The following is a 72,089-nucleotide window of genomic DNA, read 5'->3' on the forward strand; positions in this document are numbered from 1 at the left end:
CACCATGGCTGAATCCTCCTTTGAGATCGAGTCCTCCGGTGTTGACCACCGCTGGCGGCCACGTCATACCACTCCAGTTCTTTCCCACCAGTCACCAAATTTTTCATTCTCAAGCTCACACATTTCTCCATACCCTGCTTCACGCAGGACCCGTGGTACACGTGTACCTCCAACCACACCTTTCGCTTCAGACACTGATCGTTCATGGCAGGCTGAAATCTCGTGGCAGTTTGAGCCAACAGGCTTCAGAGACAACAGTGGTAGCAACCTTGGTGCTGCCTTAACACCTTGGGCTGAACCCAACCGCTCAGTAGCGCCTACACCTGGCAGCCTTGTGTTTCGTCGTTCAGCGAATGACTATTACCTTTCTCGTACTTCAGCTACAAGTAATGGCGGCATTAATAACTTTCGTAGCTTTACTAACCCATCCTATGATCAATCAATTCAAAGCCGCGCATTTGGTAGAATTGAACTTCAAAGCTATGTTGCCAAAAGTAATAATCATAACAAAAATCATCAACAACAATATACTTCAAGTAAGTATCCTCCTACATCTGCACACATGGTTGATAGTACCCACAGAAAAATGGGTCATTTGGCCACTACTGATGAGCATACTATGACTGATGATGATGATGATCTGGAGAACGATTCTAAGAAAAAACATATTAAAAAAAGTTATGCTCTTGATCAAGATCATCATAAATATAGTTATGGTGGAGACGGTCCGAAAATCTCAAGCCCTCATAAGAGTTACACGGAGAAAGGAGATCTTGAGGACAATGAGGAAGAAGAAGATATCGAGGAAGATGAAGTTGAACCCCCGAAACAAATAGGGGTTTTAGGGTTGTTCAAGTATTCAACAAAGATGGATTTTTTTCTTGTTATGATAGGTAGTTTGGGTGCTTTGATCAATGGAGGAGCTCTACCTTGGTATTCTTTACTTTTTGGATTGTTTGTCAACAAAATTGCTTTAGATGATAACAATGATGACATGATCAAGGATGTCAAAAGGGTAAAATAAGCATAATCTTGTATTCATTCTTATTCATATTCATATAAACTTATCTAATCTCTCTTTTTAATCTAACTTCCTATACCATATGAACTTCAGATATGTTTATATATGGTTGGACTGTCAATACTAGTCGTCTTTGGAGCATATTTACGTAAGCTTTACTCTTCTTCATTTAAAAGACTAATTACTCATTATTAAGGAAGTACACGTCTAAATCAAATTAGTTTAATGATTTGCAATTCACAGAGATTGCTTGTTGGCGGTTGGTAGGAGAACGATCAGCTCATAGAATAAGAACTGCATACCTAAGATCAGTTCTTCGCCAAGATGTCACCTTTTTCGACACAGAAATTAGTACAAGTGAGATCATGCATGGGATCTCAAGTGATGTTGCTCAAATCCAAGAAGTTATGGGGGAGAAGGTATATATGAATCATAATAAAAACTCTAACAATTAAGGACATTTTATCATTCATGTGTGTGCCTAAATATGCATATACGGTTTGTCTTTCAGATGGCCCATTTTGTTCATCACTTATGTACTTTTATCTGTGGCTACATCGTTGGGTTCATAAAGTCATGGAAGGTCTCTTTGGCTATTCTTGCAGTTACTCCACTAACAATGTTCTGTGGCTTAGCGTATAAGGCAGTTTATGTCGGCTTAGCTACTTCAGAAGTGGTAATTAACAGCTTATAAATCATAGTTATTCATGACAGTTATATACAATTAGAGTTAGAAGCACACATTTTTTATCTTGTAAATATGTTTCATATATTTCTTAATAACAGAATTCTTACAAGAAGGCTGGTGGTGTAGCCGAACAAGCCATAAGTTCAATCAGAACTGTATTTTCTTTTGTAGCAGAACAAAAATTAGCAGATAGATACGACGCCTTACTGATAGAGTCTGTTCCAGTGGGAAAGAAACTCGGTTTTGCAAAGGGTGTCGGAATTGGCGTAATATATTTGGTTACATACGGGACATGGGCGTTAGCCTTTTGGTATGGATCAATTTTGATTGCTAAACATGAAATATCTGGTGGTGAAGCCATTGCTTGCTTCTTCGGGGTCAATGTCGGTGGCAGGTAAATCTGTTTTTTTTAGGCTTTTGTATTGTATAACCAACTTAACTAACTAACTAACTTCTCAATATGCTACTTGATATGGATAGGGGTTTGGCACTATCGTTATCATACTTTGCTCAATTTGCACAAGGAACTGTAGCAGCTAGTAGAGTGTTTGAAGTTATCGAACGGATCCCGACAATAGATCCGTATTCTAATACGGGCCGGAGACTGTCGAGTGGACATGGAAAAGTTGAGTTTAAGAACGTATCTTTCGCGTATCCATCTCGTCCCACTCTTTCCATTCTCAACTCCCTTAATTTGGTGGTCCCGTCTCAAAGAACATTAGCACTCGTTGGTGCTAGCGGTGCTGGAAAGTCAACTGTTTTCGCTCTTTTAGAGCGATTCTACGATCCTTTACAGGGTGTTGTAATGTTGGATGGTCACGATATAAGGACGTTACAAATGAAGTGGTTAAGAAGTCAAATGAGCATGGTGGGTCAGGAACCGGTTCTGTTTGCAAACTCGATTCTTGAAAACATTATGATGGGCAAAGAGAATGCAACCAAGAAAGAAGCGATCAGCGCTTGTGTTTCAGCCAACGCGCATAAATTCATAACCAATTTACCAGAAGGATATGATACACAGGTAGGTGACAGAGGAACCCAACTCTCGGGAGGTCAGAAACAAAGGATCGCATTGGCTCGAGCCATGATCCAAGAACCCAAGATCCTTCTGTTGGATGAACCTACAAGTGCACTAGACCCTGAGTCCGAGACTCTTGTCCAACAAGCAATCGATAAAATTTCAAAGAATAGAACCACTATGGTGATTGCTCATCGGCTCGCAACAGTAAGGAATGCTGACAGGATTGTTGTTATGGAACAAGGATCTGTTATCGAAAGCGGGACCCATAAACAACTAATGGAAACAAAAGGAGCTTACTTTGCTCTCATCAAGCTCGCGTCCGAAGCTGTTTCATCCAATCCCAAATCTGAAAATGGTGAAATGGGAAGAAAACATGAAACATCTAGTGCTCAAGATCTTTTGAAATCAAACCATGTGCACGAGATATCGAGGTCAGAATACATGAAATCCATTCAAGAGGATGACCGAATAGAAACGTTAAAAGAATCCAAATCAAAATCGTACAAGATTTCGGAGGTATGGAAACTACAAAAACCCGAGGGTGGTATGGTGTTCATAGGCATAGTTTTGGGTATGGTAGCAGGTGCAATTCTGTCTATTTTTCCATTGGTTTTAGGCCAAGGGCTCAACGTCTACTTTAAAACAGATAAGTCTGATATGAAAAGGGATATTGGGTACCTGTGTTTGATTCTATTTGGTCTTGGGGTTACGATTATTCTTGCCATGACAGGTCAGCAAGGTTTTTGTGGTTGGGCTGGGTCAAACCTGACCAAGCGGGTACGGAATATTCTATTTCGATCCATACTGAGACAAGAGCCAGGGTGGTTTGACGCTGATGAAAACTCAACTGGAGTACTTGTTTCAAGGCTATCTATAGACAGTATGAGTTTCAGGTCAGTGTTAGCAGACAGATACTCGGTTATATTCATGGGTTTAAGCTCAGCCGCTGTAGGACTTGGCGTTTCATTCTTTCTCCAATGGCGGTTAGCTCTTTTGGCTACTATTCTTACTCCTTTTACTCTTGGGGCTAGCTATTTTAACCTGCTTATTAACATCGGACCAAAGTTAGATAACAGTTCGTATGACAATGCCACTAGAGTCGCTTCGGGTGCAGTATCCAACATTCGAACAGTAGCAACTTTTGCAACTCAAGAAAAGATCGTCGATGCTTTTGAAAAATCTTTAGCAGGCCCGAAAGCTACGTCTGTCAAACGATCGCAAATTACCGGGATAGCATTAGGGTTCTCTCAAGGTTCGATGTATGTATCTTATACTGCAATTCTACTGTACGGTGCGTACCTTGTGAAGGACGGTCACACGAAGTTCGGTGACGTGTACAAGATTTTTTTGATTCTCGTTTTGAGCTCGTTTTCGGTCGGTCAATTGGCGGGTCTTGCTCCCGACACTTCGCACGCTTCGACTGCGATTCCTGCTGTTTTTGACATCGTTAGCCGAACTCCATTGATTCGTGGGAAAGGAAAGAAGGTTTCAACGTCAAAACCGTTTGATATTGAATTCAAGACGATTGCTTTTTCGTATCCTTCAAGACCTCATGTGATTGTATTGAAGGATTTCAGCTTAAAGGTAAAAGGCGGAAGTATGGTGGCGGTGGTTGGCGGCAGTGGGTCGGGGAAATCGACATTGATATGGTTAACCCAAAGGTTTTATGATCCGATTAAAGGTAAGGTGTTAATGGGTGGAATCGACTTGAGGGAGCTCGATTTGAAGTGGCTGCGATCTCAAACAGCTTTAGTAGGTCAAGAACCTGCATTGTTTGCTGGTACCATAGGTGAAAATATCGGATTTGGGAACCCGAAAGCTACATTTGCAGAGATTGAAGAAGCTGCTAAAGAAGCTTATATTCATAATTTCATTTGTGGCCTCCCCCAAGGCTATGAAACTGAGGTATGTATTCAAAAAACTGCAGCACTTCATTTGTGAGGCCCCTGTATTAAAAAAAATTCTAAGATTTTTCCTGTTCGGGTTACCGAGAGGGCGAGTCCAACATATTTCAAGTCTGTCTCCTTAACCACTCGGAAAATATAATAGGCCCCATGTCTCGAAACTACATGTGTGATGACGAAAACAGTACAGATCACCACGTGAGCTAACCAAACATGAAATTTAGGTCCTACCTAGATTTGAACACGGGGACTGGATTCAGAGTCCAATGTCCTAACCACTAGACCATAGGACCATTTTGTGAGGCCCCTGTATGTGTCCATTTAAGTCCTGTTATCAAGGTTTCAGAAAATGCTACTCAGGGAGTACTCGCCAACTCGGTGGGACTCGGGTGACCAAGTTTAACTCGGGTGACCAAGTTTGTCTTGACTGTTTTTAACCGAGTTTTGACCAATTTTGACTGATTTTTCGAGTTTTGACCGATTTTCCGAGTACTCCCGAGTTTTGGCCTTGTTTTGACCGAGTACTCTCTGAGTTGCAAAAGCCGAGTAATTCCGAGTTCTACAACACTGCAAAAGCCGAGTATTTCTAACGTTTGGCCGGGTTTTGACCAAGTACTCCCTGAGTTGCAAAGGCCGAGTAGTTCCGAATTCTGCAACACTGCAAGTTATACTTTTGGCCGGATCTTGACCAAGTTTGACTTGACCGTTTTTTACCGAGTTTTGACTGATTTTCCGAGTAATCCCGAGTTTTGACTGATTTTTCGAGTACTCCCGAGTTTGGCCGGGTTTTGACCGAGTACTCCCTGAGTTGCAAAAGCCGAGTAATTCCAAGTTCTGCAACACTGCATGTTATACTTTTCAGTTACAGCTATAGCTTCTTCACCGAACATTTGTAAACAACTATTAGGGTCCAACTCATAAGTCCAACTCATAAGTCCAACTAAAAGCTACTACTTATGGCTCGCAGATCCAAGTACTTTTACGAAATTAACCTATAATAGTGTAAAACATTAAATAACCTTAATTTGTGATGATATTGCTGCATTGCAGGTGGGTCAAAGTGGGGTTCAGCTATCAGGGGGTCAAAAACAAAGAATTGCAATAGCAAGGGCTATAATTAAAAGATCAAGAGTGCTACTACTTGATGAAGCGAGTAGTGCTTTGGATTTGGAATCAGAAAAAAAGGTTCAAGATGCGTTTAGAAAGATAACGAAGCGTACGACTACAATAGTAGTGGCTCACCGGCTGTCAACCATTAGAGAGGCTAATGTAATAGCAGTGGTCCAAGACGGAAAACTGACGGAGTACGGAAGCCATGATAGGCTCATGACTAGTCACCATGATGGTGTTTATGCTACTCTTGTTCGTGCCGAAACAGAAGCAAATGCATTTGCTTGACTGAATTACCAGAAATTTATTATTGATAGAATATGAATCATCCCCTTGTTAACATGTTAACATTTTCTCTGTATGTTTGTTTATTACCTATATATTTAAATTTAATTTAGACTTTTATTTTTGTAACTTGGGTTACATGAACCATTAAAGTTGTTACAAAACTACCTGTTTCCTGATATAGGGAATGATGATGCATGGTATGACACACCCTCCTATCTTCTCTCTTGTGTACTTGTGTTTTTGTACGTGCTTAGTTTCTGTATTGTGTTTGTAGACGCTATGAATGGATCTTAGAATCAGTCTAACTTGATCTAAAGGCGGAAAACAATAGACCTAAGCTTAATGGAATAACTGGTTGTTCACGGGACCGAATTAGTCGAACCTAGACTTCAATCTAGATTAGAACGGCACCTAGAATGTGTTATTCGGTGGGTTGGACGTCTGGGAACAATGACAATCGACAGCAATTGGCTAGGGTTTCGTTAGGGTGTGTAAACTATCAATGAAACCCGAAACCCGTATATATACTGTCTGCGGTGACAGTCGGTCGACTGTCTTGTTAAGTTAACCGATGATTAACTTACACTGACCTTACACTGTCGGCCGACAGTGTATTCAGTCGGTGGACTGACTCTATCAGTCGATCGACTGTCTGATCAGTTTAACTATTGATTAAACATTCATGCACAATATCAAACATACAATAGTCAAAATACAAAGTTCAAGTTCAAGGTTACATGACTGAAATACACAATAACGTTCATAGAACTAAGGATTACAAATATGCACTAACAATGTTTTAGCTATTTAGAGCATAAAATCATGTGGATATTCATAAAGGTTAATTATATATTAAAACCTTATGAAAATACAGCATGATTATACTGTGTCATAAGTAAATGTCTTGTTCAAGACCCTGTCAAGAGGACATAATGAACCTTAAGGGTGCCTAGTGAAATTTTACTTTGATAAGCAAATCAAATTATAGATGTTAGTAGTATCTATAGATACATTAAATTATCATAACAAAGTATGTTATTTTCATACCACGTAGTACAACCTACATTGTAAATTACAATTCAGAAAACACCTACTCTGTTTCGAGCATACACACTGTGAATGAGTAAACTCTATATTTCTTGTTAGACATACAACATAGCATAACATAATAATGGCTACCGTGTTTAGCATTAAAACAGTTATTGTTAACATTCATCAGTTGGCCGTTTTTGACTCCCTATAACCGAACAATGAAAACGATGAGTTAAGAGACTAAATGAGTCAAATTTGCCGGGTGAATTATCAATGCCTTTAAAACTTATAGTTGCATATTGGTTGGTCGACATGATGCTGATATTATTTATATTTATATATTATATTATTATATCTTGGAATAATCTACAAGTCTAAATATTCTTGAAAAAAAAAACTGAAAGCGTTTATATTCTTGGCTTTTAGTACTACGAATGTATGCTCGTAAAGTGTGATATTTAGCTTTTTTTTTTTTTTTTAACAGCAGTTCTGGAGGAAATCTGGATCAATTCGAGAGCATAACCGGTAAAACCCCATCCCCGCAACGCGATTTGTGAAAGGCGACCTTGAGTGGATTTCAAGATTAGGGAATATCATTGTGTGCAATGTTATCACCCTATGAAATTGAACTCCCAACCTCTAATAAAGAGGTATGGGTCATTATCACTGGACCAACAACACAATAATAGTGATATTTTTTTTTTTTTGAAAGGCAAGCAATTATATTATAGAAAAAATTAAAACACTAGCCAGAAGCTAGCAAGTACAACGACATCAAACGAACATCGATACATCGACACTAAAACTAGCGGAAAAAACAACACATCACTCAAACAATCACGAAAACGGACCCAACAATCACACTCCAAAAGCAACGACACCGCAACTAAATTAATACTAGAAGTGTAAAAACGGAAAATGTAATACGAATGGATAAAAATTCAGGCTCGAAAATTAGGGTACGAACAAATTCTTCTAAGTTTCCGAATCAGATGATGAATAATCTTCGCTAGCCTCGTCTTCTTCTTGCATGTTATCCATGGTACCAACAACACAATAATAGTGATATTTAGCTTTTTATTTTGTTGCAACGAATCATTGATCAAACATATTGTTATACATCTAGCAGATGTCAGTAAAACAACAAACCCTTGGTCGTCAGAATCTCTTATATAATACGGAGTATGTGATTGTAAAGATAAAGCAATAGATCCAAGCAATGATTATGAATCAGGAAACATTGGCAATCTTTCATTGCTTATGTCAATTTTATACAGATTATGACTATTTCTCTTGTTTGATGTTAATCATGCTCTATTCATGTGTTTAAAATACAATCCCCTTGTATAGGACGAATGTATAGTTTAACGGATGAATTCAAATCTATAAGAAACTTATAGCGGCATATGCAACATTTGTGCTCATCAAGAGTAAGTAATAATGGTCTTATATTGATCAAATCTAATGCACTGAAACTTGTACATTTACACAAGGGATAAGTGTTGTTGCAGTACACACCATTTTGAGTTACTGATCCTTATACGGAGCGAATAAGATGGATGAATTGTGTCCTCCAAACCCAAAAGAGTTGGACATTGCCACCTTTATATCACAACGTTCCTTCTTTGCCCCCACCAGCAAGTTTTTATCCTGATTCAACACCAACTCTATTACATAACAGATTCTTCCATACACACAATCTTTAAATCACGCAAGTTGAACATGAAAATCAGTCAATCTATATCTATATATATGTAAAAAAAAGGAGGTGATTACGTACCACACCAACATCTGGATTTTCAAGATTGATGTTTGGATGCAGCCATCCGGTCTGTATAGCCTACATACAATAAAATTCAAAATAAATTTACTTACAGAAATGGCATATTCATATTTACCATGTACACGTTAAAAGTCAAAATATGAGTTACCTTAACCGTAGCCACTGCTTCCACAGCACCAGCTGCCCCAAGCAGGTGACCAATCATGGATTTCGTGGAGTTCATCTTCAACTACAAGATTTAAAAAAGAAAAAAAAAAAACATGTCAGAACTCGTTATAACACAATTAAGGAAGCCACTAGATTTAATCAAGGATACCTCAGAATTATCCCCAAAACAACGAATGATAGCTTCATATTCATGTAGATCACCAGACTGGGTAGATGTAGCATGGGCATTTATGTAATTTACATCCTCTCTAGCAACCCCGGATTGGGCCAATGCCTTTTCTATACACAAACTTATTCCTGCCCCTGATTTCAACAACCAAAAACCAAACACAGTAAATTATCAGCATATTCCAAAAAATGAGGTGGCTGGTGCTGGACTTTAAAGTTGAAACGTACCATCGGGATGAGGCTCGGTCATGTGGTATGCATCACACGTAAAACTTCCCCCCAAAAACTCTGCATATATATTTGCATCTCTTGCCTGCAAACCAGTTTTCATTAATGGAGAAACTAAAAAAAAAAAAAAAAAAAAAGATAATATGTAGAATTTGAAATATACCTTAGCATGTTCTAATTCTTCTAGAAGGAGCACACCAGCGCCTTCTCCCATTACAAATCCATCACGACTCTGCTCAACCAAAATAAATTTAAAAACTAAATAGGAAAAAAAAAATAACCGGATTCATTCAAAACAAGCAGATCCATTAAATGATACCGCGTCCCAAGGGCGTGACGCTTTCGTTGGATCACCATTCCTCTCTGAAAGAGCATTACAAGCAACAAAACCTCCAAGTCCTGCAATTTTTTAATAATAATATTAAGATAATAATCAAATCAATGATTCATGAAGAAAGAACCGATTGTTCTACTCATCCAATACCTATAGGAATGATGGCTGAATCAGAACCACCAGACAGCATCATATCCTGAAAGTTAAGTATTTACTTATTAAGTACAGACCAAGAGATTGTATGTAAGTTTACAGATAACGAAACAACCCGAAGAACGATGCTTACAGTTTCACCTCTGATGATATGATTAGCTGCATTTAGTATGCAAAAGTTACTTGTAGCACAAGCTGTAGAAATCGAATAATTGGGTCCCATCCAACCCTACATATAGATCCAAACTAATTAGCACCCACCTACAGATACTTCACACTATAACTCACACAAACTCATAATTACCAGATCCATAGCAAGCATTGCAGAACCCATATTTGTGGTTGCAAATGGTACACAAAATGGATTCATTTTCTTGTATGAAATCCTCAATGCTTCAACTCCATCTTGAAATACCTGTCATAAACAAGTAACTTAGGTGTTGTTTGTCTTTTAATTTGTTTTTGTCTGAAGATCTGCGGACCACGTCTATAAAGAAAGAAGATGTGGTCTGAAGGTCTATATGTATGCTCAACAATGAAGACTGTTTGTTTTTATGTCTGCATAATAACTTAATTTTATCTGCAACACTTAGAAGCTTAATTCTGTCTGCAACACTTAGAAGCACATTTCTAAGTCTGCGAGATTGCCCAGAATAAGACATTATTTTATCTTATATCTTCAGAAAAACAAACAGTCTACAGTAAAAACATATGCGGGCGCTCGTAGACATAAGACATAATAAGATCTACAAAATGAAAAACAAACACCACCTAAAATTCGCACTGAAAACTTAATGTTATGTACGTATGTGTTAAAAACCAAAAAAACTAACCTTCATGCCTCCAAGTGCAGACCCAATTAACACACCACATTTTGCTATGTCTAACTCTTTCATGACATCTTCTGTAACACCACCATCTTCCAATGCCTTTTTCCCAGCAGCTAGTAAGTAAAGCATAAACTTGTCGACCCGTTTTGAAAGTTTTGGTGCAACCCATCCATCTGGTGAAAATGACTTGATTTCACCTGCAATTTTCTGAAATCAACAAAAAATTAGACCTGCAACTGCATCAAAACTAACCATTATCATAACAAAGAAGGGAAGGGTCGAAGGGATATAAAATATATATGTATATTTACTTACAGTTGGAAACTGTGCACAATCGAAAGCCTCAATCTCACTTATGCCACTAACACCTTTGAGTAAATTCTCATAGAAAACATCTGCAACATGACCAACCGGCGAAACCACACCGAGTCCCGTCACAACAACTCTTCGTTTCTTAGTGATCGGTTTCTTCTTCGTTGTTGGTTCTTTTGCAGGCTGCACAGCAACAGCCCTTACTTTCCCTAAACAGATGAACAACATAAGAATACATAGATACAATCACAAAAAAACAGCATCTAATTTAACAGAATATGCCAAACACATAAGGGTGAAAACATCAAAGATTACAAGGTACGGAGTAATTAAAAAAAACCTATTTCAGTAAACACCTAAACTAAAGCAGTTAACTAATCACAGGCCTTAATTTTTAAAAAATAAAATAAAGCCATAAATTAGGGGTGAAACAAAAAAATTAGGTATTACCTGTTTGGGCAGCGGGTCGATTAACCCTTTTCTGAGATGATTTATAATATTCTTCACATGGCTCTAATGAAGTCATCAGGTTCATAATACCCGACCCGTAAAACGAAGACACCAATCCACCGTCACCGGAGAAACTACTGCATTCGGTGACCGCCAGTAACTTCCTTCTGGCGGAACGACTGAGCCTTTTGGGAGATGAAAAGAGCGCCGCCGGACGGTGGTGGTTTCGGTCGCCGGAAACAGACATGCAAGCAGCGACTAACCACGTGCATAGTGGAGAAGCAACGGCGTAGCCCACCATTAAGGGAATCAAACTGTAAATTCAACCCAAAGTGATGATCGATCGAGTATAAAGTATATATAAAAAATGAATTAATTAGGAGTACTTAATTGTAAATTAATTGGTAGTTTTGTGCTAAAAGTAACAATAATAACTTAACTTTTGAATATTAAACACTACACAAAAAAATAATACATTTTTTATCAAGAAAAGAAATGGGTGGTTGTTAAGATTTAATAATGTGATATTATTATTATTATTATATTATGATATGATCTTCATCATGATAGAGACATAGTAATCATCATTAAAAGTACACCTAAAATTTCCCAAAAAAATCATACAGATGATATTTTATAGTTCAAGAAAACAACTTACTTGGAAAATCTAAAAGAATATTCCCTTATTATTATTTTTTTTGATTTTAATTCATTCATTTAGTATCAAAATAAACAAATAATAATACGAGTAACATTAAAGCAACAAAATGAAATGTAAATTAGTTGAGTCTGAAACCAAGAACTTACAAAAGTAGAGATGAGTTGTTGGAATGGAAGATTGGAAAGTCACTGTGAAACCAGAGAAGAGTAGGGGGAGCAGACAAGACTATGAATGAATGGAATTTAAATATGGAGCTACTTATTGCAATTTAATTAATTAAAATGCTATTATGCCTCTTTTTAATTTATAATTAACATAAACCTAAAGTAGTTGATTAATTGATTTTTTCAAATAAAAACATAATATTAGAAAAATATATATTCAAATATCAAACAAGCACAGTCAATGGAGACTCTACTCGGCATGCTTGAATAGATTCACTGATCTACTTGACTAAACACCACAAACTGAATCAGATCTGAACCATACTACTATACTGATAAATAAAAATAAGAAACCACAATAACCAACAACAAACAATATCAGTGAGACATCCAATCTCCTACGTCTTCATGTAAAATGGATCAAAATTCAAAGTATTCACTGCAAAAGCATTTGAAGTCGAGAAACAATGAACTTCTGATAATGATTCAAATTTTTGACAGTGGAAACAAGTAATTGATTAGGTGATTTAAACTTTAATATTAGTAGCTAATTAAAGAGACATAGTCAGAATCACACTCCCTCGTTAATCAAATCCTAAACACTCACTTCTTGTCTTTACAATGATTATTTATTTCATTCTTCATATTATATAAAAAATCCAACTTTGTACAAGTATTATGTAAGAAAGTTGATGTGACGGTGAATATAAATTCAAAATTTTATATTATGCATAAGAAGTTGATTGTTAAAATGATAATTTTGAAATTAACCCTTAAAAGTTCTAATAGATCAAATCAACCTTCTTACTAAGAGTCGTGATGATCTACTCTAGTTCAGTGTCTAAGGAGACACTAGTAATTAAACTTTGAGCTTCGATGTCTAAATCAGCGTCTAATTTTTTAATTATTATTTAATTCATTTGTAATATTATTTATTTCAATTTATTCTAAATAACAAATATAAAAAATAAAAAAACAAGAGCCCTCTAATAATAAAAAAAAATAAAATATTTAAATAATATAATCAAATAAGTACTAACAAAGATAAATATGCACATAAGATTAATTACAGTAACTACTAATCCTACTACGTCTCATCTTCTTCATCTTTGTCCGCACCCAAATTCCTAAACGTCTCGCATCTGACCCTCTCCTTTTGCTTCTCGATTAGTCTCATGTCATCTTCAGTCATATCAATCACCAAAATCATCATTATGATTCAATTTTCTTTTGTCGATAATACATCTTTGTTTTTTGACTGACGATATCAAAGTATTCTTTAACTGATAAATGAAACATCTCTCGAGATGAAGTTTTGTTTGAAGGCATGGAATCAGACAACAATTTTTTGACTTTCATAGATTTCCCTGCGGACGTTTCAAACGTTCTTCACCATACAAACCCTTCATTTGGGTTCTGTTCTTGACTTTCATGGTCATCGTTCAAATTAAAGTCCTCATGTTGTTCAACATCAACAGCTCTCGTCGTTTGTTCCTCCGACCTACAAAGACAGGATTGGAATTAAGCAACTTTAAATTGGTTTTTCAAGTTTTAACATTTTGTACCCGTAAATTTTTTGATCCACCACTATGTTCATCTACTATATTTTTGTCTATTGAATGAATATAAATCAAAAGACCAAAATACCCTTTCGAAAGCAAGCTAACATACCCCATATAAAATTTTCTACAAATATATATACTCGGTATATTTGTTTTTGAGCCCGTGCGTTGCACGAGTGTGTAAAAAACCGTGCATAAAAATGTAATTTGCAGTTCATATTGGTATGTAAATAGCGATATCAAAAGATAGAAAAAGTATAAGAATTATTTAAGAGCCCGTGGTGTTGAAAATTTTTAAAAATTATTTTGAGTTTAAGAGTCCGTGGTGTTGACAAATTTTCCAACGCATATAACCATCGATCTCATACCCACTAATTTGTTAGTGCATTTGCTAATCTAACTTACTCTCAAAAAATTATATGCAAAAGTAATAATAAGAATTCAAAATATAAAAACAAACACATCTATAGATATTGCAATCGAAAATGGATCCCCATTATCAAACCTGCAAAGTCTTATACAAATACACAATTTTTAGTAACCAACATCGGTATAATTATGATAAAAAAAAATTTGCAACAAAAATTCAGAGAATTGAACAATCGCAAAGAATCGTACCGTGCAGCGTAGAGTATCTATGTAGAAGAAGAAGATTGCATGTGTTCTGAAACTACCTGATTAAACTTGTAGTGGTGAGTTCGTGACGAAGAATCAGTCGAACGCACCGTGTCAGAAGGATTAGGGTTTCAGATAGCAGCGACTGTGATGGTGATAGTGAAAACGATGATAAATCAAAAGACCAAAATACCCTTTTGAATTAAACTAATAAGGTGAACAGTAAGTGGTTGTGTTTGATTGATATAATTATAATATTACATCCACTAGTATGTTGTATAATACTAATAATAATGAATAATATATGTTTTTTTTTTTTTTGAGATTACTTCTTTGGTTATATAATAATCATTTTTCTTTTTGGCAAAAAAAAAAATGAATTAATAAGAATAGATTTCTTCATTAAAGCAATGAAGAAAGTCTATCAAAAAAGATAGGAGTGTAGCTCGGTCATCAGTTAAGATACAAAATAGGCTATAAACGCCTAACAACACAAGCATAAAAAGATTTTGATGCCATACATGAGAATGAAAGCCGTAACAAAGATTGAGATTAGTTGCCCATAAGAAGACTTTAAGCTTGATATTCCGTACAATAGCCGATCTACAAGTGAACTTGCCATTGATAATAATGTCGTTCCTTGCTATCCAAATAGCCCAAATTATAGCGGGCCCGATCAACTTCGAAAATCATACGGCCTTAATGTTCGTACCATAGTCAAAGAAATCGAGCTTTATTAATGACAGAAATTAATAATAAGGTAGCCTGAGATTTAAGACAATGATAGATTTATCGTGTATGTACTTATTGCTTCATTCATTCATTCATTTATTTGATGATGTCAAAATAGGATGGTAATCATTCATTTCATTCGTGATATAACATAATTAACTTTAACTATTAACTATGGAGTATAAACTAATATACCCGGCCCCATGCCCCCATGGTAAAACTTTAGAATATTAAAATAAGTTAACAAGCTTTATGCATTTATCATACTTTGTATTTAATTTATTAATTTATTTATTTTTAGCGAAATAACAGAAATTAATATAAACTAGCGGATCGGGGGCGCGCGTTGCTGCACTGTTTTGCAAAATCGTTTTGGATAACAGGAAACATGTCGTTGTGCAAGGGTAAAATAAAAAACAAAGAAATATGGATAGCGGTTTTTGTAGGGGAAAAAATAAGTTAGAAGAATCGAGAGAGCGTTTTTGTTCGAAAAGAAGGTGGAAACCGAAGGGAAAAAAGAAAAAGGTTAATGTAGCACAGGGAGGATCCTTGTAGGTGCAACCTTTTTTGCACACAGTACAAGTTATTGAAGCTTAAGGGGATAGTATTCACAAACTTTGTCTAATAGTATAGTATGTAGTACTAATAGTACCAACAATTGCCTGAGTTAACCATGGGAGATGGCAAAATCGCCAAAACCCTAGTTGAAGGGTTACTTTGAGAAGCGTTCAGTAATGGATTAGGTATGAGGGTTAACTTGTCAATTAGAAAAATAAAATATACCAAACTGTCTCTGATTGGTCAATTGCTAAAAAAAAAAAAAAAAATGAAAAAGACTTTTCAGGACACTCGCTACACTAATCTCACAGGTACCAGTAGTAACTTTGTAAAATAGTAAGAGATAATATGTAGTACTGATAATAATAAGCCAAGTCGTCAGAAAAAAAAAGAAAAAAGAATAATGATAGGCTAAACATCACATAGGAAACGAAATTATGAGGGCCCATACCCAATTGGCCCATGAACCAACCTAGCCCAAATACAAGACAAAAAATAAACTTATTAATTTACTAATAAAATAAATAAATTTATTAATTTAGATCTAAGCAAAATAAGTTGCAAGGTCGAATATTCAACTTTGGTGACCTATGCAACATTAATTTAGGTACAGATACTTTTTTATATTATACCAGTAAAACTTTTTGAGCTTGTGAAATTTATGTTACTTCATTAAACTATATGATTTAATGCGATGTGATGCAATGCATTATTAAGATCTTTGCTGATAGGAGTAATAAACTAGTCGGCCGTTTATATATATATTTTTTTTTTTGAAAAGCCAAATATATATATATATATATATATATATATATATATATATATATATATATATATATATATATATATATATAGATAGATATATATATAGAGAGAGAGAGAGACTCGAATACAAGAATGTTAGATTGTGCGGTCCTAACTAAACGAGCAGTTGGTAGCCTGTGCACAATCTGTTCATGTATGATCTACACAAAGTAAACACGAGCTAAACTAACTACTATACATGAAACTCGAAAGAACATTGTCTACATTTTTCACCCCACCTCGGTTCGATTATTCCCAAGAAGCCCGAACGAAGAGGGGTTGCTCAACCATTGGTTCCACTCGATGATAATCTTCTTAGCCCTTTTTGAGATCCATTCGTAGCTTTTTATTTTGATGTCATTGAACAGCGTATCGCTCGACTTGAAAGTGTTATGAAAAACCTTTTGATTGCAGTTCTTCTAAATGAGATATCCCCCTACCCATTTAACGGCTTGCCACAATGAATTACTTGTTGACCCGAGTGTGTTGTGCGTATCCTCTTTGAACAATTCAGTAACGCTAGTGATTGAGAAGTTTCCTAGTCCCCACCATCGGTATATTTTTTCCCAAATATTGAATACATGCTTGCAAAGAATCACTGCGTGATCCGTAGATTCAAAGTCTTCATCACACATGGGACAACGTACCGTGTGTAGGTCTATACCCCGATTATCTAGTTCCACTCTTACCGGAAGCCTTCGACGATTCGCCCTCCATACAAAAATCTCTAGCGACTGAGGGAGAGCTTTGTTCCGATCAATTTCTAAAGTGCTAGTATATTAACCATGGAGCTTTTCATCTAGAATATCAGACAACATTTTTGCATGAAACCTGCCATCGTGACTAACAGCCCATCTCCATTCGTCTTGCGAGTTGTCTACATGTGACGATCGCTCCAAATCCATATGGACGAACACGTCATTCATCGATTTCATTGCGAGGTATTTGACCTCTATATGATACGTTTTGTAAACATTGCATTCTTTTGAAAAGGCACACCATAAATGAATATTTAAATCAAAGGTTTTCGACATCTGATGATTTCTACATATAGACAATCACCGTAAATAATAGTTTACAATAGTACTTCCATTGACAATGCAGTCAAAATAAGATACATGGTGATGATTTGGTGAATGCAACGTTTCCTTGATAAATATGCCATGTAAGACTCCATGCACATAGCTTGTCTAACATATAAGCAAACAGCGGAAGACTTCTAGGGAACCTGAGAATAAACATGCTAACAAGTGTCAACACAAAGGTTGGTGAGTTCATAGTTTTAGTGTTTCGCATAATCTGTATATAAAGGTGGATCACAAGATTTCAGTTGTTTCATCCAGAATCGTTTATCAAAATATTCTATAAGATTGAGCACCCTGGTAACTAAACTTAACGTATATATAATTTGTACCCTTTGTATAATCATCTTAATAATACACGCAAACCAACGTGTACACTTCTCAAATAGCATACGTCCATTAAAAGGCTAGTGCTCTAGCTCGGATGGGGATATCAAGCCCTATGGATCCATATACTACTACTCGCGCCCACCAGTTCTTATAACTGGCAGTTACTAGTTACCAAAGCTAAGGGATTTTCGGTTCAAACTCAGTGTAGAATTAAGTATGTACTTGTATCCATTGCGTTCAAAATAAATTGCATGTATTCTCAGCCCAAAAATATTTAAAGTATTTAAAAAGGGAGACTATAAACTCACCTTAGCAGCATATAAAGTCGTTCACCAAAATATGACTGAAACTCGGATTACCAAATAACCGTAGATCTCAACCTAGAGAACATATGTTGGTCAATAAATGTCTATTAAGCTAGGTCAGGTCATAGTGTATCACAATCCTAATGCTCGAGATCAATATACAAAAGTTATCCAAAGTCGTTTCAAAAAGTTAATTTTGACAATAGTTCAACAAAACGAGACGTACCTTATATAAGGATTCATTTACTCGGTTGCTAAAATTCAAAAATCTAATTTATCAATCTTACAAACAAGTTGTTTAAATATTAATTGCAGATTTAAAAGCAATTCCAATTAACGTCAATCATAATTCAGTTGACCATATCTTTTAATTCGTTCATCGAAATTACGCGATTTCTAAATGAAAAGTTATTGATTTTTCGCCAGCTTTCCAAAAACATGTATATCATATACCTTTTACCAGTAATATATGTATTTAATTCGTGATTCATTATAAACTGTTTAACGACGAAATTTAGCATTCAAGCATGCGTAAATATATATACTCGAGCACTAGACATGGATACACAATTAATATATAAAAGATAAGATATGAATGCTAACGTATCAATATTGTGATTCAATATTGCAGGGAAAGTATGTAGACACAACAGAGATGATAAACACTATGTTAGACTTGTGAATAATACCCACGTACATTACCCATAACCTCCATAGCTATAGCCCATAGTTTCCTTAGCTTTGACTCATTTGAAAATTCGGTTTGAAATTATTTGGACATGACCTCGTCGTAGTATTTTATGTATAATACTAATAATATTACTAATAATAATTAGATTAATAATAATATTAATCTTAATCTTAATCTTAATAATAACAATAATAATAATAATAATAATAATAATAATAATAATAATAATAATAATAATAATAATAATAATAATAATAATTATTATTATTATTATTATTATTATTATTATTATTATTATTATTATTATTATTATTATTATTATTATTATTATAATTATAATAAATAAATAAATATTATGGAGTATATATCTATATCTGTGTAAATATGTGTGTGTGATATTCGTTCGAGCAAAAACACTTGAATTTATAGTACCTGGCCAGTTGTTTAGCCCCATGCGATCGCATGGGTTTTCAGTGCTTTTGCCATGCGATCGCATGGCCGCCTGATCCGCTTTTGTTTGCTAGTTCGTCGACATCAAATAGTGTATACTGTAGCAAATAGTGTTTACTGTAGCAAATAGTGTTTTACTATAGCAAGTCGTTTTCACTGTAGCAAAGTCGGTTTCACTGTAGCAAATAGTGTTTTAATGTAGCAAAGTCGGTTTCACTGTAGCAAATAGTGATTTTCGAAAACACTGTAGCTTTTCGGGTATTGTAGCAATTCGAAAATTCTGTAGCAAATTAGTGTTTTACTGGTTCATCTTAAACGTTTTAGTTAACTTATCTAAATATCAATCGAATCAATAATCGAATGTTACTATCTTTTACTAAATAACTTGAAATCATATATATATATGCACATTAAATTATGTATATATTGTTCGTGAATCTTCGAGAACAGTCAAAGAATAATTGATTATATGAATATAGTTCCAAAACTTTCGTGACACAATATTACAGACTTTGCTTATCGTGTCAAAAATATTAAATCATTTAAAGATAAAGTTTAAATTTGGTCAAAAATTTCCGGGTTGTCACACTACATGAGTCACATTGTTGATGCTTCTGATTATTTCATCCAGCTCGTCTTTAATTCTGCCTCGAGGAGTTCTGTTCCATTGCCATCTCAATGTAGGATTCCCTTCTATCCATGACACTCTATCGCAAACTTTGACCTCTTTGTTTGACTCCAACCTGTAAATTCTCGGAAACCTATCTCGAAAACTTTGATCGCCAGCCCAATGATCTTCCCAAAACAAGATGTCTCTGCCTATGCCAATATTTCTCACAAACGAATTGTTAAGCATAAAACCCCGGTTGCTCATGTCCCTTCCAATTTTAATAATATCCTTCCAAGGTGAAAGCCCAATTCCCACCCGGTAATGATGCGAATTATCCAAACCACCCCCCGCCCGTAAATGCTTTTGATAATTTTAACCCAGAAAGCATCGGTTTCGGTACGAAATCTCCACCACCATTTACCCAAAAGAGCCCAATTTTTTGCTTTTAACGACCCGATATTAAGACCCCCAACCCCATAAGATAATAAAATAGACTCCCATTTAACCCAAGACATTTTATGATTATCCTCCGTCCCACCCAAAAGAAGTTACGCAGCAAACCTTCGAGTAAATTGAGGATACACGATGGAGCACGAAATGTGGAGAAGAAGTACAACGGTGAACTGTTTAGGACCGATTTGATGAGAGTTAAACGCCCCCCGAAAGACACCGTTCTAGATTTCCAATCCGACAATCTTTTCCTGTTTAGGCCGTTTATAATTTGAGTAGCTTATTATTTTAGAACATGTTGTCCGATGCGTTTTCATATTTTATAGCTAACAAGTTTGGTGGTTAGCGGCGCTTCGTTGCGAACGAAACGCGGTTGACCAATCTAGAATTTTTTTTGTTTTTTTTTTTTTGTTTTTTTTAAGACATGTTACATGATATATTTATATACACATAAAATTTCATTTGTACATAGCTCTATTTTCGTTGTTCATTGTTTATACTACGTTATCGATATTTCACAAAGTAAGGCTATATGGTTCTACCAAGCATGTTATACATTGATACCTATGTAGTAGTTCGTTAACGTTACTTATATTCTCATATCGAATTTCAAAGTGGCACAATTCAATTTATAATATCTCCCAGAAAAATATTTGTAAACGAAAGAAAATAAAAAAAAAATGGTTGAGAGAACACTTTTATACGTAGCTTATAAAGAAATAGTTGGCTAAAAGTTCGATAAAAAGATTGTAAAAAATTGAGAAAATGCGAGAAGAATTTTAAAAAGTTTCAAAGGAAGAATAAAATAAATAATAATATAAATAATGTTAAAAAGGTTGAGAAAAAAATAAAACAATCAAAAAGTGAGAGGATTTAAATAGAAAAATTAAAATGTGTTTGAAGAGTGAGAGGATTGAAATAGAATTGAAAACATTGAAGGAGTTATTTTAAAAGATTTAATAAAGAAGGTGTTAATAGGTAAAAAAAAATAAAAGTATAAAAAATAAGTTAGGATAGGAGAGAGTCAGTGAGAATTGAAACCAAGACCTTCACTTCACTAAGTATGTACTCGGACCATTGAACTGTGTTTGTATTTGTTAAATTTATCAAAGAGTTTGCATTTATCTGCAAACATAAGCGTTTTTAAAATTAAAGGCAAAATTGGATCGAAATTGGGCCTTAATTGGGCCGAAATTGGGCCTTAATTGGGCCGAAATTGGGTTATGTTTACTGTGCATTCAATTTTCTAAATAAATATATATACAATTTAATATTATTTATAATTACAATTATAATTATAATTATAATTATAACTATAATTATAATTTATTATTAATAGCCTTACCTACTTAGACCACTTATCGGGAGCGTGGTTGGAGCTCCATTGCAGCTTCCTTCCAACGGCTCCATTGCTAGCAAATGTGGTTGGAGCGTGGTTGAAAGCCAGTGATAATACATGTCGTTGTAAGGCATTTTGTAACACGGAGCTATTGTAATTTTTGATTGTACATTATTTATTAAAAGTAGTAAAATTGTATTAATAATTAATTAAAGTGGTTTCAATTTATGGTAAAGGGTATGTCATGAAACGGGTAGGTATGATGTGTTAAGTGATAGGAAGAAGTTATTGAAGTGACGCTAATGTGGTACAATGTAATTATATGATAGATGTCATGAATATGAGTACAAACTTCTCTTTTTTAGTTGGTCGCCCCCCCCCCCCCCCCTCCTCAAACAAGGAGATATAAACGTGACAAGGGAAAAGAATCATCAAAACGGTGAACAATCCAAAAGCATACACAATTAAAATAGGATTGTGACCTATTATTATAATCGTACAAACAATATAATTCTAAATACAAAATACTTAAAAACTGCAAATTAAAATCTACGGGGTGTGCTCCCAAATATAAAATTGGTGGTTATAGTAAAGGTGAGTTGAGGTTGCCCACAAGAACACCTTTAATTTTACACTTTTAAACTTCATGGAAAATTCCCGACAAGCTGAATAAAACTTCTCGGTATTGTTTGTTTAATCACAATTGTGCATAATTTGACATCTAAGCCTCAAATTAATTACCATGTTGTTTTAAACTCTACGAGTAACCTAGAACACTTTCAAATTGATCCTAAACACCACTAGAAATCCTTAATCACCTCAAATTCCAAAAAACGAATTCGCTCATCAAAATGCATCAATTTCTTCTAATTTTTTTTTTTGAAAAGCAAGAAGGAATTATATTACCAAGCACCAACGAAAATACAATAAGAGGATCGGCAAAATAAAGCCGAGACAAAACGAACAACGAAAAAAAGGAAAAAAAAAAAAAAACACTACTTAGCTATCTAAGAAAAAAGAAGGATTTGTGAGCCAAGTATGCCAATCGATACTTTTGCCTTTGATTCTATTCGAGATCCACTCAAAAGATTTAAGCTGAATTTCAGTAATCGCAACCGGTGTAGTCCAACCTTTGTTATTGAACACCACCATATTACGATTCTTCCAAATGTAGTACGCGCATACCCACTCCACGGCTTGCCAAATTTTCTTCCCGAGATTAGACATGTTGCTTGACGAAATTCCATGAAGAATATCATTAAAACTTAGACTTGAAAACGAAGCAAAGTTCCACCATTTGAAGATCCTAGTCCATACATCAAGCGAGAATTTACAGGAAATTAAGGAATGCTCGACCGATTCAAGATCTTCATCACAAACGGGACAACGAATAGTATGTAAATCCACACCCCTTTTGTCTAATTCAACCCGAACCGGTATTCTTTTTTTCAAAAGTCTCCAAACATAAATTTCTACTTTTTTAGGAATGAGATTGTTACGTAAGGTTTGTTGAGAAACAAGATTTGAAGTGTTAAGAACCTGCTGATCGATAAGATATGCGAGTCTTTTAACAGTGAAAACGCCATTGCTAGCAAGATTCCACGTCCAAGATTCGCCAACATTAAAGTCCAACGAAAATGATCGAAGCAATCTGCACAGATCATCGAATTCACCCGCTGTGCGACCCCTTGGTTCGCGTGACCAGCACCAATTGAAACTGCCCGAATTGTTGCCGATGCCATCTGCCATGTTTCTATCTCTGTTGATGTCGTCTACTATAATTCTGTCTCTTACCATCGCATCTTTGTTGCAATCAAGCCTATAAAGCCTTGGAAACGAGTCTTTGAAACACACCGAACCACACCAAATGTCCTTCCAAAATAAAGTCGATCTTCCGTCACCGATTGATTTTTGAAAAGATTGAATGAAAGGCACTTGAGCTTCCTCAATTTTGTTACCTGCAAGAATTATGTTGTTCCAAGTACCTGAGGCCGAAAGATGGTCATGCCCACCTCCCGACCGCAAGCGTCCGTCAATTCCATATATGCTACGAATAATTTTGGTCCATAAGCTATTGGATTCGGTTTTAAACCTCCACCACCATTTGCCCAAAAGGGCTAGGTTTTTGCTTTTTAACGACCCAATATTTAGCCCGCCCGACCCGTAAGGTAAAAGAATAGATTCCCATTTAACCCAAGACATTTTAGAGCTCGTAAGATCCCCTCCCCAAAAGAAAATGCGTCTCACACTCTCGAGTAATTTAAGCACACAAGGCGGGGTACGAAAGAGCGAGAAGTAATACAAAGGAAGACTACTAAGAACCGATTTTAAAAGAACCAATCTTCCACCATAGGACAACGTTTTCATTTTCCAAGCCGATAATTTTTTTTTGAATTTATCAATTACCGGCGCCCAATCGCTCAATTTCTTCATTTTTGCACCAATAGGAAGACCGAGGTAAATAAAAGGAAATTTCCCGGCTTTACATCCCATACGTCTAGCAAGATCTTCTACCTCAACCGAATTAACACCAACACCAAAAAGACAACTTTTTTGAAGATTTACTTTTAACCCCGAGGCCAATTCAAAACATTTAAGAACATTTAGAAGATTACGTGCGTTTAATCTAGACCATTCTCCAAAGAAGATGGTATCATCGGCGTATTGCAAATGGGAAACCAAAATTTTGTCCTTCCCAATTTCGACACCTTTGAAAAGACCTCGATCTACCGCGGCTTTAGTGAGAATGTTTAGGCCTTCAGCGGCGAGGATGAACAAGAAAGGGGACAAGGGATCACCTTGCCGCACACCCCTACCAATAGAGAACTCTCTAGTAGGGGATCCATTTACTAAGATAGAAATGCTAGCCGACTTTAGACAAGATAAAATCCATTTTCTCCATTTAACACCGAACCCCATACTAGCCATGACTTCCATGAGGAAATCCCAATTCAAGCTATCAAAAGCTTTTTCAAAATCAACCTTAAAAATTATACCTTTTTTCTTTTGGACCTTCATGTATTCAAGAGATTCATTAGCTATAAGAACACCATCCAAGATATATCTTTCTTTTAGAAAAGCACTTTGTTCTGAACCGACAAGTCTTGGAATTACCTTTCTTAATCTGTTGGAAAGTATTTTAGCAACGATTTTGTAAAAACTTCCGATGAGACTAATAGGCCGGTAATCACTAAGGTTAATTGGGTCATTTTTTTTCGGAATTAAAGTAACAAATGAAGCGTTGCACCCCCTCGAAAATTCCCCATTGCTCCAAAACCATGATATGGCATTAACGACATCGACTTTGATAACATCCCAAAATTTCTTAAAGAACCTTAAATTAAAACCATCCAGGCCCGGAGCTTTAGTGCTACCACAATCACTTATTGCTTGAAGAATCTCCTCTTCACTAATTGGAATTTCAAGACTCCCCGCTTCTTCAACTGTCAACGAAGGGTATGCTAAATCAATGAGACTAGGCCTCGAAACCGTGTGATCTTCAAATATATCTTTGTAATGATTATAAATTGCCTCTTTAATTTCAGAAGGATCCTCGCTCCATACCCCATTAATAGAAAGACCCCGGATGTTATTTTTATTATACCCTCTTCTAATTAAAGTGTGAAAGAATTTGGAATTCTCATCCCCTTCATGAATCCACCGCACCCGAGCTTTTTGTTTCAACATGTTGACTTTAATTTTTTCCCTTTGAAACCATTCCTTTCTAGCATTTAGCCATTGAACCCTTTCGTCATCACTTATTAACCCTAATTCAGCCTTTAATTCAAGAGCGTTTGCAATTCCTTTAAAGGTCTCGATTTCCCCTTCTAAGTTGCCAAATTTTTGTTGACTTTTTTCTTTTAAAGCGAGCTTTGTATTTTTCATCTTATTTCTTAAGCAACAATCTTTCCGCGAACCTCCCCCACCACTAGATCCCCAAACTTCTTTTATAACTTGTTCTACACCATCAATATCAAGCCAATCATCGAAGATTTTAATGGGTTTAGGACCAAAATTTTTTACATCATCTTTTAGAACAATAGGGCAATGATCAGATTGCTTTCGATCAAGTGCGACCACCGAAAGACAACACCATAAAGTATGAAAGCTATCATTAACTAGAAACCGATCCAACTTACTAAACTTGAGACCATCATCACTAATTCTAGTGTACTTTCTACCACCAAGAGGAATGTCAATCAGTTTGGCCTTTTCGATGAAATTGTTAAATTTTTTTACCCTACTCTCGATAAAGTTACAGTTCATTCTTTCGTCCTCCATTCGCACTTCATTGAAATCACCGCAAATAACCCAAGCGTCATTGACTTTTGACATGACAGAATTGTACAATAGATCCCATAATCTTTGTTTGTTGAAATCATCATGAGGGCCGTATACATTTACAATGTTGAAAACACCACCATTTTGAACCCAGTTTCCTCGGATACCAATACAGAAGTCAGAAACATAAGAATTAGTGACATCAAATACATTAGTGTCCCAGATTATAATATGACCTCCCGACTTCCCAACCATCTCTTTTTGAGTAAAGTTACACGCACTGTTTCCCCAAATACCACGAATCCATTCTAAATTAACAGTATGTAACTTAGTTTCCTGGAGAGCTAACAAGTTTGGTTTTTCAAAACGACACAGGCTTTTTAACCAACCGATTTTACTGTCTTTCCCCGATCCAAAACCCCTTATATTAAGTGAAAGCATCTTCATTAAAATTGATTAATAAAAATGAAACAGACATATGGGGCAGCAACCTACTTAGTGGGTTTTTCCACCCACTTCAGTCCCAATTGTCGACTGAAATCCTGAATCCCTTCATTATTAATTGAAAACGAATTATTACTAGATTCAGAAACTTGCCTGGATACATGGGAGCTGGACAATTTTGACGGTTTGGGATTTGAAACATTTGCACGGGATAATTTTGACTGTTTTGGCACGGTAGCGTTTGCACACGAGGTGCAAGTAGACTTGATAGGATCATTGTTTTCTTTATCTCTTCTTGCTACGGTCTTCAGGTTCAATAGCCTTGATGAAGCTTTCCAATTGCGAAGCTTGGTAAAACAACAATCATTCTTTAAAGATCCTCTGTTATTTTTTTCCTTATTCGCCCTAGTTTCTTTTTTCTTTGTAACATATCTCATATCCTTTTTATTCTTTGTGTTGTCTTGAACAGGACTGGATGTAGTTTTTTCTCTTGGATTCGACACCACAGGCACATTAACCACATTAACTTTTTGGGCCTCATCATTATGGTAAACTGGGCTGCCCACTTTGTTTTTGGTAATCTCAAAATCTAATATAACATTCCTTAATGGGCTGTAGGCCTCATCCACAACTTGAGTAGGCCCATCAAAGAAAGAATTTGAGTCATTTACTGTATTGGTTGCTTTGGGAGACAAAAGAATTTCACAATTACTATCAAAGTCAAGATTTGGTGGCTCTTCCACTACATTATCTCCAACGTTACCATTATTGGGCTCCACTGCCACTACACAATCATCATCATTGATGTTTTGTGGTTCCACAACAATTGTATCATTATTGAGCTCCACTCCAACGTTAATGCTTTGTGACTCTTCCACTACACTGTTATCATTGGGCTCCACCTCTCCATTCAAATTCCTTGACTCTTCATCTTCAGCATCCCTCATCGCCGGAGTATTAACGTTTACCGGATTTATCATCGGAGAAGAAATTTCATCGTTTAGATTGATCTTTTGACCAAAAACAGGACCATCTTCAAAATCTGGAAAATCATCATCTTCATCGTTGATGTCGAAAGTGTCATCGATAAAATCATCATCCGAATTTGGATCGATGTTATCACAGTCTACCCATTTAGAATCAGACAAATCCGATTCAAGATGAATTAAACGATTTGAGTTTTCCTTCACCGTAGCCGAGGTGAAAACAAGGTTATCAACTATTAATTTTGCATTCCCGTCCACATGATTCATGTCCGCCATGTGAATAAGAACGTGTCCTGTTAACAAGTTTTGATTATCGGATGTAATTTTGCAGTTTTCCATATTGACAACCTTCCCCCATTTTTCTGCAATTTCCGAGAACACTTGTTCGTTCCAGTATTTTGCCGGAACACCCTTGATATCAATCCATACCAACCTACCAGCAGATTGCCAATATTTATTATCAAAGCGTAAAATCTTTGAGCACCATCTTCTAATAGCATGATTTTCATTATTGATAATGGCATCTGCAGCTTTGACATACCTACATATTACCAACACTTCCATACCACCAAGATACTTTAATGTGAAATCATCCATTCCTTCAGCTCGGCACAAGGACTCAAATTGATTAAGGAGTTCAATCCTATTTAGTTTCACCACAACACTTCTATCAAAGAAATCATTGTTACTATCAGTTTTTTTTATCATCACCACTCTTTCATCCTTCAAAGAATCATCTTCTTGTTGTTTATTATCTTCCTGTTGTTTTTTACCACCCTTAAGCTTGAACCTGAGATCTTCCTTTTTCTTGTTCAAGTCAAATCTCAGATCCTTTTTCGGGGTTCTAGCCACCTCGTTGAAACTCCTACCATCGGTGAATGCATTGTTGAAGTGATTAGCATTACCCCCTCTTGTATACCGAGACCCATTTTTCACCTTTTCTTTGTCGATTGCCTTGAAGATTCTAATTGGGTTGCCATCGAAGGAGATGCGTTCTAATGACGTTAGTAACCTGTCAACATTAGAAACGTCACTGAATCTTGCGAAGGCAAACCGATGCCCACACCTTAGCCTCTTTCCAACCATGTAAATGTCTTTGAGATTGCCATAAGACTTGAAGGTTTTCCATAAATTTTCCATATTCCACCCCTCTGGGTAATTAAAGAATATGAAAGAAGTCCAATGGTTTCTGTTTGATCTTGAAGAATCGCCCGGTAGTCCTCCTTTGAATCGATCAGGCTTCGAATCATACCCTGCCCAGTTGCTTGTGTTTCTCACTCTCTCTCCTCACACTCTCTCTCACACTCTCTCTCATGGTTTTTGTAGACATCAATTTCTTCTAATTCATCATTTCAGCGTTTATTTAGCACGAATACTAGACTTAAATCTATTATAGACCTAAAAGCGATAAAAAAGAACCCAGATCCTATCAAATTACCTCTTAATTCACGGAATCTGAATCAAACTCAGCAACACCTTTCGTACGAGTATTGTAGCTATGTTTTGATCAAATTCACCTCATAACCTTAGATATAGTCATCTAGCCTAATTAACTATTACTAAATATTAATACATAATTTATAAACAAGACTGTCACAAGTTATATCAATTTATAACACTTTTTAATTTCTCATATTCGATTCCTTTAGTCAATACTATCTCAGGATCATAAAAGTTTCACAAAAACACACATCTAACAATGAGAAATTGATATGAGATGAATCTAGTCACCTCTTCTGCTATGATACTACATGTTCGACCTTGAATTCATAACTCGATTGTGTAGGTGAGAGTAGTGAATAAAATGATCTGAAAATTTCACAAGTTGTAATGACATTGAATGTTTGTTCCAAATGACCTAGTGAGAGTATTTCACAACTTGCTTGAACATATAACAATATAATGGCTAACAATGTTGAACTGGTAGGGTTCGAAAGGTATTTATAGCAAATGATTACTTTCCATTATATTTAAGCATAAAGCACCTAAAATTATACATCATCTATAATTTCTGTCTCGAGAAAAAATGTTTTTTTTTTTTTTAAAAGCAAAATTTTTATTTCAACCAAAAAAACATACAACCACAAGGACCTTCTAAAAGGCCAGTATCCAGACATACACGACTACATAAAAGGATGTTGAGAAAACATTCACGAAAACTAGGATACAATTAAGAAAAACACGATTTCGGGTTTGATAACCACGTTAACCAATCTATCGATTTCCCTTTGATCCTTCTTGATATCCACTCAAAAGACTTAACTTGTATCTCATTTAACGCTACCGGGCCACTGCACGATTTATTTTTGAAAATTTTTTGATTCCGATTTTTCCAAATGAGGTAACCACTTGCCCATTCAACCGTTTGCACACTTTAGATTGAAGAGGCGTTAGTGAATGTGTAGATCTTCCAAGAAAAGCTTCACTTACACTCAAGTTTGACACATGCGAGAATCTCCACCATTTGTGAATCCTATCCCATACCTCCATCACGTGCTTGCATAAGATTAACGAGTGATCCACCGATTCGGTAATATCATCACATAAAGGACAAAGAACCGAATGGAGGTCCAAACCTCGTTTATCTAGTTCCATTTGTACCGCTAATCTTCTAAGCCTTGCTCTCCATACGAATATTTCAATCTTTTTTGGCACCAAATTGTTTTGTTGAGTCTCGACATATAATGAATTCCCTTCGTTGACTTTTTCTTCAATTTTTATACGCAATTCCTTCGCTATGAATATGCCACTCGACACCATGTTCCATTTCCACGAATTAACCTCACTGTTTGTAAGTAACTAGAGAGGGGGGGGGGGGTGAATAGTTAGTCGATTTTTCAAAATTTTCTTTGCGTTTTGTTGAACTTGAACTTGATATAGTGTGATTTGAAATGTATGTTCTCTAATAATGCTAATAATACAAATATATGACAAATCGTAATTAAAATATAAGGGAAGAGAGAACAAACACAACGATTTATAGTGGTTCGAGAAGATGTTAACTAATCTTCCTTAATCCACTCCTCAATTCTACGAATTGAGATTTTTCTTCACTATGATACTCCAAACTCTGTGGAGTGTCCGGATACAACACTAGTACTTCGATAAGCCGCACCTTGTGAACTCTTACGTCCCTTTGAAGACTTCACAAACACCTATAGCTCTTACCACAAGATCCTAATGAACTATCCTAGTGAAATCACAACTGTCCTCTAGATCCCTTTAAGAAGATAGTTTACAAGTAAACTTACAACTTTAAGCTTACAAGTACTCTTGCTAGAATCACTCTAAAAGATTACAAATTAATTATAAGAATGACATCAGTAAGTATGAGAAAATATGAGTGCAAGAAGTGAGTCTTCAAATGCTTCAAGGCTTGGCTTTTATAGGAAAGAGAAATCTGCCTGAAAGTCATACGGCTCACTGTACGGTCGACCGTGGTTCGACCGTGTACCTCTGACATCTGATTCTTATGGCCGTTTTTGTCCTTTGAAAATTGTCATTTTCCCTTGTTGAATAGCTGCAACTAAAGGCCAATTACTTCTGAAATTATCCTCATTACCTTTAATAAGCTTGGAAGTTGACATGTCCATTAAAGAAGAAAGTATTTAATCTTTGACCATTTGTCATTGATTACCAAAAGAGGTAATTACAGATTTTGTCTCTTGACAAACCATTATCTTCCAAAATCTTCATCAACCTTTCTTAATCACTTGTCATTTAGCTTATGGGAGTTTCTTTCTTTTTAGAACATTGTTACAACTTAAATGAACTAGTTTGAACATAATTATTCTTGTTACATCTTGACTAGGCTTGAGCTAATTACATTTTCATACAAATAATGATACATAAAATCAATGGGAGAGCAACTCTTTAATTGGGACTTTAATGACCATTATTAGTATGTTTAAATGACACTATGGATTAGGATAAAGAGATATGACACTTGAGTGTTTTAGCCTAAATCAAGCTTAAAGTGTCATTAAGATGTCAGTAGGTGTGATTAGTAAAAATTAACATCTTTTGGTTCAAAACTATTTTGAGATCAAAAAGGGCAACTATTATAAGTGTGTTTAAAAAGGTTTCATAAATTATAGATGCCTCAAAGTGGTTTATCTTAAAGTGGATGAATTTGGTAACAGAGAAAACTGCGATCGGGCTGTGGTCGTCCGTGAAGTCAGCCGTAGATTTACAGTTTTAGAAAATCTTGAAGTCGTTGATACAGGACACACACGGTTGGTTTCACGGTCGACCGTAGTACAGCCGTGTAGCATTTTTACCAAGATAATTGCTTATGTGTTGGTCTTTTGCTAGAGATAGTTTAGGCTTATGAACTCATGTCGTCCTACATAAGATTAACTACTAGGTTCTTGTGTGTCATCACCAAAACAAAGTGATTAACCTTTGAATATTATGATTTGAATCTTAACCCACACCGTTTTCAAAAACAAAACAACTAATCATGTTACATAACGTTTCTAGCTCATCCAAAGCTCGGCCTGAAGGAGGTCTTGTCCAACACCATCGTAATACATTTTCTGCTCCGTTTTTTGATATTCTATCTCGAACTGTAGCAGCTTTCACTGTTTCTACTTGATACAACCTCTTGAACTTTTCTTTTAATCTTACGCCACCAATCCATTCGTCATCTCAGAATGAAGTAAGAGCACCATTTCCAACAGATTTGACAAAAGATTCACTGAAAGGAATTCCCATGTTATCCAAGTTTTTTCCTGCACAAATAATTTCCTTCCATGTACCACGATTAGAGAAATGACGATGAGAGGAATCAACATCGAAACCACCGCATGGACCGTATAAGCTCATAATGACCTTGGCCCATAAAGAGTCGGATTCAGTGTGAAACCGTCATCTCCATTTCCCTAATAAAGCAAGATTTTTACATTTTAGAGATCCGATGTTTAGACCTCCCGAATCAAAAGGTAATAACACTTTATCCCATTTATCCCACGACATTTTTTTGTCGGTATTGTTCCCGCCCCCAAAAAAATTTCTCTTCACACGTTCTAACTCATTAATGACACACGACGGTGCACGATAGATTGAGAAGTAATACAATGGAAGACTATTTAAAACCGACTTCACCAAAGTCAATCTTCCACCAAACGAAATCGCTCTTGCTTTCCACTCCGATAATCTCGAATTGAATTTTTCTATGACCGGTTTCCAATCACTAAACTTTTTCATATTAGATCCAACCGTTAGGCCGAGATACGTAAATGGGAGTTTCCCCATTTGACACCTAATTTGATCAGCCATCCTTTGAATCTCATCATCTTGAACACCAACCCCATAAATCATACTTTTTTGGAATTTAACTCGAAGACCCGAAGCAAGTTCAAAACACATCAATATCTTCATCAAGTTTTTAACATTTCTTTTGCTCCAATTACCGAAAACATAGTATCATCAACGTATTGCAAATGAGTAATATTAATTTTGTCTTTTCCGACTTCCACACCTTTGAAATAACCTATCTCGAAAGCCGACTTGGTTAATATATTTAAACCTTCCGAAGCAAGAATGAAAAGAAAAGGAGAGAGGGGATCGCCTTGTCTAACCCCTCTACCCAACTTGAATTCTTTTGTGGGAGGCCCGTTAATCAATATCAACACCGAAGCCAAATTTAGGCAACAGAGAATCCATTTTTTCCACTTGTCACCAAACCCCATACTCGTCATAACCTCCATTAAAAAAATCCCAATTTAGACTATCAAACGCCTTTTCGAAATCCACTTTGAATATAAAGCTCTTGAGATGTTTGTTTTTAAGATAATTTAATGTTTCATTTGCAATCAACACCCCATCAAGTATAAACCGTCTTGATCATCTCATAGAATAAGAATGCAGAAAATAAAATACAGGGATGAAACGGGCAAAAAGTGAAAAACACAGTGACGAAATGGGCAATTTTGTCTATTTATAATGATGAGAGGGAGATAGCAATTTACTTGCCCTATGGCTCTCTTCCAACAGCCTATTTAAAATCTGGTCAAAAATAAAATTCGACCGTTAACCACGTCTTTAACCCTAACCCTAGATAAAATACCAATCTCAATGCCATACCATACCATACCATTTCAAAATATTGTAACAGCTTATATCTTGGTAACAGCTTCTGAAATCATAAAATAGAAATGGCTACTCAATATTACTTTCAAGATATCGAATCAGAAACTGACACTTGCGATTCTGATGATTCTCAGCACGACCCAACCTTTGATATTCGATCTACATTCTCTAATCTTTCCATCATGAAGAAATCTAGATCTCGGTATGTATATTCTTAGTTTCATTGTTTCCAACGCATTTTCTCAGAAAATTTCTGCTTTTTAATTTTATTTTATATTTTCAGAGTTTCTGGGAAAGTGATTGAGGATGATGATTGTACTCAGATCGACGTGCTTGAGTTTGATGTTAAAGACCAGAAAAGTTTTGAGATTGTTCAAAAGATAGTTGAAGGCTATTCAGGAAAATAAAACTTTTTTTTTTTTTTTTTTTTTTTAATTGATAGACGAAGAGAACGTGTGTGTTGAAATGCCTGAATGAATTTTTTGTTTTTATTTTTTTATGGGTAGGTGGTCAACTGGAGAAACTGAAAGTGGAACAATGTAAGCTGTATCTAAGAAAACACGGTTTAAGATTAACGGGCAAAAAAGACGTCCTCATTCACCGTATTAAGGAGCACATTAGGTAATACAGAGTACTTTTCGAATTCACAATGCTTTTGTTCTTATTCCTTCGATTAATCTATAACCGTTGTAATATTAATCTGGAATATTAATTATTATGTGTGGTACCAGTATTGTGAACGGTGGGGGAGAACATAAGTATCCCGCATCCAGTTTTGTTATGAATTGTAAAGGTACGTCATGCTTTATATTATAAACCTCAATTGTTTGTCTTGTCATTCACTATTACTCCGTATAATGTATCTATTTTATGTTCTGTTTCTGCTTTTCATCATCTGTTTCATTTGGTAAGTCTACTGACAAGTGAAGTAACTCAACTGGTGCAGGTGATGCATGCACTGGAGATGTTGTTATGTTTGAACAGAATGTTTATGAAATGTAAGTATCCATTCGTGAATACAACCATGATACATTTTTATATTTATTTTGTAAGACTATTATTATTATTATTATTATATTATTATTATTATTATTATTGCTATCCCAACAAGTAGATGAAACCAGACAGTCGGACACCATATAAATGGAACTTTGATGATTGAAATGTTTTATAGCCTAACAAATATATCGCCTTCTGCCAATGTTTAGTCGGTTGATATTCATCGAAGATATTGTTTACATTGTTTCATGTATTAGGTTCAATATTGCTTCAAGAAGTGCAAGTGGTCCTCCTTGTGGCACGAGGGTTGTAGCTGGTAGGATTGTTAAAGAAAGCTATGGTGCTGCTAAGCAACAACATACATTTACAGTGAGCTACTTATTCTTTAAATATATTAATTGCAGCCAAAAGTTTCTAATTCTTGTATATCTGTAAGTTTCTGAATTCTATTGTTAAAATTGTTAGATCGAGGTTTTATGGAGCAAAGGAGTTAAACCACTCCCTCCCCTTCATCCTCTACTCATCAAAGGCCGAAACCTATATAGGTTAAAGACAATGAGGCAGGTCTGTATGCTTTTATTTCACATTGAAATTCTTGAAAGTTACATAGCTTTTGACCTAAACATGTCTAACATGATCTTAATTCATAGAGATGGGAAGATGAAAGTCAAAGGGAGAAAATATTATCTGAAAAACATTGTAGAGGTAATGCAGCACGAACTAGTAGGGAAGCTCGTCTTCAAGAGAAGGAAGCAAAAAAGGCACTCAGGGAAAGCAGGTAGACCAGCTACGTTAATTATGAAATAAGAGTTTAGCCTGTGGCAGCACAAAAAACAATCTTGACAAGTTATTTTATCTCAGGGCATTAAAAGGGAAAATCCAGAATGACAATGAAGAGAAGACTAGGAAGACATCTCCACCGCGTCCAGTAATTCATTCGAGGTACCCTACAAAACAGGATTCACAGAATAATTTAGTTCAACATGCAGGTGCACCATTTAAAGGGGTTTTAGGTAGCCATCCGTTAGCCAGCATGGTCCATGATCATCACGGAGGTTCATATAAAGAAAACGTTAACTCTAACGTTATAAGAGGTCGAGGGGAGCCAAATGGTTCCTTCAAAAAAGGGGTTTTAGGGAGGCATCCGTTAGCCAACATGCAGGTTGAACAAGAGATGAACTTCCATCCTTCAAGATACTATGAAAGGAGGCATGAATATGATCACGAGACAAGAAACTACCGTTCACATAATCGACCACCAAGCTATAGTTTGCAGCAATACAACAATGGTGGCCATTCACCAAGAGGACACTATGAAAGGAGGCACGACTATGATCACGAGACAAGAAACTACCATTCACATAATCGACCACCAAGCTATAGTTTGCAACAAGACAACAATGTCCATTTACCAATAGGGGGGCACTATCAGGGACACAAGCAGCAGCTGTGCAGATATTATGCGCAAGGAAGGTGCCACTATGGAACTAATTGCAGATATCTGCACTAATTGTGCAGTAATCCAACTTTCATTTTAGGAGGCATTTATGTTGGAAATGATCTTTTATGACTAGAGGCTGATTTTTTGAGTGATGGAAGTGTGCAACTTGCTTAAATTTGAAATTTAAAGCACTGTCTTGTACTTTAACATCCAATTTTTCAATATCAGAAGTCAGTTTTGATAAAGTCAAGTTTGCTTTAAATGCAAACCCGTTTTCTTTAAAAATCAGACGTAAAAGATTATGAAAGAATAAGATGTTTATGAAATGTAAATTTCGATCACGACCAAGAATAAGATTCAATCTTATTCTCCGTATGTATGCACTCAAGGGCTGTTACATGTTTGGGGCTCCTTATGTTAGAATAAAGCACAAAAGTCAACAACGGTCAAATTACCATTTAAGGTAATTTAACCTTAGGATCAGAAGATGCACACTTCATCACTTCCTATTAGAGACAAGTCACAAGATCACACTAACAGCCAAGTTAACGGGTCAACTGCAGCCTGCACTTCCACTTTTGTAAAGGGGGTTCCAAAAGTCTAAATGGAGCCATCCCTAAAGTAGAAAGAGCCGTTGCACATCTTTGTATATATAACCTTAGCTGTATAATCTCATAAATCCAATTCAATTTGTAAAAATTAATCAATAATCAATACAAAGATCAGATTAACACTTCAGATTATCTTTTTTATCTTTTGAAACATGGTATCAGAGCGAGTGTACTGATTCTGAATCATAGTAACACTTCAATGGCTCAATCATCTACCATTAACAAAGCCACCATGTCTAAAATCGACGGTAGCTCAAAATTGAACCGAGCTGCCATGTCAATTTTAGACGGTAGCAAGTTCAATAGCCCACAAGATGGAAGAACTTACCTGGACGCTTTATGTCAAAAACCTCCTTGTAGTGAATCAAGGGCTGCCACCACCGACCACCATAGACCACCACAACCTCTGAGGTGTGTTTATTGCGGAATGCAAGAACACGCAGTAATTAACTGTTTTAAGCTTATTGGGTACCCCAATTGGTGGCACAAACAACAACGTGGCGGAGCTATGATGGCAGAGGCAACCGGCGTCAATCATAAAGTCACCGGCGGCAACGACACCACAAGAGGTAAAAATCTATCCTTTAATTCCTGGTCTTTGCTAGGATCGACCAAAAGGGTGAAAGGGATAAATCCCTTAAACCCTAATTTGAAACTTCCTATCGATCCATCAGTCAAAAATCCCTATTCCTTGCAAAAACCGACAAAAAGGGTGGAAGGGATAAATCCCTTAAACCCTAATTTGAAACTTCCGATTGATGAGAGGAACCAGAATCGTTTTTATTGTCTGCAATTTCTAGATGAGATTGTAGAAGAAAGCATAAATGGAACAAGCCCCAAAGATGAAAAGGCTGTATCTGGTTATCATGCGTGTACAGTAAAAAGAAAGAGAGAGAGGTTAATAAATAAAAGAAGTAAACCAACCCTTTTGCAAAAGTCACGGATGGTTTTTAAATAAAGAAAAAAAGAATTCTTTAATAAATAAAAAAAGGAAAAAGGATGGTGTGGACTTGCAACAAGTGGGCTTGAAAACAAGTGGGTTTGGTAAAAATAATATGAATGGGCTTATAAATACAAACAATTTGACCAAAAATATTCAAGCCGAGACCCAAGACTTTTGTAAACCAGCCCAAAACACTATTTTTAAAAATCTAATCAAGAGCTCGGGTTATACCGGAAAAGCTAATATGATTTCAAACAACGAAAAGAGTAATGAATGGATTTTTGATTGTGGTGCTACGCACACCATGAGTTTTGAAAAATCCGACTTTTGTTCCGAATCAAATCCTCGGGTTAATAAAATCCAAACGGCCAATGGAGGAGTTGTACAAGTTGAAGGGGGTGGTAGAATTGAAATTACTCCAACAATGAAATTGTCTAATTGTTTATATATTCCAACGCTGTCTCATAAACTTTTATCCGTTAGCCACGTTACAAAAGAATTAAATTGTTCAGTTTTGTTACACCCCACTTTCTGTATCCTTCAAGATATCAGGACTGGGGTGATTATTGGACGTGGTACTGAACGGGGCGGGTTGTACTATGTGAACGAAGTAACCCAACAAGGTACCGTGATGCTTGCTCATGGGACACTTACGAGGGAAGCTTGGTTGTGGCATAGAAGGTTGGGTCACCCTTCTGCCGGATACTTACATGCTTTATTCCCTAGTCTTTTTAAATCCAATATTAATTTAAACTGTGAGACTTGTATTTTGGCCAAAAGCCATCGAAATACTTTTAAACCTAGTAATACAAGGAAAGATATACCGTTTGCTTTAATCCATTCGGATGTATGGGGTCCTGCACCGGTCATTGGGGGGAAAAACTTCCGATATTTTGTTCTATTTATTGATGACCATTCTCGCATGACTTGGATTTATTTCTCACCCACAAATCAGAAGTTTTTGAGAAATTTTCTCACTTTTATAAAATGGTACAAACCCAATTTAATAAAAACATACAAATGTTAAGGTCCGATAATGGGGGTGATTTGTAAACTCATCAATGAAACTTTTCTGCGAAAATAATGGGATTATTCATCAAACCTCGTGCGCTCATACTCCCGAGCAAAATGGCATAGCCGAACGTAAAAATCGACTACTTTTAGAAATGACAAGAGCTTTATTAATTGAATCCAAGGCTCCGAAAAGTTTTTGGCCCGAAGCCCTTGCTTCCGCTACCTATCTTATCAACCGTTTACCTACTAAGGTTTTGGGCACAAAAACCCCTAGAGATACGCTTTCCCAATTCCATACCCTTCCGACCTCATTTAGCATTGAACCTCGAATATTTGGATGCTCGGTCTTCGTTCATATTCCGAAACATGAGCGTACCAAACTAGATCCATGTGCGGAAAAATGTGTCATGGTTGGTTATGGAATAAACCAAAAAGGATATCGGTGTTACAGTCCCAAAAGGCGTCATGTTTTTACCACAATGAACTGTGACTTTGTCGAAACCGAATATTATTATGATACCCAACTTACGAGCGAGGGGGAGAAAAAGGATGATGACACTCTAAGTTGGATACAGTGGACACCTAAAACTGATAATATCCAAATTCCAACACCAAATCCAAATCCCGAAAGTCCAAATCCCGACAATATCCAAAATCCAAATCCCGATAATATCCAAATAGAAACACCAAATCCCGAAACACCAAATCCCGAAACACCAAATCCCGAAACACTAAATCTCGAAACATCAACACAAGATTCCGAACCTCCTGAAACCTCCTCGAACAATGAACATCAAACCCACGAGGAACAAAATGACACTAATTCCGATGAAACCACCCAACGATATGTCCTACCTCAAAGAGTCAATAGAGGTGTCCCACCTAAACGATACTCACCAGAAAAAGAAGCGCAAAGGTCACGGTATCCTATGGCTAATATTGCACAAGGAAACCTATCCAGTGAAGCACAAAAATTCAACTCTGCTTTATATTCTGAAGAAATCCCAGCGAGTGTTGATCAAGCCATGAAATCTGAAAAATGGAAGAAGGCCATGGAAGAAGAAATGGAAGCACTCCAGAAAAGTGACACATGGGAAAAATGTGTCATTCCTCAAGGAAAGAAACCAGTAGGGAATCGATGGGTGTTTACTATAAAATACAAACCAGATGGTACCATTGAAAGATACAAAGCCCGGCTAGTTGCCAAGGGATATACTCAAAAATATGGAATAGATTATTCCGAGACTTTCTCTCCAGTTGCGAAGATTGATACCATCAGGGTTCTTTTCTCAGTTGCTGCAAATGAAGAATGGCCACTTCACCAATTTGATGTGAAGAATGTCTTTCTACATGGTGAATTAAAAGAAGAAGTCTATATGGAAGCTCCTCCAGGATTCTCCGGAAACTTCAAAAATGGGGAAGCTTGTCGACTTAAGAAATCTTTATATGGGTTAAAACAATCCCCACGGGCCTGGTTTGGGAGATTTACTTTATTTATGAAAAAATATGATTTCAAACAAAGTAACTCGGATCATACTCTCTTTTTTAAACGAAAAGGAAATTTAATTACATGCTTAATCATTTATGTTGATGATATGATAATAACAGGAAATGATAAAGAGGAAATTTCTAACTTAAAAATAAACTTGTTTAAAGAATTTGAAATGAAAGACTTGGGCAGACTTAAATATTTTTTGGGGATTGAGGTGTTACGGTCGCAACAGGGAATATTTATCTGTCAAAAGAAGTATGTTCTTGATTTTCTTGCAGAAACAGGTATGATTGATTGCAAACCAGCCGATACTCCAATGATTCCAAACCAGAAACTGTATATGGAAGATGATGCTGACCTTGCTGATAAAGGGCAATACCAAAGGATGGTGGGGAAACTCATCTATCTTGCTCACACTCGACCTGATATAGCACATGCAGTTGGAGTTGTGAGTCAATTCATGCATCAACCACAGGTTCACCATTTGGAAGCCGTAATGAGAATCATCAGATATTTGAAGAAAACAGCGGATCATGGAGTTATTTTTGAGAGACATGGACACCTAAAGACTCAGATATATACAGATGCGAGCTGGGCTGGAGAAAAAGGGGATAGAAGATCTACATCTGGATTCTTCACACTTGTCGGAGGAAATCTAGTGGCATGGAAAAGTAAGAAACAAAAAGTTGTATCTCTTTCAATTGCCGAGTCAGAATTTAGGGGAATAGCAAAAGGGGTTGTTGAAGCGCTATGGATCAAGAAGTTGCTGACAGAAATCGGTTTTCCTCCAAATGAGGCAATTCAAATCTTATGCGACAATGAAGCAGCAATTGCCATTTCAGAGAATCCAGTTTAGCACGATCGAACCAAGCATGTGGAAATAGACCGACATTTTATTCGAGAAAAACTAGATGGTGAAATCATCTCTCTCCCATCTATCAGATCAGAATACCAACTAGCAGACATCCTTACCAAATCAGTCAATGGAAGATTATTCAGTGAAGTGCTTAGCAAGTTGAACATTGGAAACCCCACTATTCAACTTGAGGGGGAGTGTTAGAATAAAGCACAAAAGTCAACAACGGTCAAATTACCATTTAAGGTAATTTAACCTTAGGATCAGAAGATGCACACTTCATCACTTCCTATTAGAGACAAGTCACAAGATCACACTAACAGCCAAGTTAACGGGTCAACTGCAGCCTGCACTTCCACTTTTGTAAAGGGGGTTCCAAAAGTCTAAATGGAGCCATCCCTAAAGTAGAAAGAGCCGTTGCACATCTTTGTATATATAACCTTAGCTGTATAATCTCATAAATCCAATTCAATTTGTAAAAATTAATCAATAATCAATACAAAGATCAGATTAACACTTCAGATTATCTTTTTTATCTTTTGAAACACCTTACTGTGCGCGAGTTCAATTCAAGTGTAGCTCAATCAGATCGAAAAGACTCAAAGAAGCTCCCTCTTTTGCATACCTGTCTACAACTGGACCGACTTTATATGTAGATAGATACAGAGTAATTGTTTTAAAATTGGTCTTAATTCTGATAACAAATGCCATGAAAGCAATATATAACATGACCTTATACTGAAGTAAAAAAAAAAAAATTTAGAATTTTGAAGTTACAAAACGCTTGATTAGCTATGGAATGATACAAGTAAATACATGACACAAAAAATCAAGCAGCCGTTTTTTCAAAAAGGTCCATCTTCCCTATAGAATATTCCTTCTCAAATAACAAGAATTCCTGTAAATTTAAAGACCTATGCTTCAGTCGAAAAGAGAGAGTCAAAAAGAATAACTAGAGTGAAAATAACCTGCAATTGGTTTTGACTTCTCAACTGAAGAAGCCAAATTTCTGAGCAGGCAACTAACTCAATCAACTCATCATAGCGCTCTGATGTGCATTACCAGACTCCATAAGAGAGACAGATACCTATACCTATACCTACATATATTAATAATAAAATAATAAATAGAAATTTATACAAGTCTTATCCCAAATCAAATAGAATGTAAAAATTTGTGTCATCCGGAACATTTGCTAAAAGGTGTACCACCTGCATACATCTAAGGATTACTTGTGGGATACAACACCTGCGACATAGACCCCTGCACGACATAACTTTTCCTCATTGGTGATAGCAAGCATCAACTAAATTCAATGTCTCCAAAATCTTTAGTGTTAGAGTATGGAGACATTTATACAAAACGAGAAAAAAAAACTGTTTCAACACTTGCACGGATTTTGCAGATTTCGGTAAGCGTGAAACAGAGAAAAACAGATCAAAAACAGAGCAAATTGATTGTGCGCGGTGATGGTGCGCGGCGCGCTCCCTGCGCGCACTAGAGAAGTTTTGATCAGAAGGCTTGCTCGAAGTTTGGGAGTGTGCACGGCGCGCACGTTTAAGTGTGCACGGCGCGCACGATGTCTGGCAGCAAGTGGGCAACTTGCACACATGGGATCCGATCTTGATTGATTCTCCTTTCACTTTAGGTGCTTAGTGGGTTGCTTTACACCACTAATTGTGGCTGTGATCATGTCATTAGTGGGTGTAAAGCATGGCTAGTTGGTTTATCTTTCATGATTACTAGCACACTTGAAGACCAAGTTGTAGTTTGGTTGGTTTCTTGTTTGCTCTATATATAGAGCTCATTCATAGTCATTGTAACACACCACTCTCAAATATTCAGTAAATAAACGATCTCTAGTTGGTCCGTGGACTAAAGCAATCACAACGATTGCATATAACCACGTTATATCTTGTGTCGTTCTTACATTTTCGCATTTATTATCTTTCGTTCATTAAGTGGGTTGAGTGATCTTGATAGTATCACTACTCGGCTAGTAATCTTGTAGAATTACTAGCGTTGTTTGGGTCCTAATATCCTAACATTTAGCACTATGTCATCATGTGATCTAAGTAAACTCATATTTTTTATTTTTTTATTTTTTTTGGGCAAAATAACGAGAACTTTTATAGAAACGGAACACGTTTTCAGAAAGAAAACGGTTTCAACAAGAAGTACAAAAGAGAGCCTCGATGAGGCTCGTACCTAAGAAGCGGCTACCAACAAACTATCTATACCGAGCCTCACCTACGTAAACCGAAACAAACCAAAACTGCAAGCTTACGAAAGTAACGAATAACAAATTTGAAAAACAACAATACATGAACATGAAACCGAAAGAAACTCAAATGTCCTTTATGAACACGCCGAATTTAGCCTTTTCTGCGCCTTGAATCATTCTTTCCTTTCGCTTTTGATGTTTCTTGTTCTTAACCGGGGGACGCGGGATATCACTAGAGTTAATAAGTTTTACCGTAGCCGGTTCACTCTCGGCCAAACATGTCATCATGTTATCAAAAGCCGCAAAAGCCTCGTCTGTCATATTAAGCTTTGTTGAACCTACAATGCCATTTTCGCTATTCACCTTACTGGCCATAAACAAGTTTTGAATGGCGTCCCCATAGTCCAAATCATCGTCATGATCAACGAGCTTCAAAGAACCCGAAGAAGAAGCAATGTTACTTCTTGAATGCAAATTCACGCCTTCGAAATGTCAAATAAAACAGCAATTAAACAGAGGAGCCTACAATTGTTAGTTTACATTTGATGCTGGCTGCAATAATTGCAGCAAGAACACCACCATCTGCAAGTTTTATTTTTGGGCCAAATCCATCAAACTCTGTCCCCAAGCACCCAAGTTCAACTTCCACAGAGCAACTGTCCTTTGCAGAGATAAGAAAAAAACATTTATCTGAATGTATGATAAGCATTAGAATCATAGAATCATTACAGTATAATATGATCAGATTTTGCATTAGATTTGTTGAAGTGAACATAAACATACCAGCAATTGACGATCCAACACAACTTCCTCGCCTACTGAAGAATAAAGAGCACTTGTCGGTGCTGTGCACAAGGTGGCATCTATTGATTAATAGATATGATCCTTCGTAGCGACCAACAATGGGTTTCCTTCAATTATTTGAATCAGCAATTACTTACGTGTGAAAACTTGAAATCAAAAGTAATACTAATAATTAAACATATAAATAGAGAGAATAAACTCACTTAAAAGCAGTGCCATTGATGACGAAAAATGTTTCCAAATCTACCACACTCACTTTCTGTTTTTCTTTATTCGAGACGTCTATTCCAGCATTTTCCAACTCAATTTGTAGCCAATTGCAGTAAGTTGCATCACATGAGTAGTATTCATTCTGGTGAACAACATACATTAAGAGTCTTCAACATAGTTCATAGTGCAGAATATATATCACGTTTAGAGGCTTACCTAATCCTCAAACTCTCTCAAACTATCAGTTGTATCTTTATCACGGTCCGTAGTGAAAATCACTCTGGGTAGAGAAATGACTTGTCTTTATTCTAGGATAGGGGAAGGATGTCAACATCCCCATACCCCACTTTTGTGGGATTGGGTTTTGTTGTTGTTGTAGTTGCAGTGAAAATCAAGGATTTTGAAGGATGTTTCAAAGGCTCGGCAAGTAAACTAAATAATGTATGAGCCCCAATTGGCATTGATGGAACCTTCCACATAGAAATTAGAGCAAACAGCCGAAACAGTACATTGCTGAAGGAAAAGGAAAAGCAGAGCCACTGAATAACCGTAGCTTTTTGAAGACTCTGCAACCTACATTGTGTTGGAAAATTTGGTTAAAAAGTGTGTTTTCACCAATATTGGACACTAATTAATATATGATGAGTAGTCAATATTAATGATGATAAAAATGGGTTTTGTAGCCCCTAACGAGGGCTTTACAATGAACTAAAGTGTGTCCAAAACAGAATAAAGGTGAATGAGATATCGAGTCTCAAAGTTGTGCGTTTAGTGCAAATTCTAAAAGGCTTTTAAGTTGCACTAAATTGGTAGTAGGTGGAAACTAAAAGATAGAGCTTCCATTATAAATAGGAGCCTCAAGAGTTTGTAGAAAATACACAAAATTGGGCAGCAATACAACACACACACACAATTTCTATTGTGCTCTCTCGGTTCAACATCAACGGTCTTCCCGTTCGACTATCTTTCAGGCATGTGTTCAAGTCCGGCAGTACGCTGCTTCGGACCGGTGTACCCTGGAACAGACGAAGAATCTGTTTAAGGGAATTGTGTCAAACACAAGCCCGGTTCAACCCGTTTTATAGTTTGATCTTTCTATTTTCGATTCATATGCTATCTGATTACTATATATATTACATAGTTGAATCTGAGTATTATGATTCATGTAAACTGTTAGAACATAATCTGATCATATCTATCAGTTTTGTTACTATATTTACCTACAATCTTAAACAGAGTATGTTCCCATGCGAAGCTGATATATATATTATTATTTAAATTGCGAGTAGATCTGCATATGGTTATTATAGAGCAGTTTATTATAAATTATGTTTATAAGCACTGTTTTGATTTATATCTGATCTGTTTTACTGCGGTGTTAAACCTAGCTGCTAATATGTTTTGTTAAAACGTGCTAGTAAAAAAGGTTTAATTGTTGTTAAAACGTGCTGATATATTCGATTGAATATATATAATCTGTCATTAATCGATAATATATTTTGTTGCTGCTACTTATATAAATTGTTCAGTTCTTGCTTTATATTATATGCTGTTAACAAATTATATTTGCTGTTTTTAAACTGCTGATGTACAGATTATGTGTGTGTATTAATCGCTAATAAACTGTTATTAAATCGATTATGCTCATCTTCTGTTAACCTACTGTTTGCGTAAAACATATTACTTGAGATTATGAACTGTTGATTTGCGTAATACTTATGTTCGAGAATTCCTTTTCTCATTAAACCATAGGATGTTTGCTTTAAAGCTGATTATGAATGTTGATGAAACAAATATTATTATAATAATATAGTGATGATCATTGTGATTGTAATATATCCACTATGATTACCAGTATGAAGATAGTGGATCTTTAAAATGATATATCGATATATTGATTACATAAATCAGAATAGGATATGATTGGACGTTTAAAATATTAAATTCATTATGATCATAAAAGTATATGCATGTCCGGCCAATAATTGTCCACTATGATTTATTTAATCTTTAGATTGCTGTAGATGTATGGATGTATGGATGTATAATATATTAGCTTTGGTGATTATGTCCATGATGTTTTAATAATTGATATTTTATATAATATATTATATATGTAACTTAAATGTCGCCTGGAAAAGATAGAGATGGTCATTATCTTTTCTAAGATTAAAATATAAGCTATCAAATGCGGTTCGTTCTCATGTTGGGGAATTTGAAAAAGTTCACTGGTGTGACCTTTAAACGATGGCAGCAAAATGTGCTCTTTTGTCTGATCACGTTGAACCTTGCGAGGTTTTTGTGTGAAACCGCTCCCCAAGTTGCTGAAGGGGAACATGATGCGGTTCGTACTCAGGCTGAAAGACCTGAAAAGTTCACTTGTGTGAACTCTAAGCGTTGACAGAATAGTTTTCTTTTGTCTAACCACGTTGAACCTTGCGAGGTTCTTGACTGAACCTTGCGAGGTTCTTGACTGAACCGCTTCCCAAGTTGCGAAAGGGGAACATGATGCTCAAATTGTGAGCACGGTTCAGTTTTAGAATCATTCAGATTACTTGCAAGCAAGTCGATCGTTCAATAACGTGTATTCGAACAGTCTTCGGACCGTTTTCAAACTAATTTCGAACTGTATTTCGATCTATTTACATACAATATTCTACACTGGTTATAGACTGTCTTCGGGACAGTATTCGGACAGTTTTAGACTGTTATTAAACCGGATTTAAACTTGTTTGTTTAACAGTTGGGCTTAAACATGTTTGGTTTAACCGGTTTTGTTGAAACGTTTAGTTTAATCGTTTAGTATAAACCTTTTGGTTTTAACATGTTTGTGTTTAAACCTGCTCGGTTTACCTGTTTGTGTTGAAATGGTTTAGTACCGTTTAGTTGAAACCGTTTGGTTAACCCAAGTAGTTTTAACTATTTGGTTTACGCAGTTGGGTTTAAACCTATTCGTTTTACCCGTTTAGGTTGAAACATGTTTGTTTTACCTATTTGGTTGAAACCTGATTGGTTTAACCTGGTTTAGTTGAAACCTGCTTGGCTTAACTCAGTTTGTTCACGATAAACTGGAACTTTAATTTCAGTTCATGTAGTACTTGTTGTATTGTTAACAAATTAGCAACTGAAACAACTTGTTTTGTTGAAACAGTTTAGTTCAGTTTAAATTTCAGATGATCTCTGAAGTTAACTTGGTTTGTTCTAACATCAAGAAATGGTGAACTTATACCAGGGTTATCCGTCATGTGTGTGTTATCATGAGTCTGCCATTGATGATATTAATGGCAATAAGATTATTTTTGCGAAAATGAACTCTGCAAAGGGACTCACATTGATCAATGTGTTTGTATGTTCATGAGATTCATAAGAATCTGATGTCCGGGTTGTTGTTGAACAAGTTTGACTTAAAAAAAAAAACGGTATGTTCAAAAAGTCATGTTGACCAAAAGTGAAATGTATGTTCATAAAGGCTATGCCCAATAAATGTAAAATTTGTGTTGAAGCCAAATTAACAAGATCATCTTTCTTATCGGTTGAACGAATAACCGAACCCATTGATATGGTTAACACCGATGTGCGTGATTTGAAATCCATTCCAACGAGGAATGGTAATAAGTACTTCATTACATTTATCGATGATAGCACGATAAAGATGAAGCAATTGACAAGTTTATTGCTTATAAAAATGAAGTTGAGAATCAACTTGAACAGAAAATCAAGGTTGTCCGCAGTGATAGAGGTGGTGAATATGTTGCACCTTTTGCTGAATTTTGTGCGCAAAATGGCATTAGACATGAATTCACTGCACCTTACTCACCCCAATCAAATAGATCCTTGAAAGAAATGGTGAATCCCATGTTGGTGAGTTCGGGTGTAAGCCAGTCAATGTGGGGGGATGCCATCCTATCAACAAACTATCTTTTAAATAAGATACCCCAAAAGAAAAGGGATGAAACCCCATACGAGTTATGGTGGAAACGAAAACCATCATATGAGTACCTCAAAGTGTGGGGGTGCCTAGCAAACGTAGTTGTTCCCTACCTAAGGCACAAAAGATAGGATCAATGACTATTGACTGCATATTTATCATATGTGCTAAACAAAGTAGTGCTTATCGCTTCCTTGTGCATGAATCCAAGATTTTGGTTATACACAAAGGTTCGATAATAGAATCGAGAAACGTTTCATTCTTTAAAATGTATTTTCATACATTACAAATGAACGTGAAAGTTCGTCTAGGATAGACGAGAAGGTGTTCAAGATGAGACACCTAATGAGCTAGTTCAATAGGAACTAGTATAATTAAAGAAACTTTCTCGATAAATGGCATACACATTATGCTTATAGAGGAACTAAAACTGAATGTATAAAAGATATACATAATATTTGAGACCCTTTTAAATTGTATATTTAAGACGGTGTTTATGTATGTGAAGTCCATTTTGTCATGATACAAGAGATATGATATGACATTTCTTGTGAGAAAAGCTATGGAGAATATGGATGATGCATCAATTATTCTAATGCTTTGGACATAAAGTCTATGAAATGCTAGACTTGGACTTGTTAACGATGATCATCTGCAGAGATCAATTAACAACTAATATTTCATTGTGTTGAATATATTTAAAGACAAAATCGATTTCATTCAGTAGTAGAAGGATTTGGTATATTGTGAACATCATTGATGATGTGAATTATTCGCATGTTATATGAATTATGATATTGAAGATAATTATTATATAAAGATGTCAATCTTTATTATATTATTATTATCTTAAGCTTTGAATTACCTAATCATAATTCAGATGTGAAAATATAATTTGAGTACGAGAACTTAATTGAGTTTTCTAAATTCAACGTCTCTAGGTCAAACCTAGAATATGACTAAGAATTGCTCAAATGTGCTAAAATACAAATCACAAAAGATGTAATCTTATGTGTTAGCATTTGAACGCTTCATTGATTAAAATCATATTAGATATATATGATTATGATATCAAGTTGCAAGACATGTGGGGGAAGCTTTGAAAGGATAAGCAGTAACCCTAGTTGGTTGTGTAAAATGAACACGATAGCTTGTAAATGTGGGGGTGTCTTGAGTTTAGATATCAAGAACATGGTTCATGATAACGCGTTCAAATATCTCTAATGAGTTGTACTATATCCGACTTAGCATATGCTGTAAGCAAGCTAAGTAGATACAAGAGTAATCCAAGTACATCTCATTGGAGTTGTATGATTAGGTTAGTTCGGTAACAGATATCCTGCAGTGATCGAGGGACACTGTGATGCAAACTATATATCTTATACGAATGATTCCATAGCGACAAGTAGGTGTGTATTCACACTTGGAAGTGCTGCTATCTCGTGGAAATTGTTTAAACAATCGATTATTGCTAGATCCACGATGGAATCATAACTCATCAGTGTACATAAAGCTGGTGAAGAGGAAGAATGGCTACGTCAATTCGTTGAGAATATACCAAGATGGCCTAAGCCGGTGTCGGCCATATGTATTGTAACGACCCTGGTTTTACCAACGTTATTTATTAATAATTATTATTATTAATACGCTTGATTAAACGAATGTATGTTATTACATTTACATGTTGCTTTGATTGCCCGTACTTGAACTTTAAATGCCCGAAATGTCTTTGTGACACCCGGAACTTGCACGAATAATATTTTAAGATATTATTTACATCCATGATTAATTTTATTAATCATTTTAATTAACTAAGGCTTTTAGTTAATTACTTGGGCTTAAGTTGGACTTATTTGGATTATTTGCAACTTGGGCTTTAATTAGTGTAATGGACTCTTGAATAAGACTCACAAGCCCACCCTACTTCTTTTAATGGACATTAAGCCCACTCTTGCATACTTGTAAGTATCATTTAAACATAAACTAACTAGTTACTTGCTTAAGGAATCTAGTTGCCTTATAATCCCCATGAGACTAACCCTTTTATCCATCTTTTGAACTTTAACATGCATGTAACCATAAAACAACTCTCCTCTCCCCTTTTTTGCTGCAGAAGCCGTGGGGTTTGGGGGCTCAAAGGAGTCCACACTTCATCATTTCTTCATTACTTGTTCACTTGAAATCTCCCACTCCAACACACACACACATTACTTGCATACTTTTCTCTCTTTTCCCTCTCATTTTTCTCTAAAGATTGTAAGTATTATGAACAATTTTTCTTCTCTTTTCTTTGTCCCAAAACTGAATTTAAACACCACATAATCATCATCATCTTTTGTTGTTTGTTACTTAATCTTGTTGTAGTTTAATTACTTGTAGATTACTAGTTGTTATTTTCTTACTTACTTGTTATTCTTTACTAGTTACAAGATCAAACTTTCTAGTTTTGATTCTTCATTTATATCTTGTATTTAACAAGAACATCAAGAACATAATCTCTCTAGTTATGTTCTACATATTTTGTTTCAAAGAATTAAAGTTCATAGTTGTATAAACTCTTTACTTGTAGTTCTTGAAGTAACTTTGAAGTTACTTCACTTAAAGATCAACTTGGGTTGAATCTTTAAAAGTAAGAGCAACTATGAATCATCTTCTTGTTTAGTTAGCTTTCTACTTTATTTATTTCAAGAATTTAAAGTTTATAATCTTTATAATTGTTACTTGTGTTCTTGTTTGTTGTATGTTACTAGAATACCACCTTCATGGTTGGTTTAGGCTTATCTTTCATTTTCTTTATTTCTTATTGTTAAGTTGCTTACTACACATTTGAACAAGGACATGAAACCAACAAGAGCTTACACTTTGGTGCAAGTATCATGGATCCAACACTTGGTTGTGATCTTTCTTAGTGTTCATGAACTTGTTCATAAACTTACATGTAACCTTGGTTCATCAAACACTTACAACACTTGCACTTGAGTTATGATGGACAAACCTTGGTCAAAATGATGTTAACACATCAACGAGTTGTACACTTGAAGCTATACGCATCAAGGATGAGAACCGTGATGAACATCAAGCACCGAGACAGCCGGAACTCTCCAAAACCCACTGTTCTGTCCAAAACCTACTGACCTGATGCTTCTGGAACAGACCAGTAGACCTGGGCTGTTCTAACCTTGATTTTTAGATAGAACTTTTCGAGTAGATAACTTTTCATATAGGACTCATCTTAATCCGAGTTACGGTTTAGGATTTATGGCCCTCCGATCGTTACCATGTCCTTTAACGTTGTGCAGAAATTTCTGACCTACTCGCACTTAGACCGTCGCCACGGTCAAACCAAGACGAGTTTGCTTCTGTAAATTTTACCACACTTAAGGGACTCATAGACGGAGCCATGGCCACTGGTCTCACCTTAATTCAGTAAGGATAGAGGCCGTGGTGACTGACCGAAGTCAGCCTTTGTTTTAAACGACTTTCATAAACGAGTCTTACTTGTTACCTTTTGTTTAATGATGATTGATGATGACCCTTATGACCTTAATTACGTACTTGTAAACCTTTTGAGACGACTTATTGACTTAGTGCTATTTGACTTAGGTTGAGGACGTTTGGACCGTTACTTGCACACCACTTTCCGACTACTACCTTACCATTACTACTAATCATTGTGAGTTATAGCATTCCCTTTTTACTTTAACTTATTTTGGGAACTGAGAATGCATGCGGATTTTATGTTTTACATACTAGGCACGAGTACTTAAACTTTATATATGTGTGGGTTATATAACGGCAGAAACATTCCCTTTAGCTCGGTAACGTTTAATCATTGGTTTTTGAACCGTGAACGCGAATCTTAGATATGGATCCATAGGGTTTGACATCCCCACTCGGGCTAGTAGCGCTAGCATTTAACGAGTGTTTAATACTTCGAGGTTATACGCACTTGCCAAGTGCACTTTAAGGGGGTACATTAAACGTTAAGTTAGTTACCGGGTGCCCACGGTTAAGCATATACTTTTACATACTTTTGAAACGCTCGTTGTAGCACTGAAATCTCGTGGCCTACTTACATTACTATTATACTTAAACTATAGCTCACCAACCTTTGTGTTGACCTTTTTAAGCATGTATTTTCTCAGGTGCTTGAAGTCGCTTCCGCTATCTTACTAGTCGTGCTGTAGAACCCGCTGCCTAGAGTTGTTATCGCATGACTACTTATGTTGCATTCAAACTTTTTACTTATGAACTTATGTTATGTAACGACCATTATGGTCACGTACACTTATTTAATGCTTCTACTCTGTGAAGCATACTTTGATTTGTAAAACAATTGACGTATGTTATGACGTCACTTTTATTTATGAATGTAAACTCTGTTTTGAAAACGCATATAGTACTTAACCTTGTAATGATCCTGTTGATGATGGTCCGTACATGATGATTTAGTACGGGGCGTCACATTTGGTATCAGAGCATTGGTTGTAGGGAATTAGGATGCATTAGTGAGTCTAAGACCGACCCGAGTAGGATTCACTAATAGGGCTAATCTACAACTTGTTAGTTTACTTGTTTCCGCTGAACTTACTGCATGCTGCTGCTTACTGTTACTGCTATATGCCGTATGCTACTACGTGATTTCACTACTGCATGCTAATACTTACTTTCGATTGCATGATAGTTTCGTACGATTACTGATATTGCCATGCTACTTATTGTTATACATGATTTAAACTGTTGGCCTATTATTTGCTAGCTTTATGACATACTGACATGGAAAATTTATTTTTCCTTGTTCAGATGTCGGACGTTCCACCTACTGACATCCCGAGCGGCTCAGGCCCCGTTGTTCCTCCCACTGCTGCACCTGTTGCTGCTGCTGCTGCTGCTGACATTCCGGCCCCGACACCCACTGGCGACCCCGGCGCCTCTAGTTCTGGAGCTAGCTCTAGTGTGCCTATCCCGGCGTCTTCTTCCAGACCCCCGAGGCAACTGGCTCGCATTGGTGGCATGGAGATCCCCGCGGAGTTCGGGGAAGGACCCTTCCGTAATCACTGGCGCACACCTTGCCGACGCACTGCCGACGGCCGCTTAGCCGTGATCACGCCAGGCCGACACCGACAGATGTTGGCCGCTTTCGGATATGTTGAGCCACCCGCGCCACCACCGCATGATTCAGACGACGGTTCTTCCACCGATGCTTCTTCAGACGACACCTCATCTGACGACTCCAGTGATGAGGAGGATCCCGCTGACCGACCGATTCAGGCACCTTCTACCCCGCCAAAGAAGCGGTATCGCTTCGCTGGCATAATTCCTGGTCGTACTATCACTGACGCTTATGGTCGGCGTCGTAGGATCACTGCTCGTAAACGGCTGGTGCCGTACCCCGCCGACCCACTGATACTACCGTCTCCACCCAGAGCCGGACCATCCACTTCAGCACCACCGGCTCCACCTGCACCGCCAGCACCACCTGCCCCATCACCTTCCTCTAATGAGGAAATGAGGCGGGAGATTGAGATTCTCCAGACTCGAGTTACTGAGCTCGAGGAGCAGATGACTCATGTTTTGGACATCTTGTACCCACCATCGCCGTAGGACTTTGTACTAGATTCTGTATTGTAATCTCTTTTGTAATTTCATATTTTACTTATGTAATGTACGAACTTATTGTAATGTATGAACTTATTATCATTAATGAATGAAATTTGTGTTGCTTACTTCTTGCGCAAGTGTTCTATTTACGTTATCATATCATGGTTTTGTGGTACTTATATATGCTTGCATTACTTAATCAACATGTGTTGTGCTGTTTTCATGTTGGTTGTTATATACTATATTATTATTATTTGCATAATGGATTTTGACTTGAGTCAAAATGTTTGTATAGAACATCATGGCCAACGGGAGATCTATCCCCACCGCGGCACAAATTGAGGAAATGATTAACGAGCGAGTCGCTGCTGCACTAGCTGAAAGACAACCCCAAGTTCCACCACCACCGCCTGTCAATCCACCTGTCGTCCGAGATGGGTGTACTTACAAGGAATTCCAAAACTGCAAGCCACACTACTTCAGTGGCACTGAGGGACCCGTCGGTCTCACCAGATGGTTCGAAAAGTTGGAATCGGTATTCAGGGTTAGCAATTGTTCTGAGGCTAACAAAACGAAATTTGCATCTTGCACGCTGTCTGATGGCGCGCTCACATGGTGGAATACCATGGCCCAAGCGAAAGGAATTGATGAGGCGTATGCTACGCCTTGGGAAGAATTTAAATGTGCTATGATCGAGGAATACTGTCCGAGAACCGAGATTCAAAAGATGGAAATCGAATTTATGCAATTGAAAACCGTAGGGAACGACCTTAACAACTACAACCGTAGGTTTTTGGAATTGGCTCTTATGTGTCCAACCATGGTCACCCCCGAATTTAAGCGTTTGGAGAAATACTTCTCGGGACTTCCTAAGTCCATCAAGGGTAATGTTACCTCATCCAAGCCACCAAGCGTTCCCGAAGCAATGCGCATGGCGCATACTCTCTTGAATCAAATCATCATGGACGAGCCGGAGAAGGCTAAGTTCGAAGCTGTTAGTGGCGAAAAGAGGAAATGGGACAACAACCACAACAACAACAGGGGTAGGAACTATGATCAAAACCCGGCAAAGCGACATGAAGGGTTCAGGCAAAACAACAACATACACAACAACAACACCAACCCCAACAACAACAACCGCACCAATCCGAACTACAAAGGAACCTTACCACAATGCAATAGGTGCTACAAGCACCACACTGGGTATTGCAATGTTATCTGTGAGAAGCGCCAACGATCTGGACATGTTGGCAAGGATTGCAAGGTTACCACTTTGAACGTGAAGCCAAACCACAACAACAATGGGCCTAAGAAGTGTTATGAATGTGGAAAGACGGGCCATTTCAGAAACGAGTGTCCTAACAAGCGTAAGGATGGCGGACCACCACGTGCTAGAGCCTTCAATGTTAATGCAAGGGACGCTCGCGACAACCCCGACTTGGTGACAGGTATATTCAAGATCAACAATCTTTTAGCTTCTGTCCTATTTGATACTGGTGCCGATAGGAGCTATGTGTGTAGACATTTTTGTGATAAGTTAGATTGGTCGTTAGTTCCTTTGAAGGAAAGTATGCTTGTCGAGGTCGCCAATGGAAAACTTGAAAAGGTTGACCATATTAGTCGTGGAGCTATTATCAACATAGCTGGTGCAGATTTCGAAATTGATTTGATACCTATCAAACTGGGAAGTTTTGACGCGATCGTCGGTATGGATTGGTTGAGCAAGATAAAGGCCGATGTTATCTGTGGAGATAAAGCACTTCGCATACCACAAGGAAATGGCGAACCACTGGTTATCTATGGAGAGAGATGTACCTCGAAGTTGAATCTCATTAGTTGCGTGAAAGCGCAAAAGATTATGAAGAAGGGACGCTTTGCTGTCCTAGCACATGTGAAAGCGGTAGAAACTGAGGTGAAGAACGTGAACGATGTGCGTATTGTGAACGAGTTTTCCGATGTCTTTCCCGAAGAACTGCCTGGATTACCGCCACCGAGGGCAGTAGAGTTTCAGATTGACTTAGTGCCAGGAGCTGCACCTGTAGCTCGCGCACCTTATAGACTCGCACCTTCCGAGATGCAAGAATTACAGAGTCAATTACAAGAGCTATTAGATCGAGGGTTTATCCAACCAAGCTTCTCGCCTTGGGGCGCACCTGTGTTGTTTGTGAAGAAGAAGGATGGATCCTTCCGTATGTGTATCGACTACCGTGAACTCAACAAATTGACTATCAAGAATCGATATCCTCTTCCACGAATTGATGATCTTTTTGATCAACTACAAGGATCGAGCGTTTATTCAAAGATCGATTTGCGATCCGGATATCACCAGCTGAGGGTGAAGGAAAGTGACGTGATGAAAACTGCATTCAGGACCCGTTATGGTCATTATGAGTTCCTCGTGATGCCATTCGGTTTGACAAATGCACCTGCCGTGTTCATGGATCTCATGAATCGTGTCTGCAAGCCTTACTTGGATAAGTTTGTTATCGTCTTCATAGATGATATCCTCATCTACTCTAAGAGCGAAGAAGAACATGAGCAACACCTTCGGCTTGTGCTTGAACTCTTAAGACAAGAGCAACTTTACGCCAAATTCTCCAAGTGCGAATTTTGGTTGAAGGAAGTACAGTTTTTGGGTCATGTTGTGAGCGACCAGGGTATCAAAGTTGATCCCGCCAAGATTGAAGCCATCAGCAAGTGGGAGACCCCCACTACTCCAACGCATATTCGCCAATTTCTAGGTCTCGCCGGTTATTATCGAAGGTTTATCGAAGGATTTTCTCTGATTGCGCGTCCTTTGACCGCACTGACTCACAAGGGCAAGAAGTTCATTTGGGAGCCCACACACGAATCAGCATTTCAAACCTTGAAGAAGAAGTTAACCTCCGCACCTATCCTATCACTTCCTGAAGGCAGTGACGACTTTGTTGTTTATTGCGATGCATCGAAGAGTGGTTTTGGTTGTGTACTGATGCAACGATCAAAGGTTATTGCCTATGCCTCCCGCCAACTGAAGATTCACGAGCGGAACTACACTACACATGATCTTGAACTTGGAGCCGTTGTCTTTGCACTCAAATTGTGGAGACATTATTTGTATGGAACTAAGAGCACTATCTTCACCGATCACAAGAGTCTCCAGCACATCTTCGATCAGAAGCAATTGAATATGAGACAGCGTCGATGGATCGAGACGCTCAACGACTACGATTGTGAACTCCGTTATCACCCTGGCAAGGCCAATGTTGTAGCTGACGCTTTAAGCCGAAAGGAGAGGACGGCACCTCTCCGTGTTAGGGCTCTGAACATCACCATCCATTCGAACCTCAACAACCAGATTAGAGTAGCCCAAGTTGAGGCTCTCAAGGAGGAGAACATATCTCACGAGCATTTGAACATACTTGTCTCTCGATTCGAGGTTAGAGAGTCTGGACTCCGATGTTATGCCGGAAGAATTTGGGTACCTTACTATGGAGATCTACGAAGCCTGATACTTGATGAAGCACACAAATCGAGATATTCGATTCACCCCGGTGCAGGTAAGATGTACCATGACCTTAAAGAACAGTATTGGTGGCCGAATCTTAAGAAGGACGTTGCGACTTATGTTGGTAAGTGTTTGACTTGCTCGAAGGTTAAAGCCGAACATCAGAGACCTTCTGGGTTACTTCAACAGCCGGAAATCCCACAATGGAAGTGGGAAAGGATCACAATGGATTTCATTACTAAGCTGCCGAAGACGGTGGGCGGATGCGATACTATTTGGGTTATTGTTGACCGCCTCACCAAATCTGCACACTTCCTAGCGATGAAGGAAACTGATACAATGGAAAGACTTGCTCAGCTGTACATCAAAGAGGTTGTATCTCGTCATGGTGTACCTTTATCAATCATCTCCGATCGCGATCCCCGTTTTGCTTCCAGATTTTGGCGTTCTTTGCAAGAAGCCATGGGAACTCGTCTTGACATGAGTACTGCTTATCATCCTCAGACTGACGGGCAAAGTGAACGAATGATTCAGACCTTGGAGGACATGCTGCGTGCATGTGTCATTGATTTTGGAAAGGCCTGGGAAAGGCATTTGCCACTCGCCGAATTCTCGTACAACAACAGTTATCACTCAAGCATTAATGCTGCACCTTTTGAAGCATTGTATGGTCGTAAGTGCCGATCTCCTCTTTGTTGGGCCGAGCTAGGTGAAGTGCAACTCACCGGACCCGAGATAGTCCATGAAACATCAGAAAAGATTGCTCAGATTCAAAACAGACTCAAGGTAGCTCGTGATCGTCAAAAGAGCTATGCCGATCTTAAACGAAAAGACTTTGAATTTAATGTTGGTGATCGTGTAATGTTGAAGGTTGCACCTTGGAAAGGTGTGATCCGTTTTGGAAAACGTGGAAAGTTGAACCCACGATACATTGGTCCTTTCGAGATCTTGGAACGTGTTGGACCAGTTGCATACCGTTTGGATCTACCAGCACAATTGAGCTCAGTTCATCCTACCTTCCACGTATCAAACTTGAAGAAGTGTCTTGCTCCACCTGAACTCATCATACCTTTGGAAGAACTTACTATTGATGACAAACTCCACTTTGTGGAGGAACCTGTTGAGATTATGGATCGTGAGATCAAAACTTTGAAACGCAACAAGATTCCGATTGTACGAGTACGATGGAATGCCAAACGAGGACCTGAGTTTACTTGGGAACGAGAGGATCAAATGATGCGGAAATATCCTCATCTTTTCCCGACTCCTCCATCTACTTCAGCTTAAAATTTCGGGACGAAATTTTCTTTAACAGGTGGGTAATGTAACGACCCTGGTTTTACCAACGTTATTTATTAATAATTATTATTATTAATACGCTTGATTAAACGAATGTATGTTATTACATTTACATGTTGCTTTGATTGCCCGTACTTGAACTTTAAATGCCCGAAACGTCTTTGTGACACCCGGAACTTGCACGAATAATATTTTAAGATATTATTTACATCCATGATTAATTTTATTAATCATTTTAATTAACTAAGGCTTTTAGTTAATTACTTGGGCTTAAGTTGGACTTATTTGGATTATTTGCAACTTGGGCTTTAATTAGTGTAATGGACTCTTGAATAAGACTCACAAGCCCACCCTACTTCTTTTAATGGACATTAAGCCCACTCTTGCATACTTGTAAGTATCATTTAAACATAAACTAACTAGTTACTTGCTTAAGGAATCTAGTTGCCTTATAATCCCCATGAGACTAACCCTTTTATCCATCTTTTGAACTTTAACATGCATGTAACCATAAAACAACTCTCCTCTCCCCTTTTTTGCTGCAGAAGCCGTGGGGTTTGGGGGCTCAAAGGAGTCCACACTTCATCATTTCTTCATTACTTGTTCACTTGAAATCTCCCACTCCAACACACACACACATTACTTGCATACTTTTCTCTCTTTTCCCTCTCATTTTTCTCTAAAGATTGTAAGTATTATGAACAATTTTTCTTCTCTTTTCTTTGTCCCAAAACTGAATTTAAACACCACATAATCATCATCATCTTTTGTTGTTTGTTACTTAATCTTGTTGTAGTTTAATTACTTGTAGATTACTAGTTGTTATTTTCTTACTTACTTGTTATTCTTTACTAGTTACAAGATCAAACTTTCTAGTTTTGATTCTTCATTTATATCTTGTATTTAACAAGAACATCAAGAACATAATCTCTCTAGTTATGTTCTACATATTTTGTTTCAAAGAATTAAAGTTCATAGTTGTATAAACTCTTTACTTGTAGTTCTTGAAGTAACTTTGAAGTTACTTCACTTAAAGATCAACTTGGGTTGAATCTTTAAAAGTAAGAGCAACTATGAATCATCTTCTTGTTTAGTTAGCTTTCTACTTTATTTATTTCAAGAATTTAAAGTTTATAATCTTTATAATTGTTACTTGTGTTCTTGTTTGTTGTATGTTACTAGAATACCACCTTCATGGTTGGTTTAGGCTTATCTTTCATTTTCTTTATTTCTTATTGTTAAGTTGCTTACTACACATTTGAACAAGGACATGAAACCAACAAGAGCTTACACTTTGGTGCAAGTATCATGGATCCAACACTTGGTTGTGATCTTTCTTAGTGTTCATGAACTTGTTCATAAACTTACATGTAACCTTGGTTCATCAAACACTTACAACACTTGCACTTGAGTTATGATGGACAAACCTTGGTCAAAATGATGTTAACACATCAACGAGTTGTACACTTGAAGCTATACGCATCAAGGATGAGAACCGTGATGAACATCAAGCACCGAGACAGCCGGAACTCTCCAAAACCCACTGTTCTGTCCAAAACCTACTGACCTGATGCTTCTGGAACAGACCAGTAGACCTGGGCTGTTCTAACCTTGATTTTTAGATAGAACTTTTCGAGTAGATAACTTTTCATATAGGACTCGTCTTAATCCGAGTTACGGTTTAGGATTTATGGCCCTCCGATCGTTACCATGTCCTTTAACGTTGTGCAGAAATTTCTGACCTACTCGCACTTAGACCGTCGCCACAGTCAAACCAAGACGAGTTTGCTTCTGTAAATTTTACCACACTTAAGGGACTCATAGACGGAGCCATGGCCACTGGTCTCACCTTAATTCAGTAAGGATAGAGGCCGTGGTGACTGACCGAAGTCAGCCTTTGTTTTAAACGACTTTCATAAACGAGTCTTACTTGTTACCTTTTGTTTAATGATGATTGATGATGACCCTTATGACCTTAATTACGTACTTGTAAACCTTTTGAGACGACTTATTGACTTAGTGCTATTTGACTTAGGTTGAGGACGTTTGGACCGTTACTTGCACACCACTTTCCGACTACTACCTTACCATTACTACTAATCATTGTGAGTTATAGCATTCCCTTTTTACTTTAACTTATTTTGGGAACTGAGAATGCATGCGGATTTTATGTTTTACATACTAGGCACGAGTACTTAAACTTTATATATGTGTGGGTTATATAACGGCAGAAACATTCCCTTTAGCTCGGTAACGTTTAATCATTGGTTTTTGAACCGTGAACGCGAATCTTAGATATGGATCCATAGGGTTTGACATCCCCACTCGGGCTAGTAGCGCTAGCATTTAACGAGTGTTTAATACTTCGAGGTTATACGCACTTGCCAAGTGCACTTTAAGGGGGTACATTAAACGTTAAGTTAGTTACCGGGTGCCCACGGTTAAGCATATACTTTTACATACTTTTGAAACGCTCGTTGTAGCACTGAAATCTCGTGGCCTACTTACATTACTGTTATACTTAAACTATAGCTCACCAACCTTTGTGTTGACCTTTTTAAGCATGTATTTTCTCAGGTGCTTGAAGTCGCTTCCGCTATCTTACTAGTCGTGCTGTAGAACCCGCTGCCTAGAGTTGTTATCGCATGACTACTTATGTTGCATTCAAACTTTTTACTTATGAACTTATGTTATGTAACGACCATTATGGTCACGTACACTTATTTAATGCTTCTACTCTGTGAAGCATACTTTGATTTGTAAAACAATTGACGTATGTTATGACGTCACTTTTATTTATGAATGTAAACTCTGTTTTGAAAACGCATATAGTACTTAACCTTGTAATGATCCTGTTGATGATGGTCCGTACATGATGATTTAGTACGGGGCGTCACATGTATACATTGTAATAGCCAATCGGTGATTGGTAGAGCTCATATTACAATGTGTAATGGTATGAATAAACATATGGTATGAATAAACATATGAGACGTAGACATAATAAAGTACGACAACTAATCTCTAGAGGAATTATCACTATTGACTATGTGAAGTCAAAGGATAATGTTGCGGATCCGCTGACAAAAGGTTTAAACAGAGAGTTAGTGTGTAAGTTGTGCGTGGGAATGGGACTAAAGCCCATGAAAGGCTAAGTTTATATGAAGGAAAACCTAACTCAGTTGACTGGAGATCCCAAGATCTGAGTTCAATAGGACAACCTACTTGTATGAACTGGCGAAGTCACTGTGGGAGAGTTGATTACTAAACTAGCAACCCTTACACCTTTTAAAGGGAGTTTACTAATTAAGAGTAGACTTCCTAGTCCATTCCTAAAAGTGACAAGTAAGAGGTTAAGTTTTATGGCTTTTAATGATTCAACTGAAATAACTATGCGTGGTTAATCAGTAGCGACGTTGTGGTGAATCACCTATGTGAGAGAGAAGTGGGGTCGCTTCGAAGGGTATTGTTGGGGCACAATATTTGATAAGCTCTCGCAGAACCAGGCTAATGTTCATGACCATAACGAACATAACTATGAGGACTTGACATTGTCAGGGAGAGTCTTGTGTGAAGCGTATTGTCGCCTACACAAACGGTAGACGAGTTCAAAGACATCGCCGTCTACTCAGAGCCAGTAGACTAAGTGCGTTTTCACAAGCGAAAGTTCAAAGGGTAACACCTACTTATCGTATGCAAGATTTAACCGCTGAAATTTAATCGGAAGATTGTTGTTTCTGAGATCGATCTCCATTCATGTGGGGGATTGTTGGAAAATTTGGTTAAAAAGTGTGTTTTCACCAATATTGGACACTAATTAATATATGATGAGTAGTCAATATTAATGATGATAAAAATGGGTTTTGTAGCCCCTAACGAGGGCTTTACAATGAACTAAAGTGTGTCCAAAACAGAATAAAGGTGAATGAGATATCGAGTCTCAAAGTTGTGCGTTTAGTGCAAATTCTAAAAGGCTTTTAAGTTGCACTAAATTGGTAGTAGGTGGAAACTAAAAGATAGAGCTTCCATTATAAATAGGAGCCTCAAGAGTTTGTAGAAAATACACAAAATTGGGCAGCAATACAACACACACACACAATTTCTATTGTGCTCTCTCGGTTCAACATCAACAGTCTTCCCGTTCGACTATCTTTCAGGCATGTGTTCAAGTCCGGCAGTACGCTGCTTCGGACCGGTGTACCCTGGAACAGACGAAGAATCTGTTTAAGGGAATTGTGTCAAACACAAGCCCGGTTCAACCCGTTTTATAGTTTGATCTTTCTATTTTCGATTCATATGCTATCTGATTACTATATATATTACATAGTTGAATCTGAGTATTATGATTCATGTAAACTGTTAGAACATAATCTGATCATATCTATCAGTTTTGTTACTATATTTACCTACACATTGCTCTGCAACGTCAGTTGCCTCATCATATTTTCCAAGTTTCATTTCTAGCGATCTCGATAACACCCTATTTAAGTACTAGCCGTCAGAAGATAAAGATTACAATTAACCAATGTAATGTAGGCATAAAGCAAGTGGCAATAACTTTTGTCTCGGGGTCTTTGAAAGTGATATGTCAACCTTGCATCTACGATTGATAAATACAAAAAAACGAACAGGTTTATTTGTTCATCATAAATCATAAAACTATTAATTTATGATGACTTACTAGAGAAACTATCTGAAATTATTCTCATTCAAACTGTTACTGGTACTGCTTTTTCTACGCGTAATAATAACTCCGATACTTCAATCCTTAACACCTAGTTTTATGAGTGTCTTTGACTACTAATCTGGAAATTACTGAAGGAATCAAACCAAAATGAGAAATATGCAATGTTGTGACCAAGGGATATCCTAGTCCGACCTCAAAATGAGGTCACCAAGTGTCATTATCTGCTCCGTGAAAGCCTCCTTCATTTTATCAGAAAGTAAATGACGAAGCACCACGAGAACTAAATGTGCCCTGAAACGGATCATCTGACGATCACCATGAGACCTGGCAGAAAAGAAAATTCAAAAAAGATGAAACAAACGTGAATTGCAAAATCTGTACTTAACAGAGACACCTTGACCACTCAGGCCAAAAAGTCGTTAGATAGTAGACCTGTTTTATACTAAGACACTTTGGTAAATCCATTGGAATTGAGACCTCACCTCTGTACAAACCTTCCGTATCCAATATAGATATCTTATATAGTGGAAAACTGGTACGAATTAGATGAATTGAGGAAAGATTTATGGGTGTGATGAAGGCGATAGCCTTTTTTTAAACATTATATACACAGAAAACACTAAAAAAAAAAGAAAAGAATAAATGCTCAACAAACTGATTGGAACTGACTAATAAATAGATGAATTGAGGAAATAGATACAAAGTTAAGATTCATACCCGCAGCGACGATTACATTCTCTGTAACTTAAATCTTGAGGGTCAGAATAGCTCGGCGAATTGTCCATGTCGATGTTCATTGTAGCCGTTACAAATTTTTCCAGTGGGGAAGATTGGTGAGGGTTTTGATGCTTCGAACCCTAGAAAAACTGATTTTGAGCGCGGAAAGATGGGTAAGGTATGTTTTAAGGTAATTACGAAACCAGTCCCTGAACTATTGCTTGAAGCCTTGAACGTTAGCAAACGTGAATGTGAGAACACAAACACGAGAGCTTTATTTTGAAAAAATCATCATATTTTATAAATACTTTTTTAAAAAGTCATTTAAGTAACAAAATCATTAATTCTGATTAGACAAAAATATACTTACTCCGTCCTATACTAATAAATTATCTTGTTTGCCCTTTATTTAATGTAGTTATAAAGAGTAACTAATAAATTAATTGATATATTTAATGTAGAAATTCAAAATTAAAAGGGACATAATTGAAACTTTAATGATATTTAATGGCTATTTAGAGAAATAGACAATAATTTTGGAATAAACTAAAATAGAAAAGTGGACAGTTTTTTTTGGGACGGAGGGAGTAAAAGAAAGAGATTGCAACAAGTTACTAATATTTATTAAATTTTAACACTCTTATTTATAATTATAAATTATATAAGTTATATAATATAATAATTTATTAACTTTTAGTAAATGCATATAAGCAAAAGGTAAGAATGACAATTGATCAATTTATGTCATATTTACATCAATATATATTAATTAAAGTTTCATTCATATTTATTCAATTTTGATTCATCCATTCGTATTTACACATGATGAATTATTCGGGTTAATGAATATTTATTCACCGTTAGATATTATTTAAACTTAATACTATCAAAAGTCATAACTTATTATAAAAATAAGCAGTAATCTATATAACCAACATACTTTAAATCACCTAACTGATTAGTCTGATTCCAAATTAAAGGTGGTTACGAAAGATTATTTTTATAAGAGAGATGACTATTGATAATGTACAAATAAGTTATGAACTGTTTACTTTTTTCATGAATATGTCTTTGTTTCTATTTGAAAATGGGTGTTTGATTTTATGTTTCGTGAAAACACAATTTTTAGATTAAGTGATGAACAAATAACAATTTTATTTACTGAATTGAGAAGTGTAGAGAAACACATTATTAAGTAAAAAGTAAACAGAAACTTAACCATACTTTTATTTCTTAAAAACTCGTTAGATTAGAAGAGTTGTATTTTTTTTAATTAATTAATAAAAAAAACTCTCATCTGGCGTTGCTACCACTATCCACCCAATCCCATGACCAAATGGGTTAGGGTTAGGAGGCATAAGATTGCAAGTTTCTACCCACACAATCCCTATCTACTCCAGTCCACTACTATTATTACTCCGTATTAATTATAGCTTGACGTTTTATTCACAATGGCGGTGATCCCTAGTTGCTCTCTTTTCCGACCATGTTCCGCGGCACGTCTATCTTCCGGTCAGTTATCTTTCCAGTCCCCAAACCCTGCTTTTTATTTGCTTACTTCTTCTACTGATTATCCTCATCTATTTTGTTTTAGTTTCACTTGTAATTGATATACGAAGTTTCAAATTCCCCAAACATGATGATCGTTTTAAAAGCCATGGCATCACTGCTCTGCATAAGTACCTATCTCATTGCGAGGCATCACGAAATATAAAAATTATTCAAGGGGATGATGGATCCGTATACAAACCCTTCACTTTGCATCAGGTATGATGGTGAGTTAGTATTTCAAATTCTTATGCTTTACAATTACTAGTATTAAATGATGAATTTAAGTCACTAATTGTGCGTGTCCGAGTTTACTGGTGATTTATGAATTGTATGATTGTCATTTGCCAGACAATGGGGCTTGTAGGATCCTTATTATTAGTGACACCTTTAGAAGCCCTAGCAGACACGTGCGAGGCAGAGCAATCTATTTATAATATGAACATGCCCGTTTTGCTACTTGTTGCCATCATTGGGGCCACAGTTGGAGGTATGATCACCTATGCACTCAAACTTTATCATGCATAGTGGTCAAAATGTGATTTGTAAATGTTTTGTTTTTAAAATTTTCTCGAATTGCAGGACTGCTTGCTCGACAAAGAAAGGCGGAACTACAGCGTTTAAACGAACAGCTTCGTCAGATCAATGCGGCTCTAAAAAGGCAAGCAAAGATAGAGTCGTATGCACCTGCTTTAAGTTACGCTCCTGCTGTCTCTAGAATACCTGATAACGAAGTGATTGTTGATCCAAAAAAGCAAGAGTTGATATCCCATCTGAAAAATGGCAAGAACTTTCTGAGGAATCAAAATCCAGAAAAGGCGTTTTCCGAGTTCAGTATTGCTCTTGAGCTTGCGCAGAACATCAAAGATCCAATTGAAGAAAAGAAGGCTGCAAGAGGACTAGGTGCACTTTCGTATCTTTTTTCATTTTTATTGTGCTTATTACGTGTTTGACTCGACGATTGAGCATCATATGACTTTTTATTCGGTATATATTTTCAGGAGCCTCCTTGCAGAGGCAAGGAAAGCATCGGGATGCAATTAAATACCATTCAATGGTTCTGTCAATCTCGGAAAGAGAGGGAGAGGACTCGGGGAACACAGAAGCATATGGTGCAATAGCCGATTGTTACACCGAGGTTGGTGACCTAGAGCGTGCTGCTACTTTTTATGATCAGTACATTTCTAGATTACAAGCAGACTGATCCATCTGCTTGTTAGTAATTCAATTCAAGAATGAAATTTTTGTAATAGAGGTGTGTGATGTGTTGTAACAAGGGTTTTACACATATATGTGTTACACTATATTATCGGCCTTTTATAAACACCTTTGAAGTTTATGTTATTGTTTTAATAACTGAAGTCGGATATGGATCTTGACTTGTTAGAATTGAGAATTGAATCGAAAGTATCATCTTTTTATTGATAATTCGACTTTTTATGTCAAACTATTCTAGGCTTTAAAGGGAAACTCAGCTTCCAGATGGTAAGCTGGATTCTCTATGAAAAAGGTGATAAGTATACTCATTTTAGCTTGCAAGCTTTTCGAAAAAAGAAGAAGAAGATTTAGCTTGCAAAAACATATAACTACATACTGTAAATAACAAAAAAAGTAATTTTATATGTGTTGGATATTTAAGTGTTGGAATCAGTAATATTTCATACTTCACAAAGTGTAGTCTCTGTTGTTCCAGACTAAGAAGAGTTTTCAGACTAAAGTTTGCTACATTGATTTTTGAGATCAAAGAAGAAAGCCAGATTTCTATATTTACTTTGATTAAGTTGGAAATAATTAATTAAGTTGAAACGTATCAATTCAAAGATAGGAGAATCATTTTAAATATCTCTATTTATAGTAATTCTTTTAATAGACTCAACAACGATCGTGTAATTCATTGGACTGAAATTGACTCTCAGTTTGAAAGAGTATATAAATAAAATAGCCATGTTACCTTATTTATTCATACATTTATTTATTTATTTAGTTATTGGTTGAGTGGTAAAAAGCCTTAGTTGGTTCTGGACCTGTATCCTTGAAAAAATAAGTGCACGTTCAAATCCTGGGGAAGTTTTCTCCAAGGTTGTGTATCTGGTATCCTTCACTCTGTGCGGGCCAAGCAGTTAACCTAAAGTATTCCGGTACGCTTTGCGTGATGGATGCGAGAAGTTTTCCTAACGGGTGTGTGAGTGGCAAATGAGAGGATTCGATGTGAAAAACTGAAAATTGACGTTCTAAAAAAAGTTAATTAATTAAAATTTGAGTTTGTTCATTGATTTCAGTTCGGCATTTGTTAGTATTCAAATTTTACGATTACTCGTTTATATTTATTGGAATTGCTTACTAAATTATCGGACCTATGACTAATATGCTTCTTCACATCCCGTTGAACACATTAAAAATATCCCGTATCCCATTCTTCTCCAATGTAATTAAGTGTAGTTAGTCGTTACATAGGGGTTAAGTGAGGGTTGATGTCTCAAATTCAGGCGGTATTAAAGAATCTTCTGTTGTGATCTATTTAGAAGAAATGTTAAGATGCATTCATTGGTAAAATTCAATTCGAAGGGGTTAATGGGGGCTGTAACTTCTATAACTTGAAGGTGTCGGATGTGGATTGTGCCTCGGTGAGCGGAGCTTCAATTGATGAAGGTTCCAATCTGAAGAAGAAAAAGAAGGAAGAAGAATAAGTTGGTTATTTATCGGTGTGTTTTTTTCGTAATGTTAATTGACGTTTTGTTTGTTGTGTTGCCTAGTAATGATACCGCAGCCCGCATGCGCATGTAACATACACACGGGCATGCGCTACGGTACGCATGCGGGGTGCTCTCATGCGGCATGCGGCATGCGGATCCGTATCTGGTCCTTTACGGCGGTTGAGCAAATATCTTTTCCATAATTATATCCGTGATTCGGGGGAGATGGTTATGGAAACGATTATCACTATCCTATGACGGTTCTAGAATTAGGGTTTGCCTATAAATGCAAACCCTAATCGTCGTTAGCAACATACCACGTTACGTAGCCATCTTCTACCACACATCCTACGTAACTTACATCCTCTATCATCTTCTAAAGGTTAACAGGTGAGTTCTTTATTAACTGGTACCTACAACTTTGCTTGGGGCCTTCTGATCGACGGACGTCATCGAAGGTGGACTTAATCACTTGGCCACCCCGCCGACATCATCATGTCGGCCAGGGTTATTCACGGTAGCCGGACCGGAGAGCCACGTTCTAAGATCCTTAAACCCCTCCTTTACGTTGAGCAAGCATGTTAAGACCCCTCGGTTAAAATATGCATGATCAAGTGGTGCTTTCATTGAGAGTCGAATTAATTCAAGACTGTTTAATTGCTTTTTCTTTTAAGGTTTTGAATTGTATGACTCGTTATTTACAAAACTTTTGAATTTTTTTTTCTTTAACAGTATCATGACTTCCGAGGAATCATCGGAACATACCCAAACAGATGTTCAGAACGCACCGTCTGGTAGTCAACATACACCGGTTATGACTACGGAGGCCGCTACTCAGGCGGGATACACGATATACCCTCCACCTATATCCGGCGAACCCTTTCAGAGGTACAAGCCGATATATTCAGACGGGGTCACACCGCCAAGAGCAAACTCACCAGTCACAACCACGCGGCTGGACTTTTCGACAGTGGATCCAAGGGTCATCTTTGCAGGCGTTGGCGGTAGAACAACGGGGCCGCATGTGGTTTGCTGCGGCCAGGTACCTATTTACAGTACCACTGTTTCAATACCTCTGCATACGCAGGGCATTCAGCAGAATTCGTCATTTACACCGTTGCAACCTTGGCAACCACCGCGCCCAGTCTCACAATTTTTAACTCCTGCGGATGCGCAGGCGTTACTTAATAGTTGGGGATTTGGGGTCATCCCAGATGCGAACTCTCATTGGGCGCCGATAACAGCGCAGCAGCAAAGCACAGCGCATACAGTTGGGCTTTTAAGTGTGTATCCTCAAGTTTCGCAGATATCTGCGCCACAGGTTTCGCTTCCTTTACAGCCACCTGTGTACTCCGCGTCTTCAAGTTATCCCTCTTTTCCAACGCAGCAGCCTTGGTCATATCCGCAGACGCAGGGTCAACCTTGGCAAAATGTTCAAGGGCAGGCAAATCTTGCAAGTCAATTCATGCAGGCCGCACCTCCCGATATGGTTCACTTATTTTCACAACCTGACTTTGTTCAGGACATGATGAAGCGTTTCTTTGCAAATTTGAAAGGGGATCCTGTTAAACCACCCTTCGAGCTACCGACTACCTTTGACAAGTTTCCTCCGCATATATCCGCCTACCCGTTTCCATCAGCACCAAAGATACCTAGCACGTTGGGTACTTACAACGGCCTGACCGATCCAGATGATTTTTTACAGCGCTTCGAAGGCGCAATGCGCACTCAAGGCTGGGTGGATCCGGTTGCGTGTCAGATATTTCCTATGACACTACAGGGTATTGCTCGTGAGTGGTTTAATAAGTTGCCGGCGGGTAGTATTGCCGGGTTTATGGATCTGCGGACAAAGTTTTTACTGCAATATCAGAATCAGAGACCACGCAAGCGCACTCACATTGAATGCCATGACATCGTGCAGAAGTCCAAGGAATCTTTGGGCGAATTTCTCACAAGGTATACTAATGAGTGCCTGCGTATACCAGATCTCAAACCAGAGCAACAGATTTCCGGACTCATACATGGAATAAACTCAGAACGTCATCCAACACTGGTAAGGCGTCTGCGCCATACAGTCCCAACAACTTATGCTGAGGCGCTTAATGAATGCCACGACTATATGCGGAGTGGCGAAGATAATGACATTCCAACAGCTAGCACACGCAACGAGAGGAAGGACGATGATGATCGTTCGCGCGATCAAAATCGTGGCAACAACTCTCGCGGAAGGTATCCTAGCGGTGGTCCTATCAGGAATGATAAAGGGAAATCAAGTGGCAATTATCGAAACAATAATCAGCGCGGCATCAACAATCAGAACTATGCGCTTCTTAAAAGCTTATCCAAAACGCCCAAAGAAATTTTGGCGACGGAGCCAGTATGCGCGACCTTCGCGGTTGTAACATCCCGCCTTTTTCCATTTACTTTTCCGTTATACTAATATAAAGTCCGTTATATGTTTATAACATCTCCCGTTGATGCGCGTTTTAAATTATCTCGTTTAGGTAATTCCCGCACCCGAACGAAAGTTGAGGGACTAAACTTGACAAGGGATCAAACCCTTGACTAGGTCAATGGGTCAAACCCCTTTCACCCATTCATTTCATCTCCATCTCTCTCTCTCTCTTTCTCTCTAGCAAGAACACACACACCCAAAACCAAATTCATTCAATCATCATCTAAATTCGATCTAGGAGGCTTACAACAAAATAAACTACATATTTGTGATCCTCTCTTCATCCTCTTCATTTTGGTACCAACTTCATCTCATTTGGGTAACTTTCTAAAATCACTAGATTTTGTGTTCTTGATGTTTTTAACTTATAAAAGTGTTAATTAGTGTCTATGGCTCAAGTCTAACATGAATATATAATTTGTATGCTCGATCTCGTTGTTTTAGTGTAACTAGCATGAACTTGAATTTTGGTGTGTTGTTCTTAAATTTTGGATGATCATATGTTGTTAGATGTTAAAAGTTCATGTTCTAATTGTGTTCCTAGTATCATTAGCTTCATTTTGATGTATAGATTGATTTAAGAAACTTCATAAACGCGATTATTGATTTTGTGAACTTTTGGTTAGGGTTGACAACTCTTAAAACGAACTTTTGATGCGTTGAATGCTTGTTAATGTTATTGATAAGTGTTTAGTTGTGTTACATGTTTCATTACCTTCAAAACGGCATATCATATGTATAAATTGGATTCCCGAAACTTAAATTTCAATTGATAAACTTGAAACTTGAAAATAAACCTCTATTGATCACTTGACGGGATTTCGGTTATAGTATATGATGTTTTTGCTTGATGAAAAGTGCTTAGTTGCGTTCCTTGTCGAAAGAGCTTTCCGATGATATAAAATACATGTTCTAATTGTTTGCGGATCATAAAATGTGATTGTTTGTGTTTTGGTTCGTCCATTTGAGGAATACAGCAGACAGGGCCTGGGAAAAGATCAGGACGCCGTCCAGATACTTGGGACGCCGTCCCACCTCTTGAACCGGGACGCCGTCTAGCTTCTCGGGACGCCGTCCCAACCTTAAAACCGGGACGCCGTCTAGCCATTTGGGACGCCGTCCCATTTGGCTAAAACTGGCTGTTTGTTTTGGTCATTTGACATGAAAATGTTTACTATGCTACGGACCTCCGATTAACATGAAACTTGGCCAACATGCTCATACATGATTATATAACTTAGAAAAATTGTCGGATATCCAACCCAACCCCGTTGACTTTTCTATTGACTTTGACCCGACCAAGTTGACTTTTAATCAAACTTAACCAAATATTTGTGCAATCGTTCTAACATGTTTTTATACTTGTACCTTGCATGAAACATGACAATTTGATTCACATGCTATTATGATCGAGTCTTAACGAGCCATAGGAC

The 72,089-nt window shown here is 37.1% G+C and overlaps 5 protein-coding genes and 1 long non-coding RNA gene across 7 annotated transcripts; 3 read left to right on the forward strand and 3 right to left on the reverse strand.

Moving 5' to 3' along the window:
- Positions 1-4: 4 nt before the first annotated feature.
- LOC139866613 (ABC transporter B family member 19-like) lies at positions 5-6,032 on the forward strand. The gene is made up of 7 exons (XM_071854899.1): positions 5-1,015; positions 1,115-1,169; positions 1,265-1,440; positions 1,533-1,697; positions 1,808-2,103; positions 2,190-4,635; positions 5,685-6,032. The coding sequence occupies exons 1-7, from the start codon at positions 5-7 to the stop codon at positions 6,030-6,032; spliced, it is 4,497 nt and encodes a 1,498-aa protein (XP_071711000.1).
- Positions 6,033-8,436: 2,404 nt separating this feature from the next.
- Positions 8,437-11,924, reverse strand: LOC139867521 (3-oxoacyl-[acyl-carrier-protein] synthase II, chloroplastic-like). The gene is made up of 13 exons (XM_071855885.1): positions 11,491-11,924; positions 11,044-11,249; positions 10,732-10,935; positions 10,203-10,313; positions 10,032-10,127; positions 9,896-9,941; positions 9,731-9,810; positions 9,575-9,643; positions 9,412-9,496; positions 9,164-9,318; positions 8,996-9,076; positions 8,845-8,904; positions 8,437-8,714 (listed from the first exon to the last, which is right to left on the reverse strand). The coding sequence occupies exons 1-13, from the start codon at positions 11,789-11,791 to the stop codon at positions 8,592-8,594; spliced, it is 1,617 nt and encodes a 538-aa protein (XP_071711986.1). The 5' UTR covers positions 11,792-11,924; the 3' UTR covers positions 8,437-8,591.
- A 21,011-nt stretch (positions 11,925-32,935) lies between these two features.
- Positions 32,936-33,265, reverse strand: LOC139866618 (uncharacterized mitochondrial protein AtMg01250-like). Its single transcript, XM_071854908.1, has one exon. The coding sequence runs from the start codon at positions 33,263-33,265 to the stop codon at positions 32,936-32,938; it is 330 nt and encodes a 109-aa protein (XP_071711009.1).
- Positions 33,266-34,152: 887 nt separating this feature from the next.
- On the forward strand, positions 34,153-36,156 carry LOC139866620 (uncharacterized; the record flags this gene model as incomplete). Its single annotated transcript, XM_071854909.1, has 7 exons — positions 34,153-34,268; positions 34,379-34,440; positions 34,594-34,645; positions 34,904-35,015; positions 35,112-35,210; positions 35,297-35,424; positions 35,508-36,156. Coding segments are annotated over 7 exons (1,218 nt in total), but the record flags the coding sequence as incomplete, so codon positions are not given.
- A 7,042-nt stretch (positions 36,157-43,198) lies between these two features.
- Positions 43,199-44,357, reverse strand: LOC139865897 (uncharacterized). Its single transcript, XR_011765155.1, has 3 exons — positions 44,235-44,357; positions 44,011-44,138; positions 43,199-43,917 (listed from the first exon to the last, which is right to left on the reverse strand). It is a non-coding gene; the product is annotated as an uncharacterized lncRNA (long non-coding RNA).
- A 20,909-nt stretch (positions 44,358-65,266) lies between these two features.
- Positions 65,267-66,795, forward strand: LOC139866840 (protein FLUORESCENT IN BLUE LIGHT, chloroplastic). 2 transcript variants are annotated; one of them, XM_071855131.1, is made up of 5 exons: positions 65,267-65,472; positions 65,555-65,727; positions 65,860-65,998; positions 66,091-66,411; positions 66,510-66,795. In XM_071855131.1, the coding sequence occupies exons 1-5, from the start codon at positions 65,412-65,414 to the stop codon at positions 66,710-66,712; spliced, it is 897 nt and encodes a 298-aa protein (XP_071711232.1). In that variant the 5' UTR covers positions 65,267-65,411; the 3' UTR covers positions 66,713-66,795. The 2 variants fall into 2 exon arrangements, with proteins under 2 accessions (XP_071711232.1, XP_071711233.1); XM_071855132.1 differs by lacking the exon at positions 65,267-65,472 and having other exon boundaries at positions 65,597-65,735.
- The last annotated feature ends 5,294 nt before the right edge of the window (positions 66,796-72,089 follow it).

This window comes from Rutidosis leptorrhynchoides, chromosome 9 (genome assembly GCF_046630445.1).
Source record: "Rutidosis leptorrhynchoides isolate AG116_Rl617_1_P2 chromosome 9, CSIRO_AGI_Rlap_v1, whole genome shotgun sequence".
NCBI classification, from domain to species: domain Eukaryota; kingdom Viridiplantae; phylum Streptophyta; class Magnoliopsida; order Asterales; family Asteraceae; genus Rutidosis; species Rutidosis leptorrhynchoides.

Bases quoted from the DNA above. Each gene is read 5' to 3' on its own strand.
- LOC139866618 (XM_071854908.1), bottom strand. From the start codon at position 33,265: ATGGAGGTTATGACGAGTATGGGGTTTGGTGACAAGTGGAAAAAATGG.
- LOC139866840 (XM_071855131.1), top strand. From the start codon at position 65,412: ATGGCGGTGATCCCTAGTTGCTCTCTTTTCCGACCATGTTCCGCGGCA. The intron at 65,473-65,554 runs GTCAGTTATCTT...ATTTTGTTTTAG, and splicing joins CGCGGCACGTCTATCTTCCG to TTTCACTTGTAATTGATATA. The intron at 65,999-66,090 runs GTATGATCACCT...CTCGAATTGCAG, and splicing joins CATTGGGGCCACAGTTGGAG to GACTGCTTGCTCGACAAAGA.
- LOC139867521 (XM_071855885.1), bottom strand. From the start codon at position 11,791: ATGGTGGGCTACGCCGTTGCTTCTCCACTATGCACGTGGTTAGTCGCT. The intron at 10,314-10,731 runs GTTAGTTTTTTT...TGTTTATGACAG, and splicing joins CTGCACTTGGAGGCATGAAG to GTATTTCAAGATGGAGTTGA. The intron at 9,942-10,031 runs GTAAGCATCGTT...CTTAACTTTCAG, and splicing joins ATATCATCAGAGGTGAAACT to GATATGATGCTGTCTGGTGG.
- LOC139866613 (XM_071854899.1), top strand. From the start codon at position 5: ATGGCTGAATCCTCCTTTGAGATCGAGTCCTCCGGTGTTGACCACCGC. The intron at 1,016-1,114 runs GTAAAATAAGCA...TATGAACTTCAG, and splicing joins TGATCAAGGATGTCAAAAGG to ATATGTTTATATATGGTTGG. The intron at 4,636-5,684 runs GTATGTATTCAA...GCTGCATTGCAG, and splicing joins CCCAAGGCTATGAAACTGAG to GTGGGTCAAAGTGGGGTTCA.